This window comes from Aedes aegypti, chromosome 3, assembly GCF_002204515.2.
Source record: "Aedes aegypti strain LVP_AGWG chromosome 3, AaegL5.0 Primary Assembly, whole genome shotgun sequence".
NCBI lineage: Eukaryota > Metazoa > Arthropoda > Insecta > Diptera > Culicidae > Aedes > Aedes aegypti.
In genome coordinates, this window is record NC_035109.1 from 351122200 (window position 1) to 351194288 (window position 72089).

The following is a 72089-nucleotide window of genomic DNA, read 5'->3' on the forward strand; positions in this document are numbered from 1 at the left end:
AAACTGGTTCCGGAAAGCATGGTCAGTCATGTTTGTATTTCCAATCATGTAAATATTATCCTGAGCTATATCAAAGCGGACAGCAACCTTAAAAATGATGTTTCCTGCAGCGTATTCAGAACCATTAGATGCACAGACAACTCTATAGAAGGTTCCAGGTACCCCGGGGGAAGTGGTCAATTAGGAACATCTCCGGAACCATATCAATATGGGCATCAAACTTCATGATTTTCAAAGGTTATGCTTTCCGAAGCATTTCCAGCATCACCGGCTGCCATGACCACTTTATAGTAGGTTCCAGGTGCCCCGGGGGATGTGGATGACTACCAGATATCTCCTCCGTGGTGACTGTTACAGAATTACATTTCTTCCTCATCTCAACTAACTGTAAGGACTTGCTGTAAGGAGTGCCCTTATTTATCAATAATATAAGATCTGCTATAATGTGCATTTCTAGAATAAGCGGAAAGTGCTATATCTTATTCATCTGGATTAAAGTGACATGTGCAGTCAGTCTATGCTATTATATCTCTAATTTTGGAAATGATTTCATAAATTATCATCTGAAAATAAAACTCGTTTTTGGAAACTATTGACCAACACCTTATGCTCATAAAATGAACAGCATTTCAAAGAGTTATTTCAAAAATTAAAATGTTTCTAGAAGTATCCTGGAAGATCCGCAAACACGTGGTTTGTTTTTGCGCTCAAAATGTGCGTCTCTACCGTCTCTTGCAGATATCTGCCACAAAAACATCAACAACATATGAAAGAGAATTTCAAATCCAAAGCAACATACATACATTCACATTCGGGTAGAAAGTATGTCTCAGGAAAGCATCTACCCGAAAGCAGTTTGAAATCGTGATACGTTTTTCGGGCGTTCCTTCTGTTGGAAATCTCTCCACAGTGCAGTGCTGCCTGCGATATTCACTCCGAATCCCACACCATTTGCGACATTCGAATTGAATTCAATGATTTATTGTTCAATCATCATCATCTGTATTTGCAAACGATGTATATTTCAGTTTTTGCTTGCAACAATCAAACAGTGTACTGCACCTTATTTTATTTTCTGAAGGCTACAATTTCATGGGTGGCATCACGGTTTGTAGACTTCATGTATTCTACGACATCACACGCATAGAACATCTTACACAGTAGTTGTATGGGTTTCACATGGCGGCTATCGAACCTTTTTTTGTTGTATCGCACACTCCGACAGGCAATGATGACTCAAACCACTCATAATAAGTGCGGATTACCCTTTGCCATGAATATGTAAAGATTAAATCATGTAGATCGCTGTGTGAAATCTACACAGCCAATGTGTTAACAGTTCTAACACTGTCCATCAATATTCACAGTGCCTCTCGCGCTCTCAATTGTCTGCTCTCTGTAGAGTAGAAACAGAAGAGAGAACGAAAGATCACCACTAGAGCGCAAACTCCAATACAATTAACGAACGGATTCAGAAAACTGTAACGATAAAGCTACCTATAAGGCTTGTGGGAATGATAAGAATGTTTTTGATTTTTCATTTTCTATGAATTACAGAAGTTGGTTGATAAAAAAGTTTTCAATTTAACTAACAGAAATCTAATACAGAATGGTGATCAATGAATTTTGAGTAAAAGCAGCACAAGAATATTATGGCCCAAGTAAAATTCAATCAAGTGTAATTAAATAAGCATGTTTTCTTTGTAATAATCCACAAATCTAAGAAAACTGTTATTTTTCAATAGTGACATTTGCTCGACTTTTGAACATTACTTTTACGTGGCTTGATGAATGAATGAAAGAACTCTAGTTCCACAATGCTTCCATTGTGTGTTTTAAAAGTCATGAAATCATTATAATATTATTATCGTATTATTTGCTCAAGAGTACAAGTAAATGGGGTTTGAACACCAAATCAAAGAAAAGGTTTTGAACTTTCACATTTTGGGTTTTATTGTTTTTACTGAAGACGCAGTGTATGAATCAATCGATAATAATACTTTTCTACGAGTGTTCTGTTACTCGTTGCATTTTCTCATTGGGACACACTGTTGAATAAGACTAAAATCCTGTCGTATCCTGTTTGCAATCAATAACTCAGCTAATGGTAGAACTTGAGGGTAAAACCAGTTCATATTTTTACTCTACGAGTGATACGGGATGCTTTCGAATAGTGATTGTTTGCTTAAAAAAAAGGGGTAAAAAAGTTGAATTGAAGTGTCTTGCAGAATAACGATGAAGTATGTGACAAAGGTTGATAATTTGTGATAAACAGTTCTTTGAACATAACCAATCATTAAAATTTCTCATGAAATATTGTGCTCTGCAAGAAAAATCGACGGAACTCCATTATCTGATTACTGTCCAATTTTTATTTTTGTTCGACAGCAATGTAAATTTCGATATGTATTTGTTGAATATGAATATAAAACTTGTAATTTGAAAGTCGATATAGCTGTCATGAATTTTGACTATTTATCAGACACAAAAATACCACAGTAACGTGGACTCTGCTGGTTTTTTTTCTGTGATTATTTGGTATATGTATGTGTATGTGTGTGCTTGCTTCATTCTCAATAAACATTTTTGCTTTTACCTACGAGAACGCCATAAAAGCCGTCTGCTACGGTTGCTCTCTCTCATTTGATATTCAACTTGTGAACGAGCTAAACCCTGCGAACATTGATAAGTGCACATCACGCTCTAGTGCTTTCTGCGGCTGAAAATAATTTATTGGTGAGTAATTGTAATTTATATCTTTTTAGTATTTTTTGTTTTGCTTATTCAAAAGTAATGATGATCGTGAATGTTTACTGCAATTACGTTGCAGCTTTGAACAAAATTTTAAATTACCTTGGTATAAATTTATTTTTTCACTTTTGCAAGATGGCGTCTAGTTTCGGTCATTTGAACTACAACGCAATTTATAATGCAGTTGTCACGTTGTTCAGAGAAGTTTATTACTGTATCTTCGTTCTATGATTATACACCGAACAAAAGTATTGCATATGAAAATGCTTCAACAACATTTCTTTTCAAATTTCATTATCTAAAACACGTGTCAGCTTAATTTGTTTAACTGAATGTATTATTTATCAGAAATTTGATTTAAAACACATAAATTTGTGGCTTATGATAAACGATATTAATTAGCTAGGGTTCTTAGAAACAATTTTGTGATGTCACGTTGAATTTTACGATGTAACAATTTCCTAACCTTTGTTCCTCTTTCCATCTCATTCCAGATCGCAATGCAGCTGTCCAAGCAAGGCGTCATGCTCCACCGTACCGATCCAATTTGTTGCCCTAAACGTGCGCTTTGAGCGTCGGTTTATGGCAACAAATTTAATAGAAATTACAGTGGTTGGTATCTTTACGGAGCTGGACTTTGGATGCGGTTGTTCTACTGAGTTCGGGGACACACGTACCGATGGCTGGCTCTACTAAACGGTTCCTCTGCTAACCCGGCTTATGGGGGGCGAGCTGTGACACGGTATTGGAGAATGCTGACATAGTTCGTCTCGGAGTCGGTCCCAGTTTCTGGGAAAATTAGCGTAAGGTTGAGTGGATGGAGTTTGAAGTTTGTTCAAATAAATGGAATTCAAATTATACTGGAACACTTGTGTAATCAATTGTATCACATTTATGCCTTCTCGCCGTTCAGTGGTAAACAAAATTGAAATCGAGTATTTCTTATGTACGTGAGTAGCGTACCGATGCAAAAGATCAGAACCTTACCGATAATTTAATTATGGTGTACCTACTTTATAAGTTTAGATAAGCTTACAAAATCCTTATGCAACTACCATCGATGCGACTTCTATTACAATTAGGGGGACCATGGGTAAAATGCACCAGTCCAGACAGATGTGACGAAACAACATGTATTAAGTGTTCCAATATGCGAATCTAGTCGATTTGTCTCCACCATACATGCTCAAACATAAAACAATCAATTGGAACATCCATAAAAATTGAATTGTATGGATTTGTTCTCTGATGATATCGAATGAAAGCGACAGTATTTTCTCATCTATGAACAACTACGGAATTTAGTTTTCCTTGCACATTCAGTACGATATTGTTTTAACCAACAATTTGAGGGATCAACCGAGTCATGATCAGTTACAGGATGTGATAGAAGGTGTAAATGAGTTATTCAATTCTGAAGTCTTATTGACATGCTTGTAAGTGTTGTACACAGCTAAAAAAATGTTGTAAATTTAAGTTTATTTTCATGCACATATTTGGAGCATCAAAATAAACCTAAATTTCAACGACCAATCCATTATTTTTCAATCGAATTCACTTTAAATGTACACGATCATGTAATATTAAACCATTTTTAGTTGAAAATTGAATGTATATTCATTTAAATTTACATGATGCTGTAACAACACACGAATTTTATTTATTTTTACAGTAGACTGCAGTTTACATCACATTGAAAATTAAATTTTTTATTCTGTATTGCAACACTCAGCTGCAAAATTTAGCATCACTTCGAAACAGGCACATTCATGAAGGAATATCTCAAGATCAGGCGTTGCAGAATTCGCTCTCATTTGAGAATGAAGCACGATCAAAGCAAGCAAAGAAAAACATCCCATCTGTTGCGGTCCACGATCGTCATTGTATCGCAAGGTGTAACAAGTCTGATAAATGGAAGCAGCGAGCGAGAGCCCCAACGAGAGAGCGATGATAAAATCCATTTTTCTCGCTTGTTTACCGTTGGGGATAGGTGTTTTTCTTTACTGACACGATAAACAATCCACGAACTTCCAATAACAACAGTGTCCCCCAGGCTTGGAGCATGTTTAGAGGGGTTTTATCATGCACTACTATCCCCCCAATCTGATCAAACTTGTAGCAGTATACGATAAACAGTCTCTCATAATGTGCAGCATGTTATGATAGTTACAGAGAGCGATACGTGAGAGATTCTCTCAATTTTCTCAGGATTCAATCCCTGCTCAAGATGCTGATGACCTATAATGGTGCGGTTTTCAGCAAGGTTGTTCAGCAGATCAAAGACATCCGGAAAGCAAATAGTTTGGTTCGCAATTTTCCGCTAGTGAGCGTGTAAAATTGAACATTTTCAGTTTTATTTTATGAGCCATATGAGATAGAATGTTCGAGTCTTCGTCAAAGTTGCTGATAAAGTCAAGAGCATTCAAGGGGGGGGGGTGTGGGGGCTTGGTGCAGACAATTTGCTTTGTAATTTTGCCGTCAGGTGGCGCTATCGATAATGTATAAATGAATACTTTATACTAGTTCTATATCATAGTTTAAAAAGAAAGAATGGTCCAATTATTGGCATTATTGTTCAGACTGTCAACGAAATCCAGAATGCAAACAGTTTAATTCGATATTCTCCAACTGGGTGGGGCTAGAGAGCATGTAAAATTGAGCATTTGAAAATTGTAAAATTGAGCACATAACACACAACCTGAGAGAGAGGAGACAGCTGGATAGCTGGCGAGCTCCCAAAAGCCAGGGGAACCTGTCATTAACTGTCGCTGGAAAACCAACACATTCGGAGGGCAGAACGTGAAAAAGCATCAAAATTCAAGTAAGCGTAATTCAAATTTCTAGGTGTTTTTCGTTGATTTCAATTTTTTTTAAAGTAGAATACCTAAATATAGTTGTGTGTTGGCTAATTGCTATTGATTTTTTTTGTATTTATATTCTTTTTCATGAAGTAAATATGATTTTGACCAAAATAAGTTAATCTGACCGTTGTGCACTACCCAAGAATTGAAAAAAAAAGACGTCAAAAAAGGCTAGACAACATGCCAGCTGTCAGTCAGCTGCTCTTCTCTATCTCAGAACACAACCTGTGTTTCTGCGGTCTAAGGTAGCCATGAAAACCGAACCATGGTTCTTTAACTCGATATCAAGATATAGAACATTCCATTATTAAGGCTTGAGTTTAGTTTATCTCATGTTTTTGATAAGATAGAATGTCCAGAAAGTTATTCAGAAAGCCTTTGGCGTTTGGTAGTTGCACTAATTAATGTCAGAATCATATCTTATTCAAGTGAACGAGTTGTTATCCATTGCACAGTGCTTGGATTTTGATCAAAATAAGTCGATCGAACCATATTCGGAGAGTGTTACAGTTCGCGAACCATAACAGTTCGTGGCATATCACATTCGCAGAGTCCTATGAATGTAAACATTCACTCTCTCGTCTGGTACGTGGCACGAGAGCGTTCACGAGCAGCAACTCTAACAGACTGCAACAGTATCCAGTCGTTCGGCTGATTTCTGTTTTGCATAAAATTGGTACTTACTTTCATATTTACTGATCATGCAGCCCTTAACAACCTAATTATAATCTAATGGACCATTGAACACCCCTTTGGTTGCAAACATAGCACAGAAAATAAAAATATTCGCCTCTGTTTCTTGATCAGAATGAGTGTGGGTCGGCGAGTGTTACAAGTGTTGACATACAGTGATCGAGGCCAAACAGTGGGTGGTGTGTGTCTGTCTTGTTTTCCTTCATGGTTCGCAATCTTCAACGAACGTTAGATGTCATGCATGTTGTATGAATGCAGGCAGATAAATCGGCTGAAATTATGACTCGTGTGTCAATGATCGTTAAATTTTCCAAATCCTGCCATTGCATATCCTAGTTGTCGTGACGCTAAATCAATTTTATTCGGCATCAACTAGCCGCTAGTATTACCGCGTGGATTAATGCATTCAACGTTCAAGAGAACCACGTCCAATCGTGACAACAGTCTTCAACAGACCGACTTCACCATCATCATCGTTGTGGCTTCGAGCCTCCGACCCGATGCTCAATAACGATCGATGCGCTCGTTTCTATGTTCGTTTTTTTTTTCGACCCGAGCGCGTGTCTCGATGCTCACCCAGTGTTGCAGTTAGAGCGCTCTTTTCTTTCGCACCCGAAGCTTCTTGCTTTCTACTTATTTCGCCGAAGCTTCTATCTCCCTCCGAACTCCAGTCTAGTTCCCGAATCGCACTCAGACCAAAAGTGAACTAATACTATAATACTCGTTATACGTGGTGGACTTCTTTGTATATTTCTCTATCGTTTCCGTTTTCCGTATTTATGGCATGTTTCGACTTCACGTCAGACACGCTAAACATTTTCCATCCATTTTATGTTATTATATTATCTTAGAATTATCCTGGAACCTATTTCTACTACACTAGTATTTCAGATCTGCTTTATATTCTATTGATTCATGTATGATTTACTTCATGTGCCTGACTAATATTATATTCAAATAAGTTAAGGCAGAACTACTTCATTTAAAAAGTGATATAGGGTTGTTTGACTTTATATTCAAGTTTTTCGTGTGTTTGATTCACTTCATATTCATGAGTTTCATAATTGATTATTTCATATTCAATTGATTCAGGCTTGATTCTCTCCTTACAATAAATATGTGAGATTCACTCCCTGTTAAAATAATTTAGGTTCTGTTCACTCCATATCCAAGTGGTTCATGTCAGATTCGCTCCGTATCCAAGTGATTCATTTCTGATTCACTTTATATTCAACTGTTTCAGGTTTGATTCACTAAATATTGAAGTAAGTTCAAGTGAATTACTTCAATTATAGTGCTTCAAATTGAATTTACTTCATATTCAAATGATTCAGGAATAATTCACTTCATATTCTAGTGATTCATGTTTGCTTCGCTCCATATCCAATCACTACATATGCGAGGGATTCAGGTATGATTCACTTTTTATTCAAGTGATGCAGATCTGAATAACTTCATGCTTACCTGATTGGGGTGTGAATAATTCGATATTCAAGTGGTTCAGGTTTGATTCACCTCGAATTTAGGTTATTTAGCTTTGTTTCACTGCATTTTTTTGAGTAATTTAGGTCTGATTCACTTCATGTTCAAGGTTTTATGAACTGATTCACTTTATATTCAAGCGATTCAGATACGATTTACTTCATTTTTTTAGAGAATTTGGGATGATTTATTTCATATTTGAGGAAATTATTACTGATTCATTTCATCTTTAAACTATTCTAGTCTGGTTCACCTAATTTACAAGTAAATAATGTCTGATTTACTTCATATTTTAGTGTTTTGGATCTGATTTGCTTCATTTTTACGAAATTGTTATGTGATTCAGGTATGATTTACTTCATTTTTAAGTAATTAGGATAGTTTGTCCTTTCTAGTGGATTAGGCCTGATTTGTTTTATTTAAGAGCCGTGGTATTAGTTTTTATCTTTGTTTAGGCGGCTTTAGGTGATTCAAGTTTCAATCATATCTAAGATTCGAATTTGGATCAAAAGGTGAAACTCGCTTAAAATGCATAATTCAACGTTGTTTTTTTTCATAAGTGCTTATCTGGATTCGTCATCGTTGCTCTCTTTGCGTTATTACAGAAAACTGATTCTCTTTGACGTCTTTCACTTCCTGTACAACTTTGTCGAATACCGTTTCACAAGAAGGAGTTGCTTAAAACATTAAATTTAACATGATAAATATCGCCACCTAGCGGAAAAACTAAACTGTTCGCTTCCGGATGTCTTTGATTTTCTGAACAACTTTGTCGAAGACTCGAACTTTTTATTTCATGTAGATCACAAGATAGAACTTGTCTAAAATGTTTTGTTTTTCATGCTTAATAGCGCCATTTAGTGACGAAATCCCGAACCAAATTGTTTGCGTTCCGGCAGTCTTTGATCCGCTGAAAAACTTTGCTGAAGATCGCTCTATCCTAATTGGTGGCTCAACAAAACATGTTCGAAGCATTTCTAGTTAGGGCTAATGTTACGAAGGTCCTCGCTAAGATAACAATTGTTAATTTTGAAACATGATTAAAATTTACACTTGTAGATCTTTCGGCCTTTACTTAAAGGAGGGAAATATTAATCTTGGTTTACCAGAATTATATGAGCCCACAAAAGTGAAAACCTTATTGGTGTATAGTCAAGAAATTACTATACATTTGTTGATCTGAAGACCAAGGCTCAACAGAGTTCGTGGAATACCCTAGAAAGCCGTAACACTCCTAACTTTATAGAATTCGTTTGTTTGAATAAATATTTTATTTAAGAAGATCAATTAAGATAAATATTTTAGGTAACATTTAGCGGTAACTTTATGAAAAAACAAAGGATATTAATAAATATTCGAGCTGTTTAGTAGAATATCTATTAGTGTGTATAAGTGTATAAGTATACACGACAATGAAAACGGCCTTACAGTTAAGGTCGAAATACGCGTATCTGTCAAAGGACACAAATTCTAGTGGAATTAAATGGTATAATACTAAATTCGGATTTTTCATATACTCAAGGGATTTTACTACAACAACATCATACAACAAGACACGATAAGTAGTAATTAATAAACGTGGATTTCAACTGTTTTCTGTCAATCTGTTTTGTGTCATCGTTCTCAACCTCGGATGCAACGTAAGCTTTGTAGCAAAAATTCAATCGCGGTTGCAATTTAGTTACAAATGGACCGGTGTTAAAAAAATAAACTAAAATTTACAACATATATTTAGCTGTGTGCCTTTGAAATGCGTTGAACTAAATACACAATAGATTATAGTTGTTTGATCTTTGCGAGCATGATTTGCAATGAAATTGCTCCCGATAAGCATTGGTTACCTTTATGAATCGGAATACCCATACATCAATAAGTTTGTCAGTTCAAGGAGGCATACCGTAGATCAACATTACAAATTTACGCATAATGGGTAGTATTCACTTCGTAAGTACCGTGCAAAAGGATAGGGCAAGTACTGGCCAGGGAATGCTTCAGCTGTCCAATTTACTTGAGCTGTATCCATTTGGAAAGTAGAGCGAATGTCCGTAACGTTTCATAACCCCTACCGTACTAATCCAATGGGGCTGTCATTTTGATGCGTGGAAAAACGGTCCGCTCGATTATTCCACAAGGAATATAGTGACAGTTCGCTCATACTGGATCAGCTGTCAAAATTGCTTTGGTAATTAGCAGCAAACTGTACTTGACCGCTCTACTTGGGATGTCGATACTCAGCCTGAAGAGATTACGAGATCTACTAATTTGAATTCTAGTCTCATATTGTTTGTCGAGCTGGGGTAATATCAAGCGTGGGCTAGAATAAGGGCGTAAGTCGCATGAGTAATATCTCTTCATCGATTCTCAGTGAATAAAAGTGACAAGTTGCAAATTTGTCAGCATTTTTTTTACCATGGGGCCCAAGATTGCATCGATGCATAGTGGTCTGAAGTGAAACAATGCTAACAATCTTGCATCTTGTCACTTTTATTCACGCTTGATATGGTCTGGTAATTCGACGATTCGCGGGACAAAGTCCTTGCTACTGACAACGCTGTCTAAAATTGAATCTAATTTACTTAGTAGATGGTTTATTACCTGATCCATTACTAGTAGATTGTCTAAATCCCGAGGGTTTGGTTTGTCTCGTTGTTCGGGACATAAACTGAGGCTTGTCCCGGGAAATCCAGGGATTTCTCTGATTTTCAATAAACTCAGTATTTTTGTTTATATTGGCGTAAAGTTTCAACAATAGAATGATATAACGATTCAGTTCATATATTGTGTATTTTTCAAAGATTTGATGTCGCAATACATCATGTAATTTGGAATTTTAGCAACAGCCCTTAATTCTGTTGAAATTTAATTATATCAAAAGAACAAAGAATTTAAAGTTTTGTATAAAATTCACAACAATCAACGCCAATCCTGTTGAACTACGAGAATGTGTAAGATTATTTTTAAGTTATTTTCAATCTTAAATGAATAGATGATAAACACTTTAGTCATTAGAATCATTCGATTTGATTCAGAAAACCAAAAACCTTATCTACAACATTGATATTTAAAAAAAAATTCACAGACTCAGGCTCGAAGCCAGTGTTGAAGAAAATTGTAATTGTAATTGTAATAGTACGTCCAACATGAAACTAGACGAATAAAATTGTTTTGTGGCTATTATTTAAATCATCCATTTCTTGAACATAACTGTCGATTCTCTTACATTAATGCGGCTATTATTAATATATTCGATAAGCCATTAGCCTGAGAAAAAATAATAAATTACCTTCAAATTTCATGTCTGTTAAGAATGCCTGGCCATTTTGATATTTGTTTCAAATTATTGATACGCTGCAAATATTAATATCAGGATTCAGGATGATTTTAATTGAATTTTGTATTCATCCCGGGAAACAGTAATTATCCAAATCCCGGGATTTCTTGTGATGCAAATTTTGAAATTTTTGCTCCCTTATGCTAAAACGAAATAAATTATAGTAAATAGCATCCACCAAAAGTTTAAAATGATTCGGAAGAAATTTGACTGTGCACACGTCATTTAAAGTTTTTGCTATGGAAAACGCCAACCTTTTGTGTTTAGCTTTCCATCTCTTCGTCATAATATTTTATGGGAAAGTGAATACTCTTCTCGTGTGATTTTCTTCCAGCTACAACTTTGCCGAAGAACACATTTAGATTGGACTTCAGGATAAATTGCAATTCATATTTCTTAAGTGGGCTTGCATGTAGCAAGCTTCACCAACTGTTCGGCAGACAACAGTGGTGCTCCTTTTTCACTCATATGTAAATTGTTTATCCCAGAAAAATCTACAAAGTGCGTTTTAGCCCGACAAGCACTAAATCCACATCCCTTTCTATACTCTATCACATCACATTGTTCTAATAATAACTTGTTAAAACTAATTTTCGCAACAAAACCATTTTCATGGATAACTGTTTCCTAAAATAACCGAAAAAAGAACTTCTATGTCTTCGGAATCTCGTTTGCGATTTTCTATTTGTGTATTCAATACTACACACATAAGTTCTGTAACAGAACATTCGTTCTTGAATGCAGGACAGTCATTATCGAGTCACCAAACCATGACGGTTATGGTGGGTATCAAGTTTAGATTAGATAACAGCCGCACACTTCAGGAGAATCCATTGAGATTTATTGCGTAACTTTTTTCATGGCAGGTATCATGGTACTAACATGCTCCAACTACAGCTACAATGTGAGAACGGTTAGGTAGACCATTTCTAGTGGTAGCAGCGATACAATATACTAGCAGGGGCCTATACTGCCCATACTCGCATAACAGTCCCATTTGATTTTTTACCACTTTTCAGTTAGCTCCATAAATAGTATTCATTTTTAGTGTACTTTCTAAAATAAAACTCCAAATTGTGTCTTTGTATGGACAAAATGTGAAAAAAATACCAAACCATGTGCGTCCCATATTAAAAGTACCCGCAAAACAGTCCCATTCGAAGATTATGAAGAAATTCAACTAAACCTATTCCTGTGATCATTTCTGTAAGCTTGCATTGCGATTCTCATATCGTTATAGAAACAATCAAACAAATCAGGAAAGTACAAATCAACTATTATCAAGAAAAACACTTATTTTTGTTTAAAAAAGGTTTTACCATAACGACTTCTTCTGTTCTTCGATTTATACTAACACCACATCAGGCTAGTTGCCTGTAAATTAAAATAAAGCAAAATAGTTTTCCTGAGAATATTCTACTGCTCCATTCATTCTACTGCTTCCTGCGGCCAATCATTATCAGAATCTCTGGCAGGCTGAAGTCCAACAGCGAGAAGTGAAATGCTTCTTTGGCCGCCGCAAGATTACGCACATCGTCGCCAGTATCTACATAGTCAAACTAAGTGTTTGCAGCACCAAATGCCGAGAAACAGAAATGTTCCTGACTCTCATCAGGATTATCTATATCATGGGAACCGCCATTCGCTTTCATCAAGTGAACCAAAACATGTTCTATTCACCTTTCTTTGATAGTTTTCAAATCCTTCACCCGTCACGTGCTGCGATTTCAGCAAGCCTTCCATATGGCCGATCGCAACGGTTAATTTGAATTCAGGAAATCTTCACCATTTTCTCATTTACTATCACCACTGTACAGCTTAAGAACTTCAAGGGACATTACAACTATTGAAAGATAGTTGATGACTGAAAGCTACAAAAAGAAAAGTGCATTGCAATCGATCGTAAACTTGAACAACAATGTGTCAAGGTGCACGATATCAAAGTAAGCGAATCCTCAGTAATGGGACTGGTATGCGGGTATTCAAGCGTTTAGTGAGAAAAATACTCGGATAACGAGTCCCATCTGCAATAACCCTAATTTGGAGAGAAAAAACAACCAGTTTTACTAAATTTAAATTATTTACGGTTTTTGCACATTGCAATGATAGTATATTGAGCAATGCCACCGGCATTTACTACTTACAGCAGCGGAAAAACGAAAATGGAGGGTTTTATGTTTAGAAGCGTTTTTCTCGACATCATGATTTTCCTAATGGGACTGTATTGCGAGTATGGGCAGTATAAATGAACTTGAACATGCTTATACTACCTGCTCTGGTTTAACGCAGAAGTGGATCGAATTACTAGCAACTGTCTAAATCGGATTTGTATTAAGGTGCAAATATTATGTCCTATTCCAACAACAGGTGTGATGGTCACCGTAGCGGAAATAGTAGAAGGCGATCAATTCTCTATCGTTGATGTCGAACGGTTCATTCATAGTTTCGCGTAGATTCAGGTTGGATGTGCTTATGAATTTGTTCTCAAAACTTTCACCGAAGATTTGGATGAGCTGAGTTTTTTCCACGTTTCAAAGTGAGATACGAAAGCCTGCTGTGCTTCGATAAAGTCGAACTCTTATCTCTCTCACCTAGCAATCCAGTTGCATTCGAAGCCGGAGAGAGCGACTTGTTTGGTTGAATTTTGTTTTCATTTGCGTAGTCTGTGAACGTGAACACTGGAAATCAGGAAATATAGTTTCGGAAATTGTCTGTGCAAGCTGAATTGATATTGTTGGAATTTTTGAAGGCTGATCCGGATCACAGGGTCTCTACACACTAAAGTGCGTGAGTGCCGTTGAAAAATTAAGGGACAATGAAAACCCTATCCGGTGCAAGTGACACCGAGAGAAGTGGAAAAAATGATGAAGGTCACGGTTCGGAACCGGCTGAAGTGCAGTATCCTCCGCTGGTGAGGAATCTGATACTGCGGGCAATGTGCGGTGTCTATCTGGTGGCATTCTTGAGTTTCTACGCTCAAGCAGAAGGTGAGATGGCATTTTTTTTTGGTGATGGGTTTAAATTATGGAATCAGAAATATCGATCTATGTTATGCACCCGGTTCGAGACATCAGACAGCCAGTGCGACTGAAAATAAGTCTGTGTGGGTTGACTGCAGCAGATGTTTTTGTTTTGATCCATGTTTCAGTCGAGAGAGCATGACTGAGAAGAGTAGAGAGCCAGTCTAGTGAGAAGTGAGGTGGATTGAGAAACGATTCCTCATTGTGTCTATACTTCATACACATGAAACAATGGAGGTGCATGGTAATCTGTAATAATTCGAATTATCCGTAGTTATTGGAACCCGGTTTATTTAGGCATTGTTCAACCGCCTTTTGAGCGTCCCTTATTCGAACCTTAATTTTAATTGAACAAGTTTAAGTGAAACATATCCGGCTTAAGATTTTTGAAAATGTTTTGAATCAATTTGCCAATCAAATCACTGTTTACATAATTAGAGATACACTTGAAGAACAGTTGTGTAGTTAGAGTTATAGGGGCCCGGTACGGGGTAGATTTGGGGGCCCACCAAATAGAAGTTAGGGATTTTCACGTAACGAATTAGTTTTTAAAACTAAACTACATAAGATTTATTCACACACAGGTTACTTATGGAACTACCTACTATTACAGCTTGACCAGGAAAGAGAGTGAGCCACGGTACTGGCTCACTTTTATTTGCTAATTATGCTTACCTAGCGCATTCTTAGCGCCCTATCACCTGGCGTGATTCTACTCGATGCGCGCCAACTGCTCCTATTCGTTCATTCACCTGGCAGGATTTTCCTAACGGCTCCCCGTCTGCTGGAAAGTCGTCCTCGGCTTTCTAAATTACGGTCGAAGTAACATCTGTGCTGGCCTCGGATGATTTACCTTCTTCCGGTTGTTGTTTAGCATGTCAAGATTGTTGAGATGCTAATGTCTGAATTCCCCTCCAGATAGCGGTCCTCAGAACTCCAATGGTGATAACAATAATAATGATGATCGTCAGAGTTGAGAAAGATCCGAAAGACGGCCACCCGAATAAATTAACTTTCCAATGAATGTTGTTGGATGTCAGATTGAGGTGTGCTATGTTGTCCCGATGCTCCAAGGGCTGCTCCTGTAAAAGCTCCAATGGGAGTCGATTTATCAATTTAACTGGAGTTACCTTCAAGCCTGTGGTTGGGATGAACGATTGAGGTTGCGCTTCGTAAAAGTTGTTATCGTATTCCCCGTCATCGAGCTTCAGTGTACACTGTTGGAATTATACGAGAAAAGATCCTTGAAGTTTACGTTCCTGAGCCGAACAGTTTGATGACATGATGAGGTCTGCGGCATTAACCACAATGTTTGCGTCGTTCACTTTTTTAATTAAATTTTTCCCGTACGTCCGTTCTACATTGCAGTAGGCTGGTTTTCCGGTAATCAGTTGTTTAAGGCCGCACGGGACGTCATTATAATCATCCTATCCATTTGAAGAAGCAGATCTCAAGTACCACTCCATATATGGATGTGAAAAATTTATCACTATATTCTATATATGTGGTGCACAATCGATTAAATTTTCAGCTTCATCGGTTCACTAAAACTCGAGATTTGCTTCGGCAAAGTTTTGATGATAATTGTTAGAGTGAGACAAAAGATAGGGAAAATAACACGGTCTCCCGTGTCCCCTTAATGCACTCTGTTTATGGTTCTACTTGTGAGCTGGAACATATAAACAGGTTCTTGCTGTTAGAATATGGAGTTTTTGAAAGATCTTCCCGGCTAGGGTGATTGCACAGAGAAACAGACGCAACACTTAGACCAAATCGCAATCAAAATCATAGTCGCGAAAACGTGTACGCCCAATTCTAAAAACACTGTAGTTGGCCGATTGACCAACGGCGGTAGTGGCGGTAGTGTGTAAACGTCAAACACGAACAAAAACCGACGCGAGCGCTGCGTGGTCGAATGACCACCTACCAGATATTCGAATCGATCGTTAAAAAGTTGTTCGATGGACAGCGATGAGAGTGTGACGTCTGTTTGTCCGTGGTGATTGCTTCTTCTATGATTTCTAGCTGATAGATAAGTTCATCTAAGTTGAAAATTATATTTACCGAGTCAAACCCATCTAAAGCTCCTGCTGTCAAGTTGTCCTGATATTTGATTAAAGAATTGAGTTTTTCTGTAATATTTTTGAGTCTATGTTCGATTGCTATATTGATTCTAATTTGTCTATCGTTTTGATCAATCAAGGAATTTGTTGTTGCGTTTATAATTTTTAAATCTTCCGCGTCAGGGCTTTCCGAAATATACTTCCAAGCCTTTCCTAGAGTTTCCCAACGTCTATTTCTGTTCGCGGGCCTTACTTTCGATATAATTGTATGCAGTCTATGAAGTTTGGTTTTCAGGATATTACTAAGCGGTTTGTCATTGTTTATAGCGTTTTGCGCCACATTGTTAGTCTCCTAATTGTGTTAGTTTATGGGATGAATCTTTCGTAGATAGCTGTTACTTAGTCTGGCTTCTCCCAGAGGTATGATGGCGATAAGGTTACGGTTTAAGTCGAGTACTCTTATTTCGGTCCAGGTCGTTTGAATCAAGATACATAATCTGAAATCAAATAGAGGGAGAGTGAGCTCTCATCATTACAATGATTTTTTTTATGTGTTTTTTTTTATGTATTTTGATGTTCGTTGTGTAATCGTCTTTTTGTCCTGTTATTTAATTTCTATAATCCTGTATCTATCATGGTATGGAGACGGCTTGGCTTTTATTTTAACTAAAATTTATTGAGACCTAATGTTTTCGTACGCTTTGGATCCTGTAGCTTGTTTTGTGTTATGTCTCCGAACTTCCTAAGAAATATTATCCCTAGCCGTCATAATTGCTCGTTGTTTCATTAAATTTATGTCGTCGAGATTTAGTGAGGTCGAGTTACCGAAAATAATCTGTCGGGGAGTTAGTTGCGTAGTAGAGTGTTTGCTGTCATTGTAAATGGCTGTGTTATTTATTTATTCACCGTCTTTGACTACACGTCACACAGACTGAAAAATTAATATTATGTGCTTTACCGTGGACGTACCATATTTGACGCGGTTAAGAAAATTCTAAATTCAAACTCTTGTCAAATCGTCTAAATCTATCCGATTTTGTTGAAATTTGAACCTATGCTAGCTCAACTATTATAAAATTAGGCAAAAATCAGTAAAAAATATTAAACGATTTTTTCTTCATGTTTGATTGACTTTTTGTGGAACAAATTAGGTTCCTTAATTGACGCATCAATTCTTCAATGTGCCTAATTTGACGCACTATGTTCCTTATTTGACGCACTTACAAATAATTGCTAAAGTTTAAAATATACAAGAGTTTCAGTATTCAATAGTTCAATTAAATGAAAAAAGCGTTTTAGAGAGGACATAAAAGTTAGAACCTTCGGAAAAAGTTTTGAATGACGTCATCCGGTAGTCACTTTTGCTATGCGTTTAGTTAGTGTAGAAAATAAAACCGGCGATTGAGTTCAATCTATAGGTAAGCATTATTGTTTAGTTTAATGTATTTTCGTCGTGATATCAAACCAGGGAAAATTTTGAAAACTACGTTGTGCTGGAACGGGGAAAGTAGTTGCTAAAATAAGGACAAATTGGTCAAAAACTAGAACGAAAACAACCGGTTCCAAAAATTACCGTTTGATAATCTTCGTTACTTATAACACGTGAACTACGCCTACTTGTCCCATCTTCTATGTCACCCTTATGGACCCCGGGACAAATATGCGTAGAACCAACGGCAGTATGGGCCTCGAAATAGATCGAGAACCATATATGGGTCATACATTAAGTACGTCATGTTATTAGGGGGAAGGAGGTGCTCTGCAAGATGTGACGAATCATACAAGTTTTTTGAAGGCTCCATATAAAAAGTGTGAAGTAGGGCGGATGGGCGGGGTTTTTGTAGAAAATAGTATGTTTTTGTGACACGTATCTCATGGACACCCCCTATTGTATAAATTATACGGAACAAACCATTGAACCTCACCTCCTGACGCATTTATTGAAGCTTCCTTGAAACATTAGGGGACGTCCATAAACCGCGACAAATTGTACAATTTTCAACCCCTCTCAACCTTGACCTCATTTATTTTATGAAAAGTGCGAATATTTTGTATGAATCGTTGCGTTTCCCTGAACCTCCTCCTCTTCCTAAAAACGTGACGTTATCTATGGATGATCCTTTACATGTGCTTACATAAAGCCTTGGGTTGTTCTGCGGACGATTTTTTGAATGCAAGCCCCATAAATATTTATTTTCCTATTTTCGATTCAACAAAACATGCTGAACAAAATAGCAAATAATTAGGAACATTGTGTGCCTAACTTGACGCACAAGATTTTCATACAAAAATATGTCTTAAAGTTTAAGAGTAGAAAACTTTCGACGTCAATTCATGAATAAAAGAATATTACTGACTGTTGTTGATGATCTTGGTGTAAAACAGCACAATTATTTCACGAAAATTGATCAACAATAGTTAGCATATTCACTAAGGAATGAAAAAAATTGACGCACTTGTCGGATGCATTTTCAAATAAATTTTATTTTTTAACTATTATCAATGAAATATAAACTTTTTTCGATCGGAATTCATCAATAACATGTAAATAAAGATTAAGCAATACATTTTCGAGTGCTAGTCTGATCTAGAATTAATTTATGATAACATTAATTAGAAAATGCGTCAAGTTTGGACCCGCGTCAAATATGGTACGTTCACGGTACTTAAATAATGTTATGAATGGCAACACCGTGTGTTTCCAGGAGTGTTCTAAAATTTAGGCTTCTAAATGAAGTTACTTGCTCACATGTGATCACTTTTGGTATGCAGAATGTTTTAAAATATTCAGTGAGGGTTTCAATTAGTTCTTCTGATGTTTCATTGCAAATTTTATAAATCTGAGCAAACTATGGGTAACAGTCGACGAGCGTTAGAAATTTTTCACCTTCTTTAACATAAACATCAATGAAGATATTTTCAAGTGGTTTTTCATACACACGTCTTGTGATCTCAATCTTGAAAGGTTTTCGCTCGTATTTTGAAAATTTGCAATCTTCCAAGTTTTTCACAAAATTCTTAATTTTGTGGATCATTCCGGGGAAGAACACTGACTTCTTTACTTCTTCTTACGTAATTTTCCAACTTCTGCGGTTGAATTTATGACATTTATTGATGAAGTCGGTCTGTTCTTTCTCGGAAATTATGTCCGGAAGTTTGAGATTCGAGAAATGGATTTTCATGCCAGGGTTAAAGTTATTTGAAATTATCCGTTTGCAGGATAGGACGATGTTGACGGGAGCGAATATTCCGTTATTGGTTCTTAGGACTAGGCAGGTTTTCAGAATCCTCAAGAGATCCTCCTAGGTATATTCTTTTTGATGGAATATATGCCTTGTATATCCTGGAAATATTGAAAAGATTATTTCGGGATCATAGACAGGATCGTTCTCGAAAAATTCATTTTCGAGAACGGTTCGATTATTAAGTACACTGCGAGGGATTCTAGACAGTCCGTCAGCAACGACATTCTGTTTACCTCTTTTGTAAATTATTTTGAAGTCAAACTGTTCAAGGTAGAGTCTTTGTCTGGTGACTCTTCCAGTTGAATCAGTTAATTTTAGCCCTTTGGTAAGAGGCTCATACCCGTAGATCACCTTTTCGTGGTGCGTTACGGGGTAAGATCTACCAATTTGAACCCTAGTCTCATCTTGTTTGTCGGGCTAGGGTAATATGTTCTCGTAATTCAAGGATTAACGGTACAAAGTCCTTGTTACTGGCAACAGTTTCTGAAAATTACCTAGCAGATGGTTAAAGACTCGGAGTTGGTCAGTCCCGAGACTACACTTGAAGCCAGGATAACAATCATGAGTATTAACTCAACAAGGACTGTAAGTACTGGTAATTCAAGGACTCACGTGAATTCTGATTACTAAACAAATTTTCTAGCTTGATTCGGTTCTGCTGCCAGCAGAACCCTTTTTTCGTTTTTTTTTCTGGGACTAAACTAAAAGCGAAACAAGGATGGGACTAGTAGTACCGATTTGGTTTCTGAGAAATTTAATCGATTATGTTTACTAAGGGGCGCGCCTTCGCTGAGATGTAAATTTCTATGAAGGGTGAAAATAGCGGGACCTTTTCATCATAGTCGATTTGTGTCAATATCTGAGGAATCAAAACAAGAACTGTACATAAATCGATGCTTCATTACCTATCAATGGAAATGGAGTAATGCGAAGTAGATACCCAGCAACTCTTTTGCTGTCGCGGAATATTTCTCTTCAGCTTTGCTCAGTGTACGGGATAGGTATGCGATAGGTCGCTCCTTTCCGTCCTGTAACTGCCCCTATGGCAACATTTCTCGAAAACTTATTCATATAGACTCAAGTCAAAAAAGTATACAAACTTACTTTATCGATCCTACGTGTTTCGCAAAGGAAATTCTACAGGTTTTGCTCTGAACTAACTCGATTTTTCACTTTTAGAACGTTTAATTTTCGGATTTACAAAACGACGAAAGTAAGATTTTCAACTTTCGCAATCTAACCACTACTTTCGCCGCCCCGCTGTATGGAGAAACAAAGTGACTTAACCACGAATCAAAACAAAACACTACTTGAGTCGATTTTACACTGGTAGAAAAACGTCGCAAGTAACTGAATAAAACGGCTTATCATTTTGTCATAAAATTCTTGTGTGAAATAATAGGAACTCTATAGTTTTTGAACGCGAGTTCATTGTATGCAAAATTTAAGCAATGTACACGTCGAAAAAATGTTAAAAAGGTGATTCATTTTAAAACAGTTTTAGAACAGTTTTTTTTTACCTCGCAATTTAATAGTCATTGGTTTCGCGATGTGAGCGAATTTGGGAATGAAGCGTCTCGGCAAGCCTCGTTGGATAGATGTACAACTCGTGCTGCAAAAATCATCATTTTGCAACTTTTTCCATAAACAACTATTTGTTGTCGGAAGATGTACATAGGGAATGGAATTTACGTTTACATTTTCTGTCTCCTGGCGGTTTAAAATTTAGTTCCTCATCGGAATATTCAAGTTCATCGTTTTCGGTAGGAACCTCAATAGGGGGCTCCGATTCATTTAGCTCTTCCACCTCGTTATTATGTGCTTCAGCGCGTGGCTTCGACTAGAAGGCTGGTTTCTTATACGTGGATTGTTTATGTTGCAAGGTATTGGATTGCGGTTGCTGCTGGCTGCTCGCGTTTGCAGTATGTGCAGTTTGTCTGAATGGTTTATATTTCCTCGAGTTAGTATGGATAGAGTACTGGGGTTTATTTCGTGTTTCCGCATTTTGATTCAGCAGTACCGCTTGGTATGCTTCTTCTAAATTTCGCGGCTTTGAGTTTCTAACAATAGAACTCAGTGGTTCCTGGATGTTATCCAGGTATTTTTCCACTGTGATAATTTCGATTATTTCATGACCTGTAAGAGGTTTTGATTGAAGGTTCGCTTTCAATCTTGTGTTAGTTTCTTTAATCTCGTTATAAAAACGAGCATGGGTCCTATCACCCTTGCGCATGCGAAAAAGGGAGATAGATTAGTGGTGAAAGCTTGTTCGTTACCATAATGTTCGACGAGTATTCTTTTGATACCGTCAATTGTGTTAGGGTTGTCATTAGCACATAATAATGTGCGAGCTTCCAGCCAAATTGAAAGTTCTTTCTTATTGCCCGTAAATTCGGACAGGACTTTGAAAGGGTCAGGGAGTTTAAATAAATCTCCACCCTGTGAATTTCTGATGGCCATTTGGGTACGCAATTCGGCCAATTCGGACCGAAGATCGTCCATTTCAAATGGGTCATCTCTGGCACGGTCTGAAAGCTGTGCGTTAAGCTTATTAACCATAGTTTTAAGCTGCTCAATCTCGTCGGTTCTAGTGGTAGGAGCCATTTGTGAAACTATGAAACACGTTTACACTGTATTCTCTTAAAAGAAGAAAAAAATGTGGTGAAACTTAGGGATGGTACACAAATTATGTCACGCTAATTTTTTGACCACCTTTGTCACGAGTTTTGTATGAGTCCTTCGAAAATTTAGTAAGGCTTGTCACGCTTGGCTTGACCCCCTGCCCTCCCTTGGAGCGTGACGTAATTTGAGCATGACCCCTTACGTGAGTTTAAATAACATCTGTGGGTTGTGATATATGGCGGATATCGTTCGTCGTCTGGTTGCCTTCTGCGTTGAGCGGTTGCCTTCTACGGGTCAGCTTCTTCGTAGAGGCTGGAGCTTTTAAAACACCATAAAACACTCGCGATCCCACTTCTTGCACCAGTTAGGGATTTTCACGTAACGAATTAGTTTTTAAAAACTAAGCTATACAAGATTTATTCACACACAGGTTACTTATGGAACTACCTACTATTACAGCTTGACCAGGAAAGAGAGTGAGCCACGCTGCTGGCTCACTTTTGTTTTCTAATTAGAGTAAGGTGGGGCAAAAGTTCGACTTTAGTGGTATAATCAATGTTTCCAGAAAAACAATAGCAGTTAAAACAAAACAAATACCATACAGTGAACCTTCAACATATTGGCTATAATTTTGCTGAACAAACTTGTGTCAAAATATTTATCCATTTTTAGTTATAACAGTTTTAAAATTGATTGTCTTATTCGAAATTTTGCCCCACCGGTGGGGCAAGAGTTCGAGTCTAGTGTGGGGCAAAAGTTCGCTGGCTAAAACACAAAATATCGATTCTTTTGTGACAGGCATACTTTACACCAGCCGTAAACTTAAGTTTGACGAAAAATACACACTAAATTTTCATCAAAAAATTACCCAAAACCGGGTTAATTGTAATATACTCAGAAATAGCAGTTTTTCGCAAAACTAAGTAGAAATGTAAAATTTTGGTGACAGTTTTCACACGATCAGACTAATTTAACTAAATTTGAAGATAATATGTGGGTTTTAGGCAATTTGCAAATTTTTCCGTGATTTTATACATAGGTCGAACTTTTGCCCCGCTGATTCGAACTTTTGCCCCACTATGGGCCAAAAATTAATTCCAAGCATTTATGCAAAAACTAATACACCTCAAAGCAACCTTATGATAGGCCTAGAAACGCCCTTACATAAAATTTTGAAAAAGATTTTATCTTCAATTGGTTCCATGCAACGAAAGTTTGACCAAAAATTACAATATTCACGTCGAAAAACAACAAATAGCCATAACTTTTCCAAATCTCAATCGATTTTTATGATATTTGGATTGAAAGTCTCTTACTTGAATAGCATTCGAACCACCGTGACATTTATAAGATTTGTTTTGAATTGAGCTAGAAATCTTAAAAAGAAACTCTTACCCCACTTTACTCTATGCTTACCTAGCGCATTCTTAGCGCCCTAACACCTGATTGGCGTGATTCTACTCGATGCACGCCAACTGCTCCTATTCGTTTATTCACCTAGCAGGATTTTCCTAACGAGAAGTGTGCACAATATGCCTTTTATTACCGAACTCACATGTTCACATGAAGAAATGTTTTTGGATAACTTTCTGTATTTTGTACGGTGCGCTTATGGTTATTCCTAGTTGAACTCTTCGAAGAATCGTGAAAAAATACTTTGAACAATCCATAGGAAAATATGTGGTGAGCTCGCTGGACAAATTCCTAAAACTCTATTAATGCGCAAATTACTGAAGCTCACTACAATGGTTTTTGATGGAAACCAAGGGGAGGGAATCAAGAAAATATGTTTGATTTTATTGTTAATAAATCTTCGAGCTGTTTAGTAGAATACCTATAAGTAGATGAAAAAAAAAACGAATTTAGTACTATACCGTTTAGTTCCACTAGAGTTTGTATCCTTTGACAGATACGCGTATTTCGACCTCAACTGTAAGGCCGTCTTCAGTGTCGTGTGCTAGACTCGACTAGACTAGAAGTTGAGTCTAGTACACGACACTGAAGATGGCCTTACAGTTGAGGTCGAAATACGCGTATCTGTCAAAGGATACAAACTCTAGTGGAAATAAATGGTATAATACTAAATTTGGTTTTATTGTTTATGTTATTTTATGAATTTATAATGGAGGTTTACTCAGGAAAAAAATTGGAACATTCTTTGAAAAATAAAACGGAAACATGCAGAGATTCTTCTGAAGAAAAAAAATATTTTCCTAGAACTCGGAATTCCGTAAATTTTGGATTTTTTGTTTTTAGTAATTCCTTGTAAAAGAAGTCTCAGAAGAAATCTTGCAAGAATATTTAGAAGAATTCTTGAAATAAAAAAAGTAGGAGGGGTCGTGTGTAAGACTCGTTCGCAGTGTTGACGTTGGATGAAAAAACCTTAGGTTGGTTAGAAATGGTCTGAATATGAATTTGCTCTTTTAAATTACTTTTAAAAAAGGGCCAATTATTTTGGGGCGATTGTACACATAGTTTAGATTCACGTACTATATTACGAATATACCACAATTGATTAGAGTGAAATAGTGATATTCATTATAAGATATATTATTCGTACGGTGTGTGATAAATTATTGTTTTGTTCGACGGAAATAAGGGAAGAAGTTGCATTAGTCAGATATTAAAAATGTGAACTCTAGTGAAATGACCTTCTAGCCCTGAGAATGGTCGTTTTGTAGAACGACAATTAATGATTACGAAATTCCGCCTGTAGCGCTTAATTACTGAATCTACATGACAACGACGCGAGTATCCAGTTATGTTTGTTGCCTTGATCTGGATGGTTCCATACTTTTGCCAGCAAAAAAAAATTAAAAAAGTTAATTCTTAATTATAAAAGGATTCAGATTTACCACATTTTCAAATTCGATATCAACCATCATTAAGGTTTTAGAAAGTTGAATTATTATGTTCAATAGCAGATATAAATTTGATAAGGATTATCAAGCTTACATTGAATGTAAATATCCCTGTAACTCTTGAAAAATAATATAGGGCCCTTATGAGGGCCTTTTTAGACAGTAGTATAATGATATAAAAGGCAGTCAAAATATCATGCTTCTTAAAACAAAAGCTCAGCGATTGTCGTTTTATTGCTGCATACACGGTGAAGCTCCCCAAATCAACGCGATTTATTTACCGCTACATCCAGAGAGTTGCGCGAAGAGATTTCTTTGAATGATTGTTCTTCTATGTTCTCGAAATTAGCCCTCAAGATGTCGAATTTAGAGGCTACCAAGAAAAACATGGTTACGTATATTCTTCTTCTTATTATTCTTCATTTTCCTGACGTTACGTCCCTACCGGAACCGAGCCTGCTGCTCAGCTCCATTAGTTATAAATACAGGTTAATAAATAGGAATTTTCTTTTATAATGTGATTTTTGATAACAGAATATCTTTGAATTTAGGAAGTATGAACAAATAAATTCAATAAATGAAACCCGTCCAAAAATGTTGATTGCAATAAACAAACTTGTTTCCACATGCATTGTTGTTCATTGAATGATGTTTACAGACTGCGCATTGGGACATTAGTAAGTCTTGAGGTAATACATGTAGTTTTGACGTAAAACATTTGGTAATTTTGAATGTAAATCATAAGCTTTTGAGCAAAAAAACAATTCTTGATTTTCTGAGCCATAAAGTATCGTTTTACTACCGCTCAACATACAAGAAAAATAGCGAAATTGAAAGATGAGAAGCAGGCTTTGCTCTAATGTGGGCGTAATGCCGAAATGCAGGTGTATAATTTTGAGGTTGAAAAATCTAGCGCCCATCTTGGATTTCGACGCCATCTTGGTTTCCAGCAGTTGAATGAATTTTTACCATCTCAGCGCTCATCATGCTGAATTATGAGGCCTCCGTTAAAAATCAAACAATCAGATTATTTCTTCCTTATCTTATCTCAGCTATTCAACTGATTGTTCATTTCTAGCAATGGTTTTAGACCAAATAAATTAAAGAATCATTCAGGTAGCAAATAAGCGTTAAAAAATCTTATTTGATAATTTGTTTTAAAAGGTAGCTAAGCTGAGGGACTGGTTTTGTTCCAGTAGGGACGTAACGTAAGGAAAAAGAAGAACAAGAAGAAGAGTAAGTGTAACGGTGGCATTAAAATTAAACATGTTGAGTGCTAACAAGGTGCAAACTCATTCTACTACTTAAAACAAAAAATGCGTCAATATCCAAGATGGTCGCCAAATTATTTTCACTCAAAATAATACTCCTATTCTTCACCTGACTTGAATTGACCGATTGAAAACTTGTATCTTTGTTGTACAAAAATTGATGTTTGCGTTGATTTCACTCGCCATGTATGTCAAAATCGTGGAACATGATTTAGAAAATCGTTCATTTCATAGGGTAAATAGCATTGCTCACCTAGTTTTTGTAGCCTATCTAACGCAATTTTTTCTCAGCTCTCTGATGGTGATCTCAAAATTCGAAACGAGCGGTGCACTAATGGTATCGAAAACTAGCGATCAGTGACGTAACATTGGAATTCTAACGATGGGTGACGATGGCAGTCTGGTTTCAGCGAGAATGGCTCCATCTGAAAAACCCGATAAAAATGGGGAATTTGGGTGAAATGGGCATGATAATTTTCCGTGTGCACTGTGTTTTATTTTCTCGATTTCATGCACTTTTTGAATAGCGCCCAAACCGTTGATTTTAGCGATATAGTTTGTTCGGAGAAGTATCTTGGTATATTAAAGCGCAACTTTTGACGAAAAATGTTTTGTGATCAATCCACCTATCAGTGAGATAGAAAAACTATTTTTTCAAAACATTTAGATATGGTGTCTTCGGCAAAGTTGTAGAATTGGCAATTTGAAACAACTTTGTCGAAGACACGATTTTTCTATCTCTTATACTTTTTGAGATATATGCCGTTGTATGTGAATGGCCCTAAAAAATCATATTTTTTATCATGACTTTTTTCCAAGATTTTTAACATTTTTTGTGTTTTCTACAAAGTTGTTTGTCATGAAAAACCCGTGTTCTTGCTGAACATATCATCACCCTATCTTTTGAAATAACAAAGTTATTCATGAATTACTCTTTTTTCAAGGGGTAGTTTAGGCCTCTATAACTGGCTTCGGCGCAAAATGGCGCAGACAACTCTTACAAATCATGAAAGTACCATATCTCCCTTTTCGGCATTTGATAAAAACTTTTGTCTATAAGCGTCTTTGCATGGGTTTTTACTATCAAACAAATAAGCCTTATTAAAACGAATTCGACTGATAATTCTTTTACTTTAAGAGATAGAGAGGTGCAATGTTCAGCAAAAACACGCGTTTTAAGATGTTTAACAACTTTGTAGAAGACATGAAAAATGTTTAAAATGTAAGTAAAAAGTTACAAACAAAAATGGTTTTAAACGAGTTTTTTCATACCAATTTGTGTACTTTATGTTAAAAAATACGTAACTCTTTTACAAGATTTTTAACATTTTTCATGTCTTCTACAAAGTTGTTAAACATCTTAAAACGCGTGTTTTTGCTGAACATCGCACCTCTCTATCTCTTAAAGTAAAAGAATTATCAGTCGAATTCGTTTTAATAAGGCTTATTTGTTTGATAGTAAAAACCAGGGACGAAAAAAATCATGCTCCCTATACTCAATTCACTGACATTTATGCCACCAACATAGTAACCGCACTACCACCAATATGATTGTACCAATGAAGATGGCAAAAAAGTAGATTGGCAAAACAAACAACGATACCCGTATGTCGTTGGTGTTTTTGATTATCAGAAGCAGAAGAGTGTCAGTTTTAGAAAATTGATTATCAATGAGGTTCATATTAATTAAAAAAATATGCTGCTATACGGGTAATGAACGATCCGATGTACGTAATCGATTATATTGACGCGTCTTTAGTGTGCCTCGTGCAAAAATCTCAATTGCCCGAAGCGGAATGTAAAAAGTCAAGCTAGTTAGAATGAATATCATTTTTTGTTTTCGATTATCACAAAGCGGTTGAGTAGCAGCAGGTTAAAAGGAAACTGAAAATCTTGCGCAAGCGCTTTGCCAATCTTTGTTGTGTTGTCAAGATGAGGATAAAAACAAATAAAAATCAACGAAGATTCTACCCAGCAAGTATCAATATAGGCGAGGGTAGATTGAGTATTTTCGTCCCTGGTAAAAACCCATGCAAAGACGCTTATAGACAAAAGTTTTTATCAACTGCCGAAAAGGGAGATATGGTACTTTCATGATTTGTAAGAGTTGTCTGCGCCATTTTGCGCCGAAGCCAGTTATAAAGGCCTAAACTACCCCTTGAAAAAAGAGTATTTCATGAATAACTTTGTTACTTCAGAAGATAGGGTGATGATATCGTCCCCTTAATGCTACAACTAGATAACTCGAAATTTGGAGGTTTTGAGTTGAGTATGCCAAAATATTGCTCTTAACTAGCACTATTACATATCCAAAGCTCATAAACGTGCGATTTAAAACAAAAAAGTTATGATATATTTTCAAAACTAGATATCTCAACGTAGAACAAACGTATTTTGTGCTAAAACTAGATAACTCGAGTTACCTAGTTTGAGCTCTGAAATTTGCTTTCATGCCATTATGTAGATTTGAGTGCTACAACTGGATATCTCATAAAAAATAAAGAAACAACTGGCTATTACGGAAACAAAATGGAAAACTAGTCTAGGGTAGTGATTCTATATGGTAATCAATTGAACCATTGAATGAAAAACTTCGAAATTATTTAATGACAGCACATAATACATAATTTATTAAAATTACTTATTGATGACAAGTTAAATCATGACTATTCATCCAAAAATAGATTTGAAAATATTGATATGAGCCATGGTCAAAATATTGAAAATAGCAATTACATAAGATGTGCTTCATTTCCGTACACAATCCAGAGGTGTATCGGAGAGATTAGAATTGTTTTCATTGCATGCTTTTAGTTCAGGTGAAATTGAGCGTTTTGGACATAGATATGGTTAATTTGAGTTAGACTTGTTGAGGTAGACGTGAATCAAGAAGCGTCTTGATATGTCTAAGCCTTTTACCATTTACTGTACTAGTCTTAACGTTCAGCTTACCTGTTTTATTGTATGTCTGAAAGTATGGTCGTCAAAAACAAAAAAAAAATAAGTGTAGTTTAGACACTAATATGAAAATAAGTATGATTTTCTGCAATATATCATTGAAAATGAACTGGAGTACAACATCATGCAAGACCAAAACTACCTATTGTCCACATTCAATTCAAATGAACTGCCAAACGAATGCGTTTAACATTACATTTTTATTGTTTTGATTATGATTTTGTGATCAAAATTAATTTGCTCAGACAAATTTCGTTAATAATGTATAAAAATTTGACGTACTGTCAATGTCCAACGGTTTCGAACCATTTCATTAGTTTAAACTCGTGCATGGTTTAAATATGTATTATTTCATGAAAACAATGCTCACTAAAACAGTTTTCCTTTTTCTTATTCAGCACCTTGAAGAAATATTTTTCGAACATTGTTCGATACGGGAAGGTTCGGTGCCTGATAATCCTCCTTTTAATTATAGTTACCATGTGAGTGTTGCGAATCATCTTAAAAGATATCAATCATGTAGTATTTGAGTTATTTTTATGTATTGGCTTAAACTAGGTATCTAGGAATATGAAGAAATTGTTGAATGATTGTGCATGCTACAATTAGATAACTCGCAAAATTTTCAAAAAATGATTTTTTTCTCGTTGAAAAATATTTCTGATGCCTGAATTTGTACATGATAGGAAAAAGAATAAGTTAATTAACATTTGTATCATAAAATAAAATTAAAGAAATACTCCGAAACAGAGAACCATGTTCTTGAAAAACGGTCCAATTTTTAAAGTCGTTTATCTCAAAACGTCGATTTTTGAGTTATCTAGTTGTAGCATTAAGGGGACGATATATTCAGCAAAAATACGGGTTTTTCTACGGCAAACAACTTTGTAGAAAACACAAAAAATGTTAAAAATCTTGGAAAAAAGTTATGATAAAATATATGATTTTTAGGGGCCATTCACATACAACGGCATGTATCTCAAAAAGTATAAGAGATAGAAAAATCGTGTCTTCGACAAAGTTGTTTCAAATTGCCAATTCTACAACTTTGCCGAAGACACCATATGTCTATCTAAATGTTTTGAAAAAATAGTTTTTCTATCTCACTGATAGGTGGATTGATCACAAAACTTTTTTCGTCAAAAGTTGCGCTTTAATATACCAAGAAACTTCTCCGAACAAACTATGTCGCTAAAATCAACGGTTTGGGCGCTATTCAAAAAGCGCATGAAATCGAGAAAATAAAACACAGTGGTGTGGTCAGGTTCAACATATGCACTCTCATCTTTATATTCCTATCGTCTGAAAAACGTTGTTTCAATAGCTCATACACAGTATCCTTGCACATAATGTGAGATATCCTATCAAAAACGTAATAAAATAAAATAGGCATGATAACAATCCGTGCAGCCTTACAGGTATTTTCTCAAGGATTACGCGTTGCGTTCACAAGGTACAGAGTTCTTTGTCGGTTTGTTCGTTTTTTCCCACTGTGCGTTATCAGAAGAGTGTATTCGCAGGTGAAATTAATTCACCTGTAAAAATTCTGAACTGCTACGGCAAATAAAATGTAATATGTTGTTAACAAAATTTTAATGAATGCTCAGTACTTATTTAGATTAATGGAATTTTTGGAAAACATCAAATACATTCCATAAAATAATTATTAATTAAATAAATTTTAGTTTCAACAAATAAGGGTTGTCGTCTAACACAAAACTGCTAGAAATAATAAAAAATAAATCAGAACGTCCGAATGATACTCATATACATAGAAAATAGAGATAATTCTCTTTTCCTTCGTACTTCTTCGTACTGTTTTATTTGTTGTTCATAGGGATTGCAGTACGTAAGGGGATATCGAGGAATGGGGACTCGAGTAAAAATCTCATCAAGGGGAGGAAAAGTTGGTGTAGGTTAGAAAAATCGTCAAATCAATTAAAGCTATTAATGAAAAGCCACATACAATAACTCAATCAACGATGAAGCTCGATGCTTTTTCAACAGTTACCATTTTCAATGTTGGGATGCCAAAATGCGATTACTAGACAAAACTCTTAGCAACATCATGGTTTGAGTATGAATGGTGTGTAGATTATGTAATATGTATATCGCCATGCTTCCAACATGTGCCACCCACTTTAACAGCAATACCTATGGTTTCTCCTGCTAGCTGAATATATCACACAGTTTTGCTAGCTAGGCACGGTGGTTGCTTCTTGTGCCACAATTCAATTTAAGTTAGAAATCAATAATTTTCTCAAATCAATCATCTAGTTCATTATTAGCCCCATCATTCATGCTGTACATATTCCATTTGTGGCATTGGTGAGCACTTTACACAACAATATCTGATGAACTTGAGACATTTTCTTGAAGGCATCTTAACTCGATTAGCTCCCATTGGCGTACCATTTGGGTGTCATATGCGAGATAATGTAATTATTCGAGTCTCTATACTGACTGCTCACACGGAAACCCAATCCGATTTTCTGTTCCGGAACATTCATATGCTGATCAAGCGGAACGGTCGACTGGTTGTAGAATTTATTGATATCGTCCAACAGTTACGTAATCGAAATCTGCAGGTTCATTATGTGACAGTACGGAGAAACACTTCAGTTGGATACCCTTCTCGGATGAATGAAATTTTATGACAAGGATTGCGACTTAAATATTCGATTTACATTTACTTCCTGGCGTCCATATCCATTGCTTCCAACATCTAACAGGGGACGTCGATAAAAGTGAAAATATCTTATCCTCGTTTCGAGTTGCTGCGTCTCTTTCTCATACTGGGTTCATCCGAGGTTGAATGCCTTTTTTTGGGGTAACGATATATACCACCGTTGTCCATTAATGTTAAAAGCATTTCTGGTCGGGAGTAAAAGCAGTTTAATTTGGGAACGATGACGACGATGGTGGCGTTGAAGAGGCGACGTTTAGGAGTGAGAAACGATGTGGACTCATTTTTTCCTGATTCTATGTCGATACGATTACAGACAACAACAATTATGTTCCTGTCTATATTTCACGTTATCCATTTTGTTACAATTTACTTCATTACTGCTACCAATTTCCTCTTTTTTCCTCCCACAGGTCTCTACAGCAATTTTGGCGTTTTACCGGCAAACCGTGTTCTCGCCAATGGTACTCTTCAGGAACGATTCAACCTTCTTCGTCTCGCGCCACTTTTGGGACTGGACTCCCAATCCGCGATTGATCTCTTCTGCTTGGCCGGATGCGTGATCGCTTTTCTTGGGCTGGTGTTCAGCGATCTCTGCCGATTACAGAGCTTCATCGCCATGTGGACGCTTTACTTCTCTCTCATCCAGATCTCACAGTCCTTCAGACAACAATCGGACGAACTGTTGCTGGAAGCTGGATTCCTATGTATTCTCCTAGCGCCATCAAAAATGAGCGATCCACGTAGTCCGATTGAAGATCTAGCCTTGCTGTTGATGAAGTGGCTTCTGTTCAGATTCGTGTTCGCTTCCGGATCGGTAAAGCTGGCAAGTGGATGTCCGCTTTGGTGGGATTTGACTGCCCTGAAGCGTCATTTTGAAACAATGCCACTGCCGACTTCGTATAGCTGGTATACGTATCAGCAACCGGATGGACTGCATAGATTGAGTACGATCTGGGTCTATTTGAGTGAGCTGGTGTGCTCGTGGCTGTTTTTCGCTCCAAATCAGAAGGTTCGAATGTTTGCCCTCTGGTGGCAAGTATTCTTACATTTGAATATTATTGGAAGTGGGAATTATGGGTTTTTAAGTTTGATCTTACTGACACTGTTACTGACCCTAGTGGATGATCGAGAGCTTGCTAGAAGTCCTGTTAAGAAAGCTCCCCGAAAAGAGGATAAAACTGGAGCTTTAACCGTAAAAGTGATCTCTATTCTGATGGTCCTGGGAACTTGGTTGACGTTTGGAGTTGGATACAAAAATGGAGAACTTGCATTTAAGTTGCTGTTCAACCGATCGCAATATTTGAACATGATGCAGATAATGTTACGGGCTGCGCCGCTGTTAGTCTTGAGTCTCATGGTGCAGAAGTTTTTGAAGATCGTTAACAAACAAGCGGGTGTTACTACAGTGGTAAGTTTTTTATGTTTAACAAAATAAAATTAATTTGTAATAATTGTTAAAACTCAACAGGCCGACGGTATCCGCAAACTGAGCGAGAACTGGCAGCTCTTTCTTCCAATGCTGGCTGCCTTCGCAGTTCTCTTCACTTCGATCGTTCCGCACTTCCAGCTGACAGAATCAACTGCGATCAGTACGTCGATCCTCACGAAGCCTTACCAGGGTCTTCACAACCTCTTCGTTGTCAACCAATATGGCCAACACCTGAACAAAATGCGACCGAGGCGGCTGGAGATCATCCTAGAGTATGCCGACGACCTCACCGGGCCTTGGCACGAATACGGTTTCCAGTACAAACCATGGAATCAAGAAGGTTCCATGCCATATGCCTGGGTCTACTTCCCACGGTTCGATTTTAAATTCTACGACGCCTCCAACTCCAAGCCTTACAATCAAAAGTGGCTTTACCCGTTGGTCCAACGACTTTTACAAAACGAACCAGCAGTGGTCAAACTCCTCGATGAAGATCACGTTCCTTCGAAACCACCCAAGTATATTCGTGCTTCATTGTACCACTTCAGCTATACGTCCTGGTTCGAAGGAAATAGCACCACCTTTTGGACTCGGGAACGAGTCAACGATTACTTCCCAGCGTACGCCCTTGATGATGGATTCCTTGAAACGAAACTCAAAGATATCGACATACCTCCAACGGCCACTTCGTCAGAAGCCATCAATCTTCCCCTGAAATGGCTCGTGGATGCCATCAGAAACTTCCTCGGTATCTTTGAGGGTTCGTTGTTGGTTTTGGGTGTACTGACAGCTGCCGCCGTAATGATTATCACACAAAAGCAAAGTTAAATGAAGGCAGAATAGTATAGGAACCTTGTGGTCAATTTGGCGGTTTCGCTTCATCCTGTCTCACCCGCTCTCATGTTTGCACAAAAAGCAAAGCGCACCCGTATCCCGACTGCTCGGTAATTCTGGGACACTCGAAGCTGAAACTGACTGCAACCTACACACTCTCGTTAGCAATATTGTACTTGGTAGTCTGTAAGCTCCCCCCGTTTATCGGATGCTGTGTATCTATATTCCATACAAGACAGATATTTTGATGAATAAAAAGTCAATTAGAGCGAGTGAAAAAAGAACCCCTGCATGGAAGAGAAAGTTAGGTTGACCACCATGGCAGTCTCTTTGCTTTGGATGACAATCTCCAGTTTGGGATGACAAGAGCTGTGTAGGACGGACTAATCGGTTTGCGGTTTGGTTGACCTCCTCTGTGTGATGAGTGAGAAAGAATGGCAAATTTAACTGGCTGCGGTGTAATTAAGGACAACTTTAAGGTAAAGCATAATTAAGAATGACTTCAAGGTAAGCATTATTCAATATTTTCGAGAATTTGAAAAGCAAATTCGCCACTATTTCATTTATGTCAGTGCATTTGAAGAATATAAGATAATATGAAGAAGATTTATTTACGTAGGTAGGGAGCCGGATCCTATTCTTGGCTCTTTTGATTCACTTCGGCAGTGGGGTTTTTTGGAAGCAACTGAGCTCATATTTCGGCACAATATGCATTGTATTGATGTGCTTCTTTTTGCGAAGTTTTAGACAATTCTGCCGAGAATAACCCTCTATGGCAAAGTGAATCATGGAAGTGGCCAAGTAGCTCTGTACTCTACTGTAATATGAGGTATCTTTGTTAATTTGGGTAATTTTGATAGAATGGATTTCATAAGAAAAGAAGAGTTTCGCAACTAATATATTATCAATCAGGTAAGCAAAATTAATACATGACTATATGCTTCTAGTATGCCAAGCCTCGTTAAAAGTATTTTTGTTATAACCTGAGAAAAAAAAAAAACATCAGAGAGGAATCTCTTCTAAAAAATCAGCCTTAAAGTCATCATTTCATTTTTTTTTTTCAAGAGATAAGTGCTGATTTTTTATGTCTTTGGCTAGGTCGAACCTAAAATCGGCATTGGATTTCTTAATCAAAATGCCAATGTTCTTGAAATTATTTCGCAAGATCACGTCGGAGCTGGTTGTTCAAAATGATGACACCCACATTTTCTGGTTAAGAAGAAAATTCAAATTGTCCTTTTTGTAACGAAAAAAACGGGTGTCTGATAAAATGGGCTGCAAAATGGTGAGTCGACAATCAGGAAGAAGCGACCAACACAGCTCTGGTCCTCACAAGTTCCTACCTCGCGCTTCCACGGGTCAAATGATGACATAGACCGCCAGCTAAGGGTTGCGTACTTTGCTGGTAGTGCAGCCTGGGCACTGTTGTCCTTCTGACTTCAGCAAGAGTGAGGAGGTACGTTCCGAGCGTCTGTACACCAGGAGGTACGGCTCAAACAGCGTCTGTTCTGGCATCCAGCGGCTGAGTATGAAATGCTGTATCACGTCAGCTACACCTAAGATGACAGCCCCATCAACGTGATGTAGGTAGCGCGACCCCGGAAAGGTAGCACACCGAATTCATTACCCACTACCAATGGAGAAAGAAGAAGAAACGAACGTTATTTTCGGCAACCGACCTGGCAACGAAATAAGGACTATGATTGGAAACTCGGTACCTGGAATGTCAAGACCTTAAATGAACCTGGACGAGTGAGCCTTTTGGCTCGTGAATTGCGAAAAGTTGGCGTGTGCGTGGCTGCTCTTCAGAAAGGGCGTTGGCTAGGATCTGGAGAACGTTAAATCAGATCGGTAGACCCCGTCGCTAACACCGCATTGAAATACAACATCTACCACAGCGGTGGCGATAAAACTGAACACGGAGTCGGTTTCATAGTGATCGGGAAGCAGATGAAGCGCGTTATTAGGTGGAGGCCGATCAACGAGCGGATCTGCGTATTGAGTATTCGGGGTAAGTTCTTCCACTACAGCCTGATTAACGTCTATGCACCGACTAACGACAAACCCGATGACGTGAAGGACGCGTTTTACGAATGTCTCGACAAGATCTATGCTGCCCATAACTGCATATTTGTATCATTCGACAAAAGTAGGCACTGAGTACCGTTTTGTCTCAAATTCCGAACAGACTCATATTCCAAACACTCGGTTTTTGTATGGCGATGAGGTTGAAATGTTTCGCTGAAATATGTCACCAAATTATCAGAAAATGGCAGTCACTTGCAACTCAATTTTAACGTCTTCAAACCTATTTTATACCTCGGGAGTAGTGATGATTCTCTAGTTCGAGGTCAGTAAAAGTAGCTAAAATAAATTTATTTCCGAAATTATTCATTTGGACACGTTTTATTCATGCTGTTCGGAATTTGAATCAAGGTGTTCGGAATATGAGACAGAATCAACACAGTGTTCGGCATTTGGATCAAAATGTTGTTCCAAACTTTTACGTAAAAACAATACTAAACAAGTTTGAACAAACATTTATAACGGCACTCCCAACAGTTAACAGTTAGACTTTGCGAAGAAATTAGAATTTACACGAATATCAGCTAATTTATGCCTACCAGATGCAGTTGAAGTCACTGTTGGTCTTAAGTGTTCGGAATATGAGTCAAAACGGTAAATCGAATACCAAGTGTGCATTTCATTGCAGTATGGGAGGAAACTAGAATTTCAAAAAATTACCAGGGACCAGGGACCAGGGAATGTCTGCTGTTTTAGCATTCTGCTATTCTGCTATTTTGCAATTCTTTTTTTCTGCTATTCTGCTGTCCTGTGCTATTCTGCTACTCTGCTATTCGGATATTCTGCTATATTGTTATTCTGCTATTCTGTTGTTCTGCTATTCAAACGTCAATGGACCAATCCACGAGTTCTCTCGCTGATGTTCTAAAGGGTGTACGGAATCAAATTCAAATATATGATTTGGCAAGCAATTTGCTCGTGTGAAAGCGGAACACCCCAATCGTGACAACTGGAGCGGTCAATGGGCAGGTGTCAGGAATGCCTCCAAAAGCGACTACTTCCTTTTCTTAGGTCACACGATGGTCCTACGATTTTCTGGTCGGATTTGGCTTCGTAAAGTACTGGCCAATCATGAAGCGGGTACTTTGGAAGCCATGGACTGCCACGCAAAAAAAAAGTTTGTCCTTATGAGTAGTGTGAAGAGAAAAGTTCATGTATTTGGATATAGAATCGAAATTGAATGAAACAAACATGGAAAATATTCGTTACATGTTTTATTTCATTTCCTGAAAGTTGAAGATTATTGATTGTACGTTTTGCGTTTTGCGAATTTTGCCAAGTATTTCTGTGGGTCGCAATTTGATTTCGTACACCCTTTAACGATGCCGTGTTATTTGTATGATTTTGGAAACGAATGGATTTGGCAGCGTTTAAATGCCAAACTTGTGAACTCGTGCATTGGTTCATGGACTAATGCACGAGTTCATTAATTTGACGTTTGAGCGGTGTCTAATTCACTTATTTCTATGGTCACGTAAATAAAACGGTACCGATCGAACGTCAAGGAGTGAACTTCATTCTTTGACGTTTCAGCAGTGCCGTGTTATTTATGTTACCATAGAAACGAGTGAATTTGACACCGCTCAAACATTAACCAATGGACCAATGTACGAGTTCACTATTTGACGCTTGATTGGTGCCGTGTTACTTACGTGACCATGGTAACGAATGAATTTGGTACCACTCAAACGTCAAATTAGTGAACTCGTGCATTGGTCCATAGACTGATGCACGAGTTTACTTATTTGGCGTTTGAGCGTTGCCGAATTCACTAGTTTCCATGGTCACGTAAACAACACGACACCGCTCAAACGTCAAATATTGAACTCGAGCATCGGTCCATGCTCGAGTTCACTAATTTGACGTTTGACCGATGCCGTATTCAGTCGTTGCAATGTTCACATAAATAACACGGCTCCACTCAAACGTAAAATTATGAACTAGTGCATTGGTCCATAATGAACTCGTGTATCGGTCCATGTTATTTATGTGACCATGGAAACGAGTGAATTTGGCACTGCTCAAACCCCAAATGGATCAATGCACGAGTTCACTAATTTGACGTTTAAGCGGTGCCGAATTCACTCGTTGCCATGGTCACGTAAAAAACACGGCACCGCTCAAACGACAGAGAGTGAACTCGTGCAACGGTCCATAGTGTACTCGTACATTGGCCCATAGTGAAAAAGTTATGTAAAGGGTGTCCACATATTATTCCTACAAGCTTTGAAGGCATGTTAGCAAATTGATCATTCTTACATGTTTTAATATCTTAACCAATTACACTAGTTTACAACATTTCTGAACTTAGTAAGCTGGCCTTTTTTAATATATACGCAAACACATAAATTCTGCTTTTACATACGCCCTTTTCATTAATTAGTCGTGATCCAAAATTAATAATTGATAAAACGGTTAACAAAGCATGGAATCTGTACTAAGAGTCATTCAAAGTGAAAGGATTTAGTGAAATTTATATGGATTTCGTCTTGTTGTTTTAAAAGGTCAAAAGTTCAAAATTCAAGTGTTCTACAAAAAATGCCATAACATCTTCAATTTTCAACCGATTTCAGTCATTAGGTACTTTTTTCTTTTGGTTTTTTACATACCTTGAGTTCAATATGATAAACGAATTTTAAAACATCAGCATCGTGCTTAAAACTTAGCTTAAAGTTGAAAATTTGGTTAAATTTTACTCAAAAATATCGAAAAAATTTGATTATGCCATAAATATCTAGAAAAGCGTAATTTGCACAACAAAGTGATGTTCAAACGGTAGAAAGCACATTTAATTAGCTTTATTTTGCTAAAAAAAAGTTTAGATTTGGTGCTCTAAATCCGGAGATACATCAATTTTAGCAAATGTACTATTTTGAAAAACCAAAAAAATCTAATATTGAGCGTATCTCAAAAACGGTTCTACTGTGAATTTTTTTGACATTTTTGTTTGGATTCAGCGTACGATTTTACATTGAAAATGAAGCTCAGCTATTAAAGTTCATGACTTTCATTTTTATTTGTAAACTAGTGTTATGGTCTTAATCAGTGAATTTGACCCATTTCTGATTCCAAACATTTTTAAAACTATGTCATATGTGTTAAGTGGTCTTAGCAAACACTGTTATTCGAGCTTAATTACGGTAGAAGAATGTCCTTGGAACTCACTGAATTATGAGCGCATATATTGTTTTTTATAAAAGCCTGAAGTTTACCACTATAATTAAAAAGACATTTGAACTCATCTCATATGGAATTTAAAGACAAAATTTATCTATAATAAACAGCGGCTTTCGGGTAAAAAACGTTCCCTAAAATTTCAATAGCCCTTATTCCAGTACGAAATAATTATTTTTGAATTGTTTAGAGTTCTTTTTGTGGCCCAGATAGCCGTAGCGGTAAATGCGCAGCTATTCAGCATGACGTGTGTCCGAATCCCGCTGGTCGAGGATCTTTTCGTAAAGGAAATTTTCTCGATTCCCAGAGCATAGAGTATCTTTGTACCTGCCACACGATATACACATGCAAAAATGGTCAATCGGCAAAGAAAGCTCTCAGTTAATAACTGTGGAAGTGCTCATTAGAACACTAATCTGAGAAGCAGGCTTTGTCCCAGTTGGGACGTAACGCCAGAAAGAAGAAGAAGAGTTCTTTTTTCGTTGCATATAGAAGCATTCAAAAGGTATGTGGGCATTGACTATTTTTTTTTTTATTTCAACTAGAGATAATCTTTCCTATATTACGTAGTAAATGAGCGTTACCCAATGGTATTTTTTTCAAATACAGTCAACTCACCAGAACTCGTTATGGAAGGGACCATCGAGTTAGGGAGGTATCGAGTTTTAGAACACAAAACCAGTGCAAATTTGATCATCGAGGTAGCCGTTTTTACTTTACTGCACAAGAACCAGTCTCACTCTTCCAAGAAAAAAGTAAACAACAAGGCCAGTAAACGTCAAAATCCCATAAACAATCAAAACAGTGCAGAGCCACTGCACTGTTTTGACTTTGCATGGGATTTTGACGTTTACTGGCCTTGTAATTTACTAATTCCATGTGAGAGTGAAAGAGAAAGATTGATTTTTTGCAGAGCCCCATGGTTCTCAAACTCGATATCGGGATGTATCGTTTTGACTCATGTTCCGAACACTTGAGGCCAACAGCGACTTCAAATGTATCTGGTGGGCATAAATAAGCTCATATTTAAGAAAATATCAATTTCCTAACCAAGTCTAACTGTTAGGTGTTGGATGAGCCGCAATAAATGTTTATTTACACTTGTTTAGCCTTTATTTTACGTGAAAGTATAGAAGAACATTTTGATTCAAATTCCGAATACTGTGTTCATTTTGTCTCATATTCCGAATACCTTGATACAAATTCCGAACAGCACGAATAAATCGTACTCAAATGAATAATTTCGCAGATAGATTCATCTGAGCTAGTTTTGCTGGCCTCGAGCTAGAGAATCATCACTACTCCCGAGCTATAAAGTTGATTTGAAGATAATTAAATTGAATTGTAATTGACTGCCATTTCCTAGTAATTGGATGACATATTTCAGCGAAACATTCCAAGCACATCGCCATACAAAAACTTGGTGTTCGGATTATGAATCTGTTCGGAATTTGAGACAAAACGGTACTAACGGATTATGTATAATTGAATTTCAATATGCAGAGTCAGTTCAATGACAATTTACATAGCCTTGCAGGCAAAATCATATCCCGTTCAGTTTTAGGAGTAAATGCTATTCAACTTCTTTAGAAATACAAAATTATTAATGGTGTGATGTACCGTTTTGACTCATATTCCGAACACTTAAGGCCAACAGTGACTTCTAATACATCTGATTGGCATAAATTGGCTGATATTTGTGTAAATTTTAATTTCTACGCAAAGTCTAACTGTTAGCTGTTGGGTGTACCGATAACAATGTTGATTTAGTTAGTTATAGTATTGTTTTACGTAAAAGTATGGAACAACATTTTGATTCATATTCTGAACACCTTGATTCAAATTCCGAACAGCATGAATAAATCGTATTCAAATGAATAATGTCGCAAATACATGTATCTGAGCTTGTTCTATTGGTCTCAAACTAGAGAATGATCACTACTTGCACGGTATAAAAATATTGGAGACGTTGCAATTGCAACGACTGCCATTTCCTTGTTATTTGGTGACATATTTCAGCGAAACATTTCAACCAAATCGTCATACAAAAACCGAGTGTTCGGAATATGAGTCTGTTCGGAATTTGAGACAAAACGGTACAGAGTTATAGTTGTCCAGAAAATGGTCGGTATAGCATTATTTCACATGATTTCATAAGCCGCTACGACTAGCATTCGAATGTCATAGGCATCCAGATGTCATTTATGGTTCCTAAAATAACCTAACTCCATCCATAATACTGGTTCTAAGCATCACCAGGTCAGTTCACAAACAGTAACTTTCAACCTGTCCTGCAGCCAAGTTTAAAATCATTAAATGAATAATTCATTCCCACCTCCATTAATGAAACTTTTGCACCACCGTCTAACTCCAATCATTTCACTTCGGTTGCCGTCCATGGATGGTCTTCGGCTGGACGGTGAGCTCAACACGTATAGAAAGTTTACAACCACTTCCAGATGCCAATCAAGTCTGGAGAACAATGCAGCAGCAGTAAATTTCCTATTTTTGGCCACACGAAGTTTAGTGTTTCCGAGGTCCCATCAAGCGCGTTCCGACACTCACTCAGTTTGACTTCCCAGTCAGCCTTGTGACGATGCATCCCGTGGACTACACGGTAAAAAATAAGCACCATACTATCAATAGTTCTGCACTTGGTTTCGCACTACTGTTAAATCTTGACAAAATCAAGGTAACAGCACTTGAATTAAACGTTGCATGTTTTGATTTGAAATAAAAAAAAGTTAAAATAAACATTTCCGCTTGACCCAGATTTGAACCACTAATCTTCGGAGTGCAAGTCTAGTGTCTTACCTCGACACCAACTCGCATCTGTTGAAAGGGGTTGAGTTGATCTCAATCAGTTTCTACAACGAGCTGTCAATGATTGCTTTCATACAAAAGACATGATGTTCAAAATCAACGACTTTTCACTTCAGAGTCTAGTTCTAGAGACAGTAGAGCAAATCCAAAGTTGAAACCCTTCAAATCATGGTGATTGTTGTTTTGAATTGAGTCAAGTGATCAATCTATTCAATCGAACGTGCTGATTTTTTACCGTGTAGCTATGGACAGAAGCGGCGTTACACAGTGCAACATTTTTGATGTCATCGAATGTTGACAATACATGAAGGTTGCATTTGGAATTTTCCAAAAGTTAATGGAAGAGCCTTATATCCGTTATACAGAAAAATCTAGGAGGGGCGTAACTCCAACTTTCGAACTTAGCTTTCAAAACCCAAATAGGGTATTGCTAGCATGGGTGTATGCTTTCAGGGTCTGAAGCCAGAGTTTTGTTTACATTTTGCTTATATGTTGCACTGTGTTATTCGAGAGCATAGGATGCCTCAGCACATCAGAAGAACAACTTCCTCAACAACAATGCTTCTTCTTACTGGTATTGTTGAATGTGAACATGTCAGGTCAATAATGTTTGAGGAAGCAATTTTCGGGGATGCATGGGTGGGGTTCGACTGGTGGTTTCCACTCACAGCCCGAATAGGTACTGGAACGAAAGGCCAGAGGCTAGTCGATGGGCATCCGACCGGATTGGACGGACAGCACTAGCCCTAGTATGGTGTTTTTGCAGCACCGTAAATTATTGATCTCAAGTTCGAAGTTTTCGGGTTTGGCCGATTTAGAACAGGGTGGAATTTAGGAATTCTTCAAAAAATGAGCTGATAGTTTACTACGAATCATTAAGTCGATAACTTTTTTGAATTACTCCAGCGCACTATGGGCGGTTTCCATACAGACTGGCGGCCAAAAATATTTTTTCCATCTCATGTCGTATTTATGAGTTTTATGATACAAATTTGATGTTTTATTTTCAAAAACAAGTTTTCGAAACTAACTTTTGAATAGGGCCTATAGCGAAATATTAAACTTTGTTACTTATAATGCATATAAGCCATTTATGCGATTAACATTGTGCAAACCATTATAAATATTGAAACTTCCAAAGAAATGATGATTTGAATGATTTAGCGAAATTCAGTTATGTTCTGAATTAGTTTTTAGCTGTTTTCAAAAGAAAATGGTTAAAAATATTGGAAAAATTCAAAATGCCTTAAATTAAAAAAGTGCAAATTTGTGCAGCTAAATTCTTCACGATCCTTTAGTTCACATCTCAAAGTACCCTTGGAACTGAATTTAAGCCTGGGACAACTTGGGACAAAAAAGTACTCGATGTGTTAACTATAAGCTTATTCGATTTTTTAACCGCTTTATAAAAAAACATCATAAAAGCCACTATTTTGAAGCTTTTTTTATTATTTTTTATTGTTTCTAGGAAGCCTTTTTTGTAAGCTTTCAAATGGTGTAAAAACATTTTACGTAAGTATTATAGAAAAAAAGTTATATTCATTTGAGTAAACCATAGTTTTTGTTAATAAAAACAAGTTTTTCTCCATTGGCTCAACTTTGGCACCTCATATCTGAGTGTGCAATGCAAATCAGGCCCTAATATTTTGGGGATTTCTTAGCAGACATGTTTACAATGAGATGGCGAACAAGAATTGAAATTTGGGGCACATCACTTTTTTGATTATTGGCCACCTGATAAGCCATAGTGCAGCGTTGCCTTCAGGATAAAACCGATATCTCGTCAGGCATACCTTTTTAGTTTTTCGATGTATACCTACCTCAAAGAAATTCGACAGCTATTTCCTCAGTAACCTTATTATCTTAGAACTAATGTAGAAGTTACTGCAACAGTTTTCACGATTGGCTGCGTTCCGATTTTCGTGTTAAGTTCACATGTTTGTGTGATACTTGACGATAATGTCTACCCAAAGAGTGAATAGTGCATTTGATGTACGATTTGTGATGTTAAATGGATGCCTTATAAAGATTACGTCCGGAAAAAGATATGCCTTTGAGTTTCGATTTGCAGGGCTTCTCCGCAAGTTTTGCGCGCTAAAAAAGAAAAAAAGAAAAAAAGAGTATAACGGTTCGTGAGAATTACAGCTGTTTTGGCTAGTTGGATTGTGTGCTTATAAAGCAAAAATTTTATGAGATCTTTCCTATATGACCATAATATTTACATTATAGTTTTTATTTATTTTACAATATATTTTGATTCGCCGTTTGTTTGATCTAGAGTTACATATTTCTCAGGAGCACATAAATGTACTGACGAGCCTCCAACCAAACCGTCTCTCAGCTCATCGGAATCCTAGTGTGCTGCGCTAGACGGAGGCTCACGAAAATTCTAAAAGCGCGCGCTAGGTGATGTGCTCTCGGGGAGACTCGTCACATGCGCTGCTCGGCGCTATGGCTCGCCATCGGTATCCAAGTTGTGAAACAACTGCTTAGTAACGAAGAGCCTCTACAGCTATTTTCGCCTAATCATGCAGGTGTCTAGATGGCCTACATGATATAATCGAAGACTCGCGATTCAAAAGTTACAATTTCGATCCTCGTTGAAAACTTTTGTAATCACTTCAATTATTGCGCTGAATTTTAAACAGCACATGTGACGGAGCGCATGAGACCGCAGTGAGACACATCTCAAGAAAAATGAGGCGCACCAAAAAAGGTCTCACGATGTACAGCGCTCCCGTGCGCTTACAAGCAATGAGGCTCCTGCACCTAAGGCTACAGCACGTGCACAGTAACTCTAGTTTGATCTGCTTCAACTGTGCGAGCTGTTTTGAGTATGCTTCGATGAGTGCTTTTGTAAGTAAATATAAGCTCTATCATAAAATATAAATACTTATAAGGACGAAGCCAGGTGTATAGAGAGGAGTTAGCTTACTGCATCGCACATTTTTGGCGAAATATGAAATGTAGTGAGAAATTCATCTTTGCAACTCCGCCTACGATTTGTGCAAGTAGACCACCCCAGCATTTTGATTGATAATAAATATGAAATAAAAAAAAAATTGACGTGCAGAAAATTCTTTTGAGTCGATTCATGTGACGCTTATCTTCAAGTAATCAGAAAATTTGCCTTAAATCTTTGGAAATTAGTCAAACAATATTGTGAGATTTGTTCATACGTTCAATGTGATTTGTTTCTGGAGCACAAACATTCCTTATACCTATGTCTGCTTTTTATCCACAAATTTACAATTCCGGAACATCTTCCCGGATTGAACTGAAAAAAAAACTTAAACTTTCAAAAAAAAAAAAAAAAAAAACATAAACATAAACATAGATGACCGTACAATTCGTAGTTGCTACTCCGTGATTGACCAGAACAATCGAAGTTGCACAGGGAATTATTGAATGGGGATTGGGATTAGCTTACCATTCTTCAATGTGCACAAATCGAGAGCTCAAATTTTAAAAGTCAATAACGGCGCCGGCCACGTCCTTACGGTCATCGGGGAAGGGAAGGAATGTTAGTGTGACTACCGTTGTTACTAGAGACAGAGATCACCTCTGCATCTCCACGGTTGTCATGGAAAGGATATTGGGTTAGTGGGTAAGGTATAGATCTGGGAGTCACCAATGGTAGGTGATGCAATCCATGATATAATTACGCCTAACCGAATTCGCGAAATAATTCGATAATCGCATTGGACGCCGGACAACCCAAGTAACAATTTAGATTCTAACTGACTTTATTTATTTTTATCATAGTTTTATCGTAGATTTGCATATTCTTCAAGATTTTATAGTTATTTTCACCCAGTAGAAATGATCTTGAACCGTTTTTGGTTTTAAATAGTTCTTCAAGAACACTTCGGATGTATCACATAAAACTTCATTTTCAATAAGAACAAGTGACCTTGGCAACAGTTTTATGCAACTCTCGTACTTATTTGTAAGAACGCGCTCGAATGAGATTAAAAACTCTTGCCCGGGAACATCATAAATTTCTCCCCCATCAATCAACGCACTAATATGTACATTATTGATTGTAGGATTATAAATCCTATGGGTTACGGGAGTGCTTGCGTTGATTTTTGATCTGTTCTTCATGGATGTCGTTGTTGAACTCACGGCGCACAACTTACTTATAACGCAAACAACCAGTTCCAGTGGTCTCCCTCCCCTTGGCCATGATATAGGAGCGGAACTGGACCACTGGGCATGTCCTTGCAAGGTGGACTTCTGGATGTTGTTAAATGTCCGATTGCTTTTCTTGCTCAACATCAGGGCCTCATTAAGAAGTTCCACAGCTGGAAATACTTACCATTCTTAATTTTATAGCTTTAAATTTCATGCCGTAACAAAATCTAGCATGAACGCTTTTCTTCGAAAACGAAAAGTGTAAATAAACAAACGTCAAAATGTGCTTCTCTTGAATAAAACGTACGAATCTTATCGTGTTCTTCAAGAAGATCAGTTTGTCTTCATCAAGATCGCCTTAAGCCTAAGAACTCTCAAGCGATATTTGTTAGGCTTTCCCGAGTTCAGCAAAATTTATCATGGTTCAATGATGGTGTTGAGTAAAACTACCGCCATGATTGTTATTATAGATGCTTAGGCAAGGGAGCCATGATGGGAGAATGCATGTATGCTGGATTGTTCAACATTTTCGGGCACCAAATTGATGAAATTGTTTTTCTGAAAATGCAATAATGTCGAGGCGCATTGTGCGTTTCGGATGTTTCATGCATGATATTCACGATGTAATAAGCGTGACAACCGAAATCACGGATAGGTATCGAAAAAACCGAAAGTTATCATCACAGATGTTTTAATTTGCATTTTGTTTTATTATTGATTGACAATTTTATGAAGAAGTATTTATAAATTTGTTAACCAAACCAACATGATAAACATATTGTGAGTTTAACTTGTCTTGAGAACTACTTGTGGAAGGTTTATTGATGTGTTAAGGATTGTCATAAGTGATGAATACAAGTTTTAAGAGATACTTGACAGTTGCTCTCCAACACCGTCTCTAGTTGGGCCACTTTAGTCTTATGAGAGGTTTATCATTGGGCTAGTGTAGGATTGTAGAATTACTGGTTTTATTTCTAGTTTTATAGAATTGGTGTAAGAGAGTACTTCAAGATTAGCATAAAATTAAATTTGCTACTTGGGAAGTGTTCATCATTCGCCCTCGCAAGAGCAAGCGATGCGATCAATAGATCAAACACAACTAACGGATCACGCCACTTTTCACTTCACCCGACCGACGTGCGACATGTTTGATCCTGCCCTCATCGCCCACCCCCGCAGGAGCAAGCGACAAGGTCGAAGGATCAAACACAACTCAAAAAAAAAAAAAAAAAAAAAAAAAAAAAAAAAAAAAAAAAAAAAAAAAAAAAAAAAAAACACTAACAAAAGTTCAAAAAGTTCAATTCTCCCGAAAAATCATTGATTGTGTCAAATCTTAATCTGAGATATTTCGCTAAAAAATCTACTGAAAATTCTTCTGTGAATTGCTTCAAATAGTTTCCCAAAACATTATTACAAATTATTTCGCACAGATTATCAAAAGTCCTTCAGAAATATTTTCAAAATACATCTTATTTGCGTCAGTATGTTTTTTTTCTGTTATTACTGATTCAAATCCCCGGAGTATAAAAGAATTATTTACGGAAGTGTTTTTGTAATGTCTCTTGTCTTCGAATCTTTACAAGAAATTTGAGCACGAGCATGAGCATCACTCCTTCGAATCTTTAGATGAAATATGTTGAAAAACTCAGGAACACTTCCAAAATTAGCATAGCGGTAAAGAAACCTATGGAGAAGCATTTAATAAAATATTTGGGAAGAGGGAAGGGATTTAGCAAAATTCATAATTTCTGTGCAAATACAAGGCGGAATCCATACTTTCAGGCAGAATTCTTAGAAATCCAGATATAAAAAAAGAATTTTGTTCGGCATAATATGGATGGAACTTCTTGAAAAAAAATGCTTTTTTAATTAATTGGAGAGGTTTTAATAATCATGTAACCATTTACTTATAGGAAATCACTTATCTTTCGTCATATGTTGTTTCTATCTGCTTCAACATTTTCTTGTTTCTCTTTTCTTCGCATGGCATTTACTTGAACTTCGTACAAAAATCTTTTCATAATCAAAAGAAATTTGGAAAAATTGCAGAAATATAATATATATGGTTCCTGATTTCTAAAAGTTTTTCAGGAATTCTTCAACAAATTTTCAAAGTAGTATGAAAGTTTCCTTCAAGATTTATGTTTAGTAAAATCTTACATTACGTATTTTACCATAAATGGTCTCTATATCAATCTGTTCGCCATACTATCATTAAACTTCATAGTTCATGCAAAATATTTTCAAGATGTAAGGTACAAATACTTTCAATAAAAAATCCATCCTTTCCAACGCCAATCAATTGTCCATTATAAAAGAGAAAAACAAAAACAAGTATTTTTGTAGTAAGTCCTTTAAATATCACTTAAGGTAAAGATGAATCGAAGCTAAACTTCAAATTTTCAAGAGCACAAATCCGGAGAACCAAACACTCGTTCGAGCTGAAAACATAATCGATTGGTCACCACCAGCTAGTGACCAGTCGATTATGTTTTCAGCTAAAATGGATGTTTGGTTCTTCAGATTTATGCTCTTGATAATTTGAGGCTTGGCTTCGATTCAGCTTCACCGTAAGCACTTCTGTTAAATATATCATGAAAAAATCGTCAAAAAGTTTCAGAAATTCCACAGTGAAGTGTCAGACAAGAATTTAGAATATTTTCATAATTCAGTATAAGCTGAAATTATCCAACAAATTTGTTTATGATTTCTTACAGAACTTTTTTATTGTGTGTTGCTCTAGGAATGGAGTGATTTGTAGATTACTTTGTAAATAAATCCCTAAAAAATTGAGGTTATACAGAAGTAGGTTTTGATTAAAAAATGCAGAGTTAATATCTTTCTAGATGTTTTTTGTTCAAGAATTCCGGGATGAACATTCGGAAGAATTTATAGATTTATTTTTAGAACCTTAAAGATGCCTGATGGAATTTTGTGAGAAATTTTTCAAGAAGTTGAACAATAAATTGCAAATGCTTCAATGAATCTGTAAAACGTAAAAATTCTTTGAAAACTTCCCAGAAGAATTGCTATTGCTGCTTAAAAGAAATAAAAATCTCCGGAAAAATACTTCAAAGTAGGGGAAGGGAAGGTTAAATGAAAACCTTAAGGATATCACCTTGTTTCTGATAGAAAAATTAAGAATTTGTTTATTTCTTTCGCACACCATCAAAATTAGGGATGTTATATATAGCAGAGATACAAATTCAGACTGAAATAGCCAAATTTTCACATATTTTTATCGCTTGTAAAAAACGATGCAAATGTTCATTTTACCTGCACTATGTGGGTAAAATGAACAGCTGTTGGTGGTAAAATGAACATCATGCAATAAACGTGAGCAAAACAAATATTTTTGAAAATTTTCATTGCATTCCCGAAAATATATCCATTAATGATTGTAACCCATTCAAAAAGAAATCTAAAGGTATCAGATTTCACATCATATCATAACGATATTCACCTCACTGAAACACCTCAAGACTCCCGAGCCAAAAGCTACGTCAGTTCTAATTTTCAAACGTGGTTTTCTAAAATCTTAGTTTTTGTTGATATTTTCACTTCAATTGACCTCCGTATCAACCTGACCACTCCGATTTAAGCTCTAAATCGTTCGTGTGTGATAAAAAATCAATCAAATTTGTTTTTTCTCGGTAAAAGGCACGGTGATCATTTAACCATCCCTGTGCATTTTTCCACTACTTCCCCTATGTCTATTATTTTTGTTTTGGAAGAATCCTTAAAGGTCATCTATGGGGAATGTATTTCTCTTAAGAAATCCCTTAATAAATTACTCGGAAAGTTTTTGAGTATTTTCTCAGAAGAGATTTTGAAAGAATAGTTAAAAGTATCATAGAAATGTTTTTTTTTTTTTTTTAATTTTTAATTGTATTTTTGAAAAAATAGGAATATTATTTCTGAGATAGTTTGGAATGAATGCGGGGAATAACATAAAATTGTTTTTTTGGGGAACTTAAATTATTCCTGGAAAAAAAAAAATGCCGATAGATCTTCTAAGAGCCTCTTTGAGATATCAATAAGAAACTTTTCCCAATCGAATCCTGTTTAATTGTTTATGAAAAAGAGTAACACCTGGAATAGTTATTTATGCAACAAGTTGAAAAATGATGATTTTTTCAGCACGAGTTGTACAATTATCCAACGAGGCTTGCCGAGTGCTGAAAAAATCGAGTTTTGCAACGAGTTGCATACAACATTTTTTGCTATTATGAAAACATCCGTTTAAGCTGGATCATTTCCAAAAGCACAAACACTTATTTCAACCGAAACCACGTGGGCGTACATCCTTACACATATCATTTCAGTATTTTTCAATCGCGTAGGCTGCGACTTAGTAGTATCTACGAACGTCACAAATTTTCTCTTTCACATCATACAGACCCATATTCCCTATTGGAAGACAGAACAGGTGCGTACAGTCGCGGGTTCTGCGGCCACCTCTAAGAATGCTGGACGATCCGTTCCCAAACAAGTATTTCCGGATCGGTCTGAAAATGCAATTCGGCTAAAATGGATTTTTCTCGGTATTCATGTAAGATACCCTGTTTCCGAAGTAAGGCGTATTAGAGCGCATCCGGATGCGAATCGAATGCACCACTTCCGAAGTTAGGTATCTCGCATAGATTCTGAGAAAAATCTAGCTTCGGCGAGAAACTTATTCTAACTTTTTATCGCGCCGACAACATCACCAGTCTTGTATCTGGATCACACATCACATAAAATCAGATGCTAAGTATGGTAAAATAGACTGGGATATTTGGCTGACGCCTTCCAAACAGTATCGAAAAAAGCTACTTGTCAGCACCGAAAACAGTGCTGAAAAGTAGCACTTTTCAGCATTGTTTTTTTGGTAGGGAAGGCAGGCCATTATGTAGTGCATCTCATCAATGAAAACTTGATTGGTTTGCAACGGCATCGCAAAAAATTTATTTAATGTTTTTTTAAGTCGAAAATCCTTATTAATTTTTATGCGGATTTTTCAAGTAATCCTTGAAGTTTTTCAGCTTCAGGAAGAACTTTGAAGTTTGGTGACCTCTTTGGAGAATTTGTAAAATGAATCCTTGCATAGTGATCTTGAAGACAATTTTGGTGACACAACTAGAATTTCTTGTGAAAATTTTCAGTAATTCCAGAACATCTGAAACAAATTATTTGTTCATGGATGGATGATATTTAACTAATTTATATGTAATAAGTACGTTGAGGACCTTCGAAAGCATTCTCAGGTGGAATTCTCCAATAGATTTTTTATAGCAATTTGATAGAGATTTTTTAAAATTTTTCTGCTCAGATTAGGAAGCTTCAGAAAAACATCTGTAGAATAATAACTACTAGGCATTATTTTCCGTGGGAATCCCTGGAGGAGCTCGATGAATCCGAGTAAAGAAGTTATTAGAGAAAGCACTGAAAAAGTACGTAAATAATTCATGAAGGCACCCCGTGGTAATTCTCATACGAATCTCACTTAAAAACACATGGTTAAATATCTCAAAAGTTCGTAGAAGAATCACTCTGAATCACTTGAAGATTTTCCAAAATTAAGAATTAGCAAGGTACCCTTAGTCTTCTCCTGAAAAAAAAAAAATCCTTGCTACGCCAATGTATGCTACGCTAATTTACTCTAGAAATTACTTGAGACAAGAAATTCTTTACAGAAGTGTAATAGATAGCCTATTGTTGAACAGTCCGTGTATTCCTTATGGCTTGTTCAACTATTAGCGAATATTTTAGCCGAGAATAAGCAAAACTATTGAGTAACCCTATGCCTTAAATAAAGATCTATTAACTCATGAACTTTGCTAAGGTTCTTTGCAAAAATGAACAGCATCAATTTGGTTTTAAGAAATTTCTTAAGCATTATGTTTTGATCTCAGCTTCGTCTTTCTGTATAGCTGTGTGCTTATCGGTTCGGCTATTTGGGCCCCTTCCTTTTGATATTTCCTTTTTTTTATCTGATATTGTGGAACTCCTCTAGAAATTGTACAACTGTTGAAGCTTTTCAGGAGTCCAATTCAAGATGTTTTCAACTATTTCAATCAAAATTCTTCCAATTCTTTCCTTGGGATACGCTTTTTGGAGTTTAATCTTGGTAAGATCTGATTAGTTCTTCTAAGATGTTACAACAAATTATTATATATATTATTTATGGAATGCATTTGAGAATTATAGTTTTTTCTTCAGTTTTGTTTTTGTAGAAATAAAACATTTATTTTTTGGGAATTCCTCCAAAGACTTGTGCAGGAATGCTTTAAAGAACGTTGCATAAAAAAATAGAAACCGAATTTAGTTCTATACTATTTCATTCCAGTTTCTACTCCATTATCCCGAATGAAATTTCTCCGAATGCCATTACTCCGAATGTCATCTACCCCAATTCCATATCCCCGAACAAACCATTACCCCGAATTCCGAAATCACGGGATATTGTGATTCAAGGTAATTGCACTTTCGGGAAACAGCATTCGAGGTTCGGGGTAATGGTACATTCGGGGTAATGGGGAAGAATCAGTCTTCCCAAACGAACACCGAAAACGTTGGTTCAAGCGCTTTCGTACTCTCCTACTATGTTCTCGTGTGCAAACCGAAACACTCGAACCTGAACCTAAACCCAAACATGTGTAAAGTGAACATCGGTTATGCACAATTATATCATCTTGTAGTAGTTTAGGCCCCTATAACTGCCTATGACGCAAAATGGGGCAGACAACTCTTACAAATCATAAAAGAACCATATCTTCTCTTTCGACAGATGATAAAAATATTTGCCTATAAGCGTCTTTTTATGGGAACTTTTGAAGAAATAAGCCTTATTAAAACGATTTCTACCGACAATTCCTTTACTTCAAGAGGTAGAGAGGTGCAATGTTCAACAAAAACACGCGTCTTGAGATATCTAATAACATTGTAGAAGACATGAAAAATGTTAAAAATCTTAGTAAATAGTTATGAGCAATAATGATTTTCAACGAATTTTTTCATACGACTTTGTGTACATTCTGTTAAAAAACGTAACTTTTTATGCTAATAGACAAATATTTTTATCATCTGTCGAAAGAGAAGATATGATTATTTTATGATTTGTAAGAGTTGTCTGCGCCATTTTGCGCCGAAAGTGCCAGTTGGGAGCCTATCGCCGCAATCGTACACAGAATGCAGGTCTCCGCATATCTGTGCAAAGTTCTGCAAAGCTACTTTCAGAATCGAGTACTGGTTTACGACACAAACCAGGGATGGATGTCAATCAAAGTAACGCAGACGACGTCGTTCTTGCGATAATTGGGGAGCCTGCAGAGGAGGTGGCGATGCTGACGGTGGAATCGTTAGACATCATTGATTCGTGGATGACTGGAATCAAGCTGAAGTTGGGAAAATCTTCATCGGAGTAGGATCGATCCACAGCTTGGGACTACTCTTGAGTCGTCGGAGTGCCAGTGAGCCGGAAGCCATCCTCCAACCAGAATCACTGGACCAACCTCGGCATCCGACTGGTCAACCAGGAAAGCTCGAAAAGCAGCAAGGAAATGCATATGAACGTCCTGTAGAAGTTGAACAGAGCTCTGACGTGAAGCCAGCCCGTCGTCTTACAAGAAGTTGTGTAAATCTCCGGCGAGATTTTCAACCGCCAATTGGGCAACACGAGTAGTCGCAGAGACACCGTAGAAATGTCATGGTGTGCAGCGTTTTTGACGACATTAAACTCCAACAGCGTACTAGCGAAAGAAGCTGACAATGATACTGTTTCCAATATGTTTGAGCTAGAAATCCCATGGGCCATCCTCATGGAACTACCAAATGAGCTGAAATTTTCAGAAAGTCTTCCTCCGACCCTATAGTCGTCATATATAAAATTACAGTTAGTTAATCCAATTAAAAACACCTCAATTTGGCCCTGTCAAGGAATGCTAAACGACACAGAGAGAAGCTATAAGCGAAAACAAAAACAACAATAGCTGGTGGCACTCCACAAACAGTGGGAACAACTTTCCATCAATTGCATGTCGGTTTCGGCTTCTGGTCTTTGAATATGCAACAACAATTAAAAGGAGTTGTTTCCCAGTTATTTTCAGGCAGAAATAATCACTTGCGGTGAACTCAATCTTGAATAACAATATAAGCCAATTAGATGAAGAATTTGAAGAGTTTCCATGACCAACATTAGACATTTCAGTTGAATACAATTCGATGATGTTCCACTTAGAATGTAAATTACATCTGTCGTCTAACCACTAATCAGAACAGCTTGAAACAATTAGCAACACCCCTCCAGACCGCCTCACGAGAATCTTACGCCGTCAGGTCGACGGAAACTCGATAATGGATTCGCATTAGACAGTAAACTATCCACCCGACCATAATCCAACCTCTAAAGATGCTCACGCTCAATTTCCTATTTACGCTTCACCGCGACAGGTGATACGATTAGGAAGACGATTGAAACTACCTTCACCTTACACACCAGCATCAGCAGGAATCCTTCCGAGAAAGCCTATTGAGCGACACCTTCTGGAAGCGAAGGTGGCTGGATTAGCTTCCCACAGCGCATTTCGGCCCAAACTACACAATGACACGTCAATTACATCTGGAGATGCGAACGTGTCGTGTGCATAAGCTTTCAGAGGCTTTGAATTGGATGATTGTCTCGGCTTGTCCGTCCAAGTGGAAAATCTTGCCCTCGGTTACATGGGCTCGCACTTCGCAGTCTTTGGTCATATCAACTGGCCAACGCAAACGTGAAAGGTTCGTTGAGCAGATATCAATTGCTCAAATGTGTTCATGAGAATGGTCAGGTCAAAGGAGACTGAAGTTGGGTGAGTCATGCGAAATTAATTATTGTATTGTGTTGATCGTTAATTATCCGAAAATGCTTTCTGATTTATTTCTATTAGTGTACGGTGGGGTAAGTGGTAATAGGAAAATTAATAATATTTCATCTTGTGCTTCAGCTAATGCGAACAAATTAATTTTGTAATTTTTCTGTAAGAATCGAATAAGGGGCTTCTTCTTATTTTTCTTGGTATTACGTCCTCAATGGGACAGAACCTTCTTCTCAGCTTAGTGTTCTAATGAGCACTTCTATAGTTATTATCTGAGATTTTTCTTTGCCAAAGTGGCCATTTCGCATTCGTATATCGTGTGGCTGGTACGATGATACTTTATACTCAGGTAAGTCAAGGAAATTTCCATTACGAAAAGATCCTGGGCCGACCGGGAATCGAACCCGGACACCTTCAGCATGGCTTTGCTTTGTATCCGCGGACTCTAACTACCTGGCTAAGGAAAGCCCCGAATAAGGGACTTATAGAGCTCTAATCGATGTTTGTTTCAATAGGCACATGGGATAATCATTTCGCAGTCTAAACTTCGTTCGGATACATGAGATGTATTAGGCATTTCACGGCGAAATTCTCTCTCTTTCGCTCTTTAACAAAACTTGAACACAATGGTGCCAGTACTTGTCAACTTTGACAGGTACTGGCACTGTTGTTTACAGATTTCCCGGTGGAGGGAAAGAGAGCGATTTTCTGATGACGTCACCGTGCAATGGGCGATATTTGACACATACATCGTCGTGTAGATGTATACATCGAAGCGAGCGAGATTTATTTTTAGACATCGGCCTCTTGACCAAATCGATTCCTACCAATCACTTATTGGTCAGGAAATGTAGTGCGTGGTCGTCGTCCGACAAGATCGGATAGATATCCGAATGAAGTTTAGACTGCGAAATGATAATCCCATGTGCTTTGGGGTTATCGAGTTCAGTTCGCCTTCGAGCGTCTGTGTCTCTCAAGGGGTTCCGCAGCTTGTAGGTTGAAGCGCCTATCTAGCGTATAAGGTGTCGTGGGTTCGATCCCCGTCGGAGCACGTGGTTTCTTTTCGTAGTTTCAATTTCAATTTGTACATTTGACACGTGTTTCGTCGTGTACATGTAAACTTCAAAACGTTAAAGTCTTATAACAGTAAATGAAGTTTTTCAAAATTGGGCGGTATCCACAAATTACGTAACGCTCTAGGGGGAGGAGGGAGTAGGCTCAAGCGTCACGGCTCATACAAAATTTGAAATTTTTCATACAAAAAGCGTTACGGAGGGGGTCAAACAATTTACAATTTTAGCGTTACGTAGTAAATGGACGGTGCCTTAACAATAATTGTTTTGACAAGGGATCAATTTTACCCGGAACTGGGATCCCTTGATTTATTATTATTTCAGAGACGTTTTTCAGCACATCTGCATGAAAATTTCGGTATATGAGCCAATAAGGCTCACCGTCGTTTTCCTACTTTCGGTTGTTTGGCATTGGCAACAGTATAGAAAACACATGAAAAACAGTGAAATATAATCAAATTCGTCGGAAATTACGGTACCTATAGTATTTCGAAATGAAAAAAGATGTGGAAATTCAAGATACCTTATCAACAGTTTCATAAAATTAGTGTTAAATTGCTTGGAATTGTTTTAGTTTGAAGAATATTGCATACAAATACGACATATGATGAATGTGCGAAGATAGCTCTAATGTCAATAGTGTAGAAGTGTAGAATAGACTGGCCCACCTTAGTATGGGAGAAAAATAAAGTTGTATAATTCCACGAGGCACCCGCCAGGATTATTCTTTAGGGTTAGAGGAAGACTTCCTGAAAGTTTCAGCTCATTTGGTCGTTCCATGAGCTGGCGCAATTGAATTGAAGTTGAGCTCAAACATATAGGAAACAGCACATCATCTCCTGTTTAAGTCAGGAAAATTGTTGATCGCGTTCAATTGAACCCAGAATGTCAAAAACACTACTTAATACTATAGCAAACAATACTGTAGAAGGTTGCATGATGATTAAAATTGATAAAGTTGGTGTTTTAAATATCTGAAGTAGATTTGCAAATTTGGTTAGTATTCCTTCAACTTAGCTGGGTGGTAGCCACTAAGCGCATCATAGCCACCTATGACGCTGGGCGAGCTGCGGCACTAGGTGCATGCACATGTATGATTGTACGGGAGTGCTGATCTAAGTCTAACTTTCAACAACTGAGAGCTTAATGAAAATGAGCTTAAATCCAGATACAACCTTCGGCAACTATGTTCATTAGCGTATCAACTAGTGAATTTGTAATTCTGGGCTAAATTAAACGCGATTAACTAGTGCACGAGACGAAACAGTGACATAGGGTCAATTTTCAATATATTTGAGACGAATATTCCATACAAACTTTGAATTGAATGCGCCAGCTGGGGGAGCAACCAAATGACTTGAAATTTTGAGAGAGCTTTTTTCTTACCCTAAGGCACATATCTAGGGGGTGCCCCGTTGAATTTTACAACTTTTTTGTTTAAGGGCCAGTCTAGTGTAGAAGAAGGCTCTGTTCCAGATTGTTTGTAAGACCAAACACTAAAGGGATTATATGAGAATATTTATATTCAATTCTGTGCGAAAAATCATTATATTGAAGTTGAGTTAAGTACACGAATCTGAAGATGGCCCTACAGTTGAGGTCAAAATACGCGTATCTGTTAAAGGATACAGACTCTAGTGGATTTAAATGGTGTAGTACTAAACTCGGTTGTTCGTTTATTTATAATTTATTGCTGTGTGCTTCAAAATGCAAATTCAAATGCGGGAACACCAAACGCGGTAAAATTTTTGACGAGAAAGGTATGGACAGGTTACTAAGTATCCTTTGATTACTTTGTGTTACCGCATTTGAAGCCCTGAAGCCCAGTAAGAACTGATTTGCACGTCAAACGCAAACAGCAATACCGTGGTGAATCAAAATCCGGACAGTACCAATATCCGGACACTATGGTAATATTAATCAATTAAAGGTAAAATTGAATGTTAAAACGTTGATTTTAGATTGATCCTTCCAGTATTAACATAACTTGTCAATGTAGGGTAACTGGGGGTAAGACGCGCCCTCTAAGGAAGGAAGCGTTTTTAGCTATGAAGAACATTATTATAAGCTCTTTTTAAATCATTATCCCATAGACAAACATGTGTTCTATCAAATAGTAGAAACAGCCATCCATTTTCGTTTTTCTGGAGTTAATAAATCAATTTTTATAAAATGCTTGCTTATCTGCATTTTTATTTTTTGCGGGGTAAAACGCGTCACCTGATCTCGGCGTTAGTAGTTCGCGCGCACGCATACGCAATCATGCTTGCAAATACGTTGCATACATAAGGGCGTTTGATCAGATGTTATTGTTCGATTATAGTTTACATGCTGATTCGAAAAATGTGCATTTGTATGGTTCAAATTGGCACGTAACTACAGCTTGGCATTACGCACATAACATATGTGGAACTCCGAAGGGAAAGCGAGCTGAAAAGTTGTACCCACTTCCATCTGCTGGCAAGTGGTATATCTAGTATAGAAGACATCGAACTGTCATTACCAAGAGTAAACAAAAAACATATGATTCGATCAGTAGACCAGTTGCTGCAAAGATTACAGACATTAAGATCGGGGAACGGTCGACAACGTTGGAAAGCAATGTCTGAAGATAAAACATATTTATTTTTTTCATAAAATGTATTTTTTTCTGCCATACTATTTAATATTCATGTTTCATAACCACAGAATGTGATCGTTTCGAAAATATTATTTCCAATCAAAAAACTTCCTGTTTCGTAACGTGAAAAAGCTTTTGCTTTCGAAAATCCTTCCATTCATTCACCTAAAGAATATAATTCTAGCATAAAAACATAGATATCTAATACATATGATCAAATTATCTCGAATACGAGTGGTGTAAGTCTCATTCTAAAGTTGTACCATACATAGTTATTTTCATTCCCTTCGTTGCCACTCTGGATATATGTTATCTTTGGTTCATTTCAATACAATGCCACATTAGGCCAGATCGCAAAATTAGATAAAAAATATTTTGATTATGAAGATGATTTTTTAGAACACTTAGGCAAAAATGTTACATATGATGAGGACTACATTTTGACATTAAGTGACATTAGGGTGGTCCAACAAAATACGGAAATATTTTTGCAACTTTTATGCTTTGCAATTTAACGGTTCTTTAAAGTTGATCTTTGTTTAATTTTGAACAACTTTGCCCAAGACGCTAATTTTGTAAGTCTACTGTAGCCTCCCTACTGAAAGCTTCCTATGGAGTTTTCAATGATGCAGGGTAGTGTAGTCCATGAAAAATTGATATTTTGCCCATATCTTTTTTATTTTAAATTCTATCAAAATTACGTCCTCTACAAAGATTTAGAACTAGTTGAAACGCGTATTTTGGTGAAATAATTCATTCGTTTATGAGTTATGACCATTTTCATTCAATAAAGTTTTGTGTGAAATGGAGTAGGCATTGCAATATGCACAGAAAAACCGCAGCAGCAAAACAAATCCAGTGAAAACTATCGACATTTCAATCAACAATCTTCAATTATCGCCTACTAAGACTAAACTATAAAATTTATAGCCAAGAAATGTCAAAGTCAAATCACCCCCCGTTGTTTTATAGCTAGCGTAAAAAGCTGGATTGTTCTGATAAAATTCATTGTTGTTTCAACATTTTTTTTTTATTACAACAAATCGAAAACACTTATTGAAAACAACAAAAATATTTATTATTTTGAATAGCTGTCAATTCTCTGTGTGTTGAACATTACTGTAAAGTTCTAAACATAATTTGGTTGAAAACTTTTAAACTGAATATTTTTTAGCATATTATACTTATTTATATAATGTTTAGATTAATATTCCGAACACTTGCGGCTTAGCCTGACTTGAAATGCAACTATTGGACAAAAATCAGCCTGAATTGGCGATAAAAATATTAATATATCTCCTTTTATTGTAAGTTTTTCTTAAAAGTATTGAATAATATTTTGTTTCCATTGTCAATCACTGTGATTATTCTGCCGCATATTCCGAACAGCACGAATAAATCCTATTTATATAAATAATTTAGCATACAAATTAATTTAAGCTGGTTTATCTGACATCGAGCTAGAAAGTCATTACTACTCCCAGGATATAAAATAGGTTCAAACACAATAAATTTGAGTTGCAATTGACTTCCACTTCCTGGGAATTGGATGACATATATCAGTGAAATATTTCAACCACCACGCCACACAAAATCCGCGTGTTCGGAATATAATCCCTCTTTTTTAATCATCAATGAAAACGTTTTGATTCGTTGTACATTTCCAATGAATAGGCTGTGTATGGTTGAAAGTGATCAAATTTAATAAAAAAAAAATAGACTGTGAAATTGCAATGCTTTTTGGTTTTGTATAAAAAAAATACTTTGCAATTGATAAGCATGTGCTTGAGCTTGGATCAGTTCACATTACAGAGAACAAACGTTCAGCTTCATTGAACAACATGTGTAAATGCTTGTAAATGCCATTTCATAGTATGTCGTTATGTCTTAGATATGTACTCTGATTGTTTCGCTTATTTCATTTAATACATTTCATACATATTATTACTGATTCAAGGTGCATTCGATCTCTATTACAAAAGGTTTGTATTTATAAATGAAAAAAATAAACATATATATTCGATTGAGAAGATTTCCGATGGTTTTGACTTTGTTTTTGTCAGCACTCAACAATATTTCAATTAAAATCATGAACTTTCTGTAAAATATGTTCGTTTTCTCATCAAAATTGAATTCTGTTTGATCCTTCGTTCTTGGCGCTTGTCCCTGCGGGGGCGGTGATGGGGACAGGATCAAACATGTCGCGCTTAAAAAAAGGTCAAAAGTGTCGTGATCTATTTGATCCTTCGATCTTGACGCTTGTTCCTGCGGGGGTGGGCGATGAAGGCAGGATCAAACATATCGCGCGTCGGTCGAGTAGTGAAATGAAAAAGCGTCGCGGATTGTTAAAAGTGTTTGATCTATTGATCGTGTCGCTTGCTCTTGCGTGGGCGAGTGATGAACACTTGGTCGGCGTACAATGCGTTTTTCGAATTATATGTTCATTTTCTCATCAAAATTATACGGTAAATCATCCAATATTCTCCAGTAATACAATATACCATTTGAACCTCTAAGTTATACCTTCCAGATCCTGTGCAAATTGGATCCCCGTTATTGTCGATATTGACGTTTGAAAAATATGTTTTTTTTTTTTAATAAAACTGATTATATTTCATAAACAAATGAATAGAATCACTTAACTCTTTCACCAAAATGCGCGTTTCAACTAGTTCTAAAACTATGTAGAAGACGTAATTTTGATAGAATTTGAAGTAAAAAACTTATGGGAAAAATATCAATTTTTCATGGACAACCCTACCCTGCAAGATTGAAAGCGCCATAGCAAGGGCCATAGTAGACTTACAAGGTTGGCGTCTTGGGCAAAGTTGTTCAAAATTTAACAGAGAACAACTTTATAGAACAGGGGTCCAGATAGCCGTAGCGGTAAACGCGCAGCTATTCAGCATGACCATGCTGAGGGTCGTGGGTTCGAATCCCACTGGTCGAGGATCTTTTCGTAAAGGAAATTTTCTCGATTCCCAGGGCATAGAGTATCTTCGTACCTGCCACACGATATACACATGCAAAAATGGTCAATCGGCAAAGAAAGCTCTCAGTTAATAACTGTGGAAGTGCTCATAAGAACACTAAGCTGAGAAGCAGGCTTTGTCCCAGTGGGGACGTAACGCCAGAAAGAAGTAGAAGAAGAACTTTATAGAACAGTTCAAAGCACTAGCTTGAAAAGCATAAAAGTTGGAAAAAATATTTCCGTGTTTTGTTGAATCACCCTAATGTCACTGAATGTGAAAATGTAGTCCTCATCATATGTAACATGTTTGCCGAAGACAGTTTTGTTCTGAAAAATCATCTTCATCATCAATTTTTTTTTCTCCTAATTTTGCGGTCTGGCCCAATGTGCAATGTCGATTGGTGGTATAACACTTTTGACATTCCGATGTCCTTATACCAGCATGCAAATATTAAAGTGGGTGCCACTTTTTGAGCTCGAGTTCCACTTATGTTATGTGCATTACGTTTGCTGGAATTTGAATTCAAACGGCTGTTTTAGTGTTATGAAATAGGTGTGGCCGTTTTGCCCCACGAGTTGATTAAAGTTTAAGTCCTTCAATACGCTTTTAAAGGATAAATTCAACACTTTTTTCGCATGGAGTACAAACTATGGGAGTGCACAAGTCGATTCTCGATGATAGTTTCAAAAGTTTAGTTGTTTATCGACCTGAAAAATGACCTAGAAAATAACACAAAATTGCAACGAAAACAGCGAAAATCGTTTTTTTGAGTTTTTCACGATTTTTGCCAGGAAAACACTTAAAAATATATATAGGTAAGCATTTTAATATATTTTCTATTATCTCGGGTGAAAAACAGCGTCCCAAAGCACGTCGTTTGTTCAAAACAACGGTGTCGCGTTTTACCCCGATGGCGCATTTTACACCCAGTTCCCCTACATTCATTTGTAATCTAGTAACCATTGCCAAAATAGTAGGGGAGCTGGGTGTAAAATGCGCCATTGGGGTAAAACGCGCCACCCTTGTTTTGAACAAACGACGTGCTTTGGGACGCTGTTTTTCATCCGAGATAATAGAAAATTTATTAAAATGCTCACCTGTTTATATTTTTAAGTGTTTTTCTGGCAAAAATCGTGAAAAACGCGAAAAAACGATTTTCGCTGTTTTCGTTGTAATTTTGTGTTATTTTCTAGGTCATTTTTCAGGTCGATAAACAACTAAACTTTTGAAACTATCATCGATAATCGACTTGTGCACTCCCATAGCTTGTATTCCGTGCAAAAAAAGTGTTGAATTTATCCTTAAAAAGCGTATTGAAGGACTTAAACTTTAATCAACTCGTGGGGAAAAACGGCCACACTTATTTCATAACACCAAAACAGCCGTTTGAATTCAAATTCCAGCAAACGTAATGCCAAGCTGTAGTTACGTGCCAATTTGAACCATACAAATGCACATTTTTCGAATCAGCATGTATACTATAATAGAACAATAACATCTGATCAAACGCCCTTATGTATGCAACGTATTTGCAAGCATGATTGCGCATGCGTGCGCGCGAACGACTAACGCCGAGATCAGGTGGCGCAAAAAAAATAAAAATGCAGATAAGCAAGCATTTTATAAAAATTGATTTATCAACTCCAGAAAAATGAAAATGGATGGCTGTTTCTACTATTCGATAAAAAACATGTTTTTCTACGGGATAACGATTTGAAAAAAGAGCTTATAATAATGTTCTTCATAGCTTAAAACACTTCCTTCCTTAGATGGCGCGTCTTACCCCCAGTTACCCTAAAATAACGAAAACAAAAAAGTTGCTTCAGTAGAATGACTTTTCTTCGCGTTGACTGTGATTTTGTCAATAGCGTCGAAGAGCACACTCAAAACATTTCGTGGAAAATAATGTATCATAATATTGGTTTTGAAGTAGTGTTTACAATATAGTGGTTCACGAAGTGGTAATTTATGAGTTTGGTGGCACCATGTTCTAGAAATATGCAGTAAATATCAGTTTTAAGTTCAGAGAAGTGTCTGTCCGGTTTTGGATCCAGATGGTTTTAAATCCGGACAATGAAGTGAAATCCTATATCTTGAGTGTGTTTAAATATGTTTTCCAATTAAAATCAAGATAAAACATTATTTTACACCAAAACATGTCAAAAGAGTGTTAAGAATAATTCAACGCATCTTCAAGTGTAGTAAAACTGAACACATCACTAATAGTTGCAGTTCAAGCCTCAGGTGTTTCAGTCCAGGTAACCAATTCACAATATTTTATTACATTTCAATGTTTATACTATTACAGCAAATATGCTGTGGAATGCATATGGAATGGAATGCTATTTAAAATGTGTTAAATTCAATCGATTTCAAAACTTTTATGTGATTGATTTTCATAATTTCATGTTAAAATGTAGCTGTCCGGATTTTGATGCAAAAGTGGATTTATAGGCATTACTTGCTGCAGGTGTCCGGATTTAAAGACAAGATGATACACATTGTTTTAATTATTTTAATGTTATAATCTAAATTTTTATCACAAATTTCATCATATTTACTAAGATCTGGTATTGAACTATTCATTGAAGAATTAAATAAAATACCAAGAATTCTCATTAAAAACGAGGTTAAACCCGTAAAGGCCTGAGTGAAAGCAAAAATACTAAAACCCTCACAGCTCAGCGAATACTAAACGGATTTAAATAATATTTTGTCAGTACAGTCACCCCACAGTTATGGATCAACTAAGGGTCATTTTTCAGAACAACATATGATTAAAAATCATGGTGACGCTGTACAAAACAAAATTATCTCCCTGGCACTGCAGAATATAGTTATTTTTGAGAATACACCTCAAAATTCTCGATTTTTTACGAAAAAGTGACGATTTTGATAGAAATTTCAAACGATGTCCACCCCACAGTTGTGGATCAGTGAGGAAGGAGGCTCCCTATTATGGATCAAATCGACTCATATTATGGATCAGAACACTATAAAAGCAATTTATCTGCGAGGTAAACGAATGGTGTGCTAGTGAAAGCATACGTTTCGGCGTTTGTTTCGGAATCGTCTTATCTTTGATTCATAACTGAGGTATGGTTTTCAATACCCCACAGTTATGAATCAATGCTTTTGGGAACACGGTTGACATTTTATTTCCTACGGTCGGAAAAAAATATGCTTAAGCATATTATAATTGATTGCCATTCTGTACTGATTTATGGTTCTTATAGATAAAATGTGTACTGCATAATTGCAATTATATATGATGAGATATTTAAGTTTCAATCCAACTTTGATCCATATCTGTGTGCTATCCATAACTGTGGGGTGACTGTATACTGGCTCACATATCTAGTTTATAGAATGGCCAGAGGATTTCGAAAATGTTCCTGTGGCTGGAGTTATTCCCATGAGTCACTGGGTCAGGTCGGGTTAAAAAGATGCCGTGGTTTTGTGCCCCTGGAGGTAGGCAAATTTCAAGTCACAGATAACTTCCGGAATCGTCTATTATGTGGCCACTATATCAAGGAGTTTTAAGTAAAACGCATCAGCGTAAAACTATTGAGAAACGATTGAATTGGATAACCATATGTCCTGCATTTGTTGATTCCTTCAAATGACCATTTTCGGGTCCCCGGGCGCCTCAGATTTAGGATAAAGTGGCCAATTTGTATCTAAGCATCTGTGTCACGGTTCCGGAATATTTAAAACGGTGCAAAACTCTTCTTTTTTAATGTTGAATTTCAGATCTTAATGATTTATGCAAATTAAAATGATTGCCATTACAAATAAATAAAGCTAACTTGGCATGTCTCAAAAAATCGTATTTTTTACTCGACTTGACCCAGTGACCCACTGGAATAACTCCGGCCACAGGAATGTTCTCGAGTTCCTCTGGCCACTGTTAGAAACTTAATATGTGGGCCAGTATACTGACAAAATATTATTTGAATCCGATATAGGTTTAAGTATTTCACCTTTCACTCAGGCCTATACGGGTTTAACATATGCGCATGCTTAAGTGTCCGGGTATTGATTCATCACGGTATTTATATTATTGCAACTGTACAAGAGGTCATAAGAAACCTTATCGGAACTTGTTACCGAGTGTCCGAAAATGATTAGAACCAGTTTTCAATTCACATAATAGCATTTATACACTTCATGAAAGGGTTTTCGAAAGATATCAGTGCGTGATATTTAGGAAATGTCCCTTGTGGGTTCCTACCGAAACTGATATCCGGTGACCATGTTCCCGGAGCGACCACAATAGTTTCCAAGCTGAAAATCTAATTTCAATCAATAAATCATACCTCATTGAATTACAGTCATCCCTCCATGAGTCGATGTTCCATTACTCGATATCGACTCATAGAACCATACTAAAACATGAAATCATGTCAGCATGACCGCTAAAGCCATAAAACAATTAAAATTAAAACAAATCACGGTCGATACTTTCTCCTATGCATGAAATCATGATTACTATGATGGTCCCTTCAAACAGCTTTCCAAAGAACAGCTGTTCCATGACTCGATATTTCTATGAGTCGATGGTCCCTTCAATATCGACTCATGGAGGTTTGACTGTACTAATAGTGCGTAATGCATCAATAATCGTCCTCTATGCACCTTAATACGTATGTAGATTTTTAGATCTGTATTTTGAAAATTCCTATGATGACTCAGAACATCTCATAAATGAAACACAACAATAAACAAAATCAAAGCAAAATACTGCTCTTAACATTTTTGCATATGCAAAGATTTCAAAGGTTCGTAGATCAAGCTTGTTAATCTGGAGAATGTATATCAGAATATTTTGAAGTTTATGGCAAATCATACCAATAATATATAATAATAACTCATTGATTGAACACGGTGTGGCTAAGCTACATTGCATTAGTTGAAAACAAATCAGCCTATTACCGCGCCACTCATCATTACAATACATAATTTCTCATTAACATGTCTAAAGTAAATTTGCGCACTTCATAAAAAAATGTACGTAAATTAATTTTACGTGAAAAAGTCTTCAAAAATTGAGGTTTTAGTGTATATGAAAGGAAAAAGAAGTCAAAACAAGCATTTGATAGCCGGCAGTTGTATTATTTTTTTAATTTATAGCTTAGAAGTTAGGCGGCTATAAAGCAACGCCATGCTGAAGGTGTCTGGGTCCCGGTCGGTCTAGGAACTTTTCGTAATGGAAATTTCCTTGACTTCTCTGGGCATAGAGTTTAATCGTACCTGCCATGCGATATACGAATGCAAAAATGACAACTTTAGCAAAGAATGCTCTCAGTTAATAACTGTGGAAGTGCTGATAAGAACACTAAGCTGAGTAGCAGGCTATATCCCAGTGAGGACGTAATGCCAAGAAGAAGAAGTTATTTATATGGTCTTTCGGTCATCATCTCCCCACCTACTAAATTCGGTTTTCATCTACCTATATATATTACACTAAACAGCTCGAAGATTGATTGTTATATAGGCTTTATGAGAATCGTCGTTTACGCTCCTAAATCTTGAGACCATATAAACGTTTTAGATTTCAGAGTAGGTATTACAAACAACTATGGAAGAGATTTGTTTTAACTAAATGAAAAAATGCCTAATGCAATAGTGCAACCTCATTTGTATGACATGCATCCTTATGAACGAAAACTTTCAATCTCGATTCTGGTGGGCAGACCTAGTCCCAGAAAAGCGTCTACGCCAAAAGGTGTATGCTTCTGGTCCGATAAAAAGTGACACTTACTTACGACACCATAGTAATGAAATTCAAAGCAGCCAAGGCTACGAAAGCACTTTGGCTGCCATAGGACGGAGTTTGCGAGCCATGACTGGGAGCTAGATGACGTAAAACCGGATTTTATGCGAAATTCGATAATTGATGTACGAGGTGTCGTTCGTCGGTACACGGTGCAATAAAGAAAAACGAACCAAGAGTAGAGAATTTTACATAAATTCAGTGTGATCCCTGTGAGGTGGTGTCGCCATGAGAGCTTTTGAAGCAGTATTTTCTTTCACTTTCCGTCGAACACATTGGCGGAATCGTCAAAGCGTTTATGAATATTTCATGGAGCTTTAAAGTTGAAGTGCTTTGAAATCAAATTTTACATACCACCTTGCGCATAATGAGCGAAGGGCAACCCCAGTCGGTAAAAATGTCCTTAATGTTAACGTCGCTTCCATTATTCTTCCGGGCCAAGTGACTTCACTTCCGTGAGGAACAACCCGTAAAGTCGACCATGAGCACAACACTTCCCAAATCCAATAAATCTTGCCGTAGGCTTCGTTTTCCAATGGTGGCGAGCCGCACATATTTCCGCAACCCAGGCAGCTTAATTCCGTGATCTACAGTCTCAATTCGGGCCACTTCTCACCAATGTAGAACCATGATGGCCTCTGCCGCCTGTTTTCCACTCCTTCGAAGCTCAGAGGGTTCTCTGTTGACTTTCGGTGTTATTTACTGCCACATTTTATAATCCCACTGGCGTTTCCACCTCACAATCGAGCGAGCTAGCTGCATGCGATGCAACTGCACTGCCGTACAACGGGATGACTTTGATAGTTTTTTGGAAGACAATGTGATTATATTAACATTATTATATTATAGGGCGTTGCATCATGTAGGCGTTCAACGTTATTCTGACCTTGATTACAAAAATGGCTTCTGATTGTCAAAAATCTTTGCACTAATATACTCAAGACCGAATTACAAGTTCTTCTATACATTGGCTGTCAAAGATAAGTGACGAACTCGTTTATATTTCACCAAGTTTAAAACTAATTGCTTAAAAGCGTTTCAAAAATGCTAAAATCTCACAATATGATATTTCAAATGTGCTCGATTTTATCGATTACAGCTTTGACAAATGTCGTTAAGTGCTTAACTTATCAATAGATGTTTGAGGTTATGGCTTTCAATCTTAAATAAAACTCAAAAACGGATTTTTGCTTACATCCGACGTTTCGGACACATGTATTGTGCCTTTTTTTTGTGTCCGAAACGTCGGATGTAAGCAAAAATCCGTTTTTGAGTTTTATTTAAGACTGAAAGCCATAACCTCAAATATCAACATAACAGTCGTACCTCCAAGAAACTTATTAATAGACATTATATTATTTCGTTTGGTAAGCTGTGGGTCCCGTACAATCGAAGTCATCCGCATTATCAAATATACCCCGTTTCACGGTACTTCCCTAGCCAGGATCGACGACGTTGACGGCGATGACTGAGACGAAACACGGTGGACTCTTCTATGCTAGGCTATGTAGTCTGCTGCAGCTGGGCTGAGCCGAGAGCCGGGAAAATAGTTTGTTTATTTATGGTGAAACAACATGACAACAGACTTTCGCTTAGTGGGCTATACATCGCACAGCTACACCGCATTCAGGCTCGATTCGTTTGTCGAGAATAAAAGATTGTCGGTTTGTCTTGCCTCTGATGCTAGCGCTGCTGCTGCGAACACTGGGAAGAGTTGTTTACCGAGGAAAAGCCTAGATCGTAAGAAAGTCTTGCAGCTGGGATGATAGGTTTGAGAGGGGGAAGAGATGAGAAGGACGTGTTGCACGTGTGAGAGTGCTTCTGCAATGCTACTCGATTTCCGGATGGCAGAATAGTGACTAAGAATTCATTTTAGCAGCTTTTCGAAAATAGGGATGAGCTGTTCCTCCGGAAGATGCCATTTGCAAGATGAGAAGCTACACACAGAAAGGATGTGTAGTGATGGGGTTGCAGAAACAAATTCTTCAAAAACTTCAAACACATCCCCGTCAAACACTACCTCAGCACCTACACCTTTATCTCTACCTGCAATCATGTATTTCGTTTTGGTAGAATCAATGGTCAGGCCTAACATCGCTATCCCGCTCTACAGAGGAACGAAGCTTTCTTCCACTGACCTGCGATCGATTCCAAAAAGGTTGCTATCGTCTGCAAAGCGTGGATCATGTGCGACCGTGGGATGATAGTACCGTTTCTCTGCACGCTAGATATCCTCATAGCATCCTCGAGTGGAATGTTGAACAGTAAATTCGAAAGTGCGTCTCCTTGCTTCTATCCGTCTTACGTTGCAAACGAGGTTGATATCTTGCTTGCAATCCGAACACTTGATTTCGAAACATTCAGCGTAGTACGTATCAACCTAATTTGTCTCGCCAGAAAACCATGTTCAGACATTATCTGCCACATACGGCCAAATGACCCGGAACCGAGGGACTGCCTACTCAGTGCTGACACCGCACAATATTGAGCATTTGTTCTTTGCCTGATGACCACGTTCATAGCCTTCACAACCATCCACCTTTATCAGGGCTTTGGATCTGTAGCTCTGGTCCTCAATAGTTTCAAGTTTTTTTCGGACATGCTACTATGGTAAGCCGTGATGCACTAGTGGAGTTATTGAAAACGTGATGCAGAATCGAAACAAAACAGCCAAAGAAGTAACCAGAAGCACGATTTTCTGTTGTTTGTCAATATAGGGTTACCAGAAGTTCAAATTAAAAATGAACCCTGATGGTTTACATGAAGTAGTATATTGTTGATTCAAAAGAAGTGTTATCTATTTAAGATATTATTTCTTACTTCCAAAGTACCCTATACTCAATTTTATTTCATGTTTTGTGATAATTAACCATTTGCTAATTTATGATAACAAGTAAACTATCCAGTACCAGTTTTGCTTACTATATTAATTCGTATTTCCAAAAGTTGTACTCCCTGACACGTATAAAGAGCCAAATTCAGCCAACACTTTTTTGGGTGCGCCAAACGGACTGTGGAAAGATATGTGCGCTCCATCGTACAATAAGGTGGCAATCTTGCGGTGGGCAAAGCTTTTAGAGCGCGGTGCAGAGATGTATTCCTTTTTTGCTGCTCGGATACCCACCGATAGGCAAGGAGTCGAGTGTTGAGAAACAAAATCTTACCCAAAACCCTCCTTCCTCCAGCAGCAGCAGCGGGTGCATTGACTGCGCTGAGATGCATCTGAATGTTCGCCAACTATAGCTAGAGGAAGTCGGGTTTTAACAAGTGCGGAAAAGGATTCCCTTTTTTGTTCGGCTCGGCTGCCATGCCAGGCAGTCAGTGCATTCGGGAAATATGTGCGGCTTCTGGTTTATTTATGTTACAACATAATGCACTTTGTTTGGCGGAATTGAATGAGCGGAAGCGTTTTTAAATTTCAATTCTCGGCTTTCCGTGACGTGATTCTCCGCGCTCTGGCAAGGATGATGGCAAGCGAATAAATCTGACTCATCAGAGGCGGATGGCACAGTGGCGCGCCATAATACAAATATGGGATAAAAATGGATGGATCAAAAACGACAATTTACCAAATTTATTTGATGTTCAAAATATAAATTGAAAATTTATAATTCACTTTCACTTAGTCGACAAAAAACTATCTGATATTTCAGTAGGAACATGGAAAACAAAATACAGTGTCGAATAAATGATTGAAGTCAAAAGAACACACAGAAAGAGCAGAAAACAATTCTGCACTATTAGCATAACTATCCAATGTATAATGGAAATCGCGTAGAACATGGGACAGTTATGTGAATGTGGGAAGATTTACCATGAACAAAACAAAACAGAATATTGACAAAGCCTAGGGATACCGTCTCGTCAACATGGAAAATCTCAACCTTTCATGTTTTTTTTTTTTCATAAGAATGAGTAAAACACACCAGAGCTTGAACTTGAGCTTGATAAGCCGCCCGTGGATGCTACTCCAGTATCGACAGATCAGCTGCACTTACACAAGGAATCAACCAAATGACTGCTTGGGAGTAACAGGCATCCTCAGTGTATAAGTGCTGGTGATCTTCTATTTTTTAGGCGACAATGGTGCCTGCCACGTCAGATTGCAGACCAATGTCGGGAAGGGGGAGGAAATGATGTTGCACTTATACTGGCCCTCTGTAGACTGTGAAGTCCGACTGCATCTACGCCAGTTCATGCGGGAGAGTGTATGGATTATGGGAAAGGCATGGCAGAGAGGATTGCTTTTGTGGTTAGCAGGAATGAGTAAAACACAACATTTTTCTTAAACAGTTTTTGCTGAAAAAGAATAAAAATCAGGAAATGTCTTGCTAAATCAGGACGTATGATGAACCCTTAAAAAGTTTTCAAAAGAATTTTCCAAAAAAAATGGATCATCAAATCCTAGCGAAACATGATATAGAATAGTGGTGCTCTACTTGCGACCTACAAGTCTAATGATACATAACTAAGGTCCGTAATTTT

At 37.1% G+C, this 72089-nt stretch overlaps 1 protein-coding gene and 1 long non-coding RNA gene across 2 annotated transcripts; both read left to right on the plus strand.

Annotated features, from left to right (window-relative positions):
- The first annotated feature begins 2596 nt into the window (after positions 1–2596).
- Positions 2597–3617, plus strand: LOC23687648. The gene is made up of 2 exons (XR_002501918.1): positions 2597–2736; positions 3246–3617. It is a non-coding gene; the product is annotated as an uncharacterized LOC23687648 (long non-coding RNA).
- Positions 3618–13429: 9812 nt separating this feature from the next.
- On the plus strand, positions 13430–34413 carry LOC5580216 (lipase maturation factor 2). The gene is made up of 3 exons (XM_021849671.1): positions 13430–14105; positions 32258–33255; positions 33316–34413. The coding sequence occupies exons 1-3, from the start codon at positions 13934–13936 to the stop codon at positions 34102–34104; spliced, it is 1959 nt and encodes a 652-aa protein (XP_021705363.1). The 5' UTR covers positions 13430–13933; the 3' UTR covers positions 34105–34413.
- The last annotated feature ends 37676 nt before the right edge of the window (positions 34414–72089 follow it).

What these genes read in the sequence shown, in the direction of transcription:
- LOC5580216 (XM_021849671.1), top strand. Translation starts at nt 13,934, where the DNA reads ATGAAAACCCTATCCGGTGCAAGTGACACCGAGAGAAGTGGAAAAAAT. An exon ending in TTTCTACGCTCAAGCAGAAG is followed by an intron (nt 14,106 to 32,257) that starts GTGAGATGGCAT and finishes TTCCTCCCACAG; the next exon opens with GTCTCTACAGCAATTTTGGC. An exon ending in AAGCGGGTGTTACTACAGTG is followed by an intron (nt 33,256 to 33,315) that starts GTAAGTTTTTTA and finishes AAAACTCAACAG; the next exon opens with GCCGACGGTATCCGCAAACT.